This window comes from Nerophis ophidion, linkage group LG04, assembly GCF_033978795.1.
Source record: "Nerophis ophidion isolate RoL-2023_Sa linkage group LG04, RoL_Noph_v1.0, whole genome shotgun sequence".
In the NCBI taxonomy this organism is placed as follows: Eukaryota; Metazoa; Chordata; class Actinopteri; order Syngnathiformes; family Syngnathidae; genus Nerophis; species Nerophis ophidion.
This window is the reverse complement of record NC_084614.1, coordinates 14,363,117-14,435,205: the sequence shown is the minus strand read 5'-3', so window position 1 is coordinate 14,435,205 and position 72,089 is coordinate 14,363,117. Positions and strand designations below refer to the sequence as shown.

Here is a 72,089-nt window from a genome sequence, read left to right as displayed (position 1 = left end):
AAGAGACCGGTTCACTGTGAGACCCTTTAGACTTCATCTCTGACAGTGTAACGGCCCCCTCCTCGACTGCCGTGTGTGTGTGTGTGTGTGTGTGTGTGTGTGTGTGTGTGTGCGTGGTTACCTGCCGCCTGGCTGCAGCTGGGGGAGGCGGCCTTGACAGGATGTTGCACTGAGGTAGGATACTGGCTGTAGTAGAAGGTAGGCACCTGCCAGACAAGCCACATGCTGAATAAACTCCATCAAACACTGCTGGTCATAACCTCTACTAAACAATAAGCAGAGGTGGGGAGAGTAGCCAGAAATTGTACTCAAGTAAGAGTACTGTTACTTTACAGATGTATTACTCGAGTCAAAGTAAGGAGTAGTCACCCAAATATTCACTTGAGTAAAAGTAAAAAGTATGTTGTGAAAAAACTACTCAAGTCGTGAGTAACTGATGAGTAACCTGTTGGTTTAATGATGACGGCAACAAGCAATGCGCAAAAACATAAAAATAGCAATGAACAAATTCAGAGCCAGGAATATCTCTTAAGCAACTAAAACAATAATATGTATTAAATAATACATATTTGGTTTGACACTGTATTGAAAACAAATTTGAAAAGGAATTTTACCTTTTGCAACCTGGCTAAGTTTTATATTCATACAGTGGGGCGAAAAAAGTATTTAGTCAGCCAGCGATTGTGCAAGTTCTCCCACTTAAAATGATGACAGAGGGCTGTAATTTTCATCATAGGTACACTTCAACTGTGAGAGACAGAATGTGAAACAAAATCCAGGAATTCACATTGTTGGAATTTTAAAGAATTTATTTGTAAATTATGGTGGAAAATAAGTATTTGGTCAACCATTCAAAGCTCTCACTGATGGAAGGAGGTTTTGGCTCAAAATCTCACGATACATGGCCCCATTCATTCTTTCCTTAACACGGATCAATCGTCATGTCCCCTTAGCAGAAAAACAGCCCCAAAACATGATGTTTCCACCCCCATGCTTCACAGTAGGTATGGTGTTCTTGGGATGCAACTCAGTATTCTTCTTCCTCCAAACACGACAAGTTGAGTTTATACCAAAATGGATACATGGATGATACAGCAGAGGATTGGGAGATTGTCATGTGGTCAGATGAAACCGAAATAGAACTTTTTGGTATAAACTCAACTCGTCGTGTTTGGAGGAAGAAGAATACTGAGTTGCATCCCAAGAACATCATACCTACTGTGCAGCATGGGGGTGGAAACATCATGCTTTGGGCTGTTTTTCTGCTAAGGGGACAGGACGATTGATCCGTGTTAAGGAAAGAATGAATGGGGCCATGTATCGTGAGATTTTGAGGCGAAACCTCCTTCCATCAGTGAGAGCTTTGAATGGTTGACCAAATACTTATTTTCCACCATCATTTACAAATAAATTATTTAAAATTCCAACAATGTGAATTCCTGGATTTTTTTTCCACATTCTGTCTCTCACAGTTGAAGTGTACCTATGATGAAAATTACAGACCTCTGTCATCATTTTAAGTGGGAGAACTTGCACAATCGCTGGCTGACTAAATACTTTTTTGCCCCACTGTAAATTTAAGTTTCTCAATACCCGACCTGTTTTTTGTGCCTTTAAAAAATATTTAGAAACTCTACATTAAAACACTCTAACTCTAACAACCAAAAAGCTGTGAAAACAATGATGCTGTGTTCCAAATTTAAGTTATTTACTGAGATTGAGTGAGCCTACGGCTTTGCACTTTGTTTATTTTATATATATATATATATATATATATATATATATATTTATATTTATATATATATATATATATATATATATATATATATATATATATACACATATATATATATTGTATTCTATTTTAGTTACTTTGAATTTACAACCCCCTGGCGCTGTTTTGTATGGTTTTTATACTGTTTTGTACTGTTTTTGTACTTACTTTGATTATTATTTTCAACTGTTTGTAAACGTTGAAATTTATAAATAAAGGTTTATTAAAAAAAAAAAAGTGTGCAGTAATCATGTGACTGCCTGGCTCTGTTTGATTGGTGAAACGGAGTCAAACGTCACCAGTGACTGCATTTGATTGGGGAAACAGTGTCAAACATCACCAATGACAGCATTTGATTGGTGAAACGGTGTCAAACGTAACCAGTGACTGCATTTGATTGGTGAAACGGAGTCAAACGTCACAAGTGACTGCATTTGATTGGTGAAACGGAGTCAAACGTTACCAGTGACTGCATTTGATTGGTGAAACGGAGTCAAACGTCACCAGTGACTGCATTTGATTGGTGAAACGGAGTCAAACGTCACCAGTGACTGCATTTGATTGGTGAAACGCAGGCATGTGATAGATCCTACTTTGAAGGTCTGTCTGACAAACCAAACAAAGCGTGCATTAACAAATCGATAAAAATAAGTAGTGAGTAGCGAGCTGAATGTAGATAAATGGAGCGGAGTAAAAGTAGAGTTTCTTCTCTATAAATATACTAAAGTAAAAGTAAAAGTGTGTTGCATTAAAACTACTCTTAGAAGTACAATTTATCCCAAAAGTTACTCAAGTAGATGTTACGGAGTAAATGTAGCGCGTTACTACCCACCTCTGAGAATAATGTTCCAAAACAACTTGTCCAGATGTTTACTAATGTGAAATATTCATCTTTAATTACTTCTACAGTAATTTATTTTATTCCACATTTATTTATTTCTACATTTTGCTGTTATATTGCACAATTGACATAATTTAGGTCCATAAGGAAAATTATTATTACGTTTTGTCCAATGAAACCCCTCCCTTTACTATTAATGATTGTCACACATACACAAGGTTTTGGTGAAATTATTCTCTGCATTTGACCCATCACTCTTGTTCACCCCCTAGGAGGTGAGGGGAGCAGTGAGCAGCAGTGATGGCCGCGCCCGAGAATCATTTTTGGTGATTTAACCTCCAAACCCAACCCTTGATGTTGAGTGCCAAGCAGGGAGGTAATGGCTCCCATTTTTGGTTAGAGTGTCCGACCTGAGATCGGTAGGTCGTGAGTTCAAACCCCGGCCGAGTCATACCAAAGACTATAAAATGGGACCCATTACCTCCCTACTTGTCACTCAGCATCAAGGGTTGGAATTGGGGTTTAAATCCCCAAAAATGATTAACGGGCGCGGCCATCGCTGCTGCTCACTGCTCCCCTCACCTCCCAGGGGGTGAACAAGGGGGATGGGTCAAATGCAGAGAATAATTTCGCCACACCTAGTGTGTGTGTGACAATCATTGGTACTTTATAGTCTTTGGTATGACTCTATGGAGGGCAAAACCTGACAAATATGTCAATAAATCAATAATTAAATGCCTGAATAGATCAATAAAAAATAGTGAATACCGTATTTTTCGGATTATAAGTCCCAGTTTTTTTCATACTTTGGTCGGGGGTGCGACATATACTCAGGAGCGATTTATGTGTGGAATTAATAACACATTACCGTAAAATATCAAATAATATTATTTATCTCATTCGCGGAAGAGACGAAGAAAATGTCAGCAATTGTCACACACACGTCAACCAATAAGAATTCGGTGGGGGAGGGTCATGGCAGAAGTGCATTGTGGGTCATGGGATGCTAAATGCTATATGCTACTGCCGTAGCTATTAAAATGGATCATTTCATCGTTGGCGGTAACGTATAAAAACTGAAAAGGGCTGAACAAAAATGGCACCGAAAAGGAAATCATGTACTGCAGATTACAAGCTGGACGACAAGAGGAAGTGGCGCATACCTTTGGAGTTGGCAGAGTTGTTTAGAAGCGACATCGAGGAAGAAGATTTCATGGGATTTATCGATTAGGAGTGACAGATTGTTTGGTAAAGGTTAGCATGTTCTATATATCATAGTTATTTGACATACCAGGCACCTTCTCAGTTGGTTATTTATGCCTCATATAACGTACACTTATTCAGCCTGTTGTTCACTATTCTTTATTTATTTTAAATTGCCTTTCAAATGTCTATTCTTGGTGTTGGGTTTTATCAAATAAATTTCCCCCAAAAATGCGACTTATATATGTTTTTTTCCTTCTTTATTATGCATTTTCGGCAAGTGCGACTTGTACTCCGGAGCGACTTATAATCCCAAAAATACAGTATATTTGTTGCTGTTGTTATTTTGCACAATTGACTTAATTGTGTTCTATAAAGACAATTATTGTATGATTTTGTCCAGTGACACTCCACTCTATACAATGGAGGATGATACCTGACAAATACTTCAATAAATCAATAATTTAATGCCTGAATAGATCAATAAAAAATAGTAAACAAGTGAGACATACAAATTTTTTGTATTTCTAATTTTTTTTTAGTTCCACATTTATTTATTTATATTTGTTGCTGTTGTTATTTTGTACAATTGACTTAATTGTGTTCTGTAAAGACAATTATTATATTGTTTTGTCCAGTGACATCTCACTCTATAACAGGGGTCAGCAACCCCCTGCTCCGGAGCCGCATGCTGCTCTTTAGTGCCGCCCTAGTGGCTCTCTGGAGCTTTTTCAAAAATGAAAAATGGAAATGATGAGGGGAAAAAAAAACATATTTTTTGTTTTAATTTGGTTTCTGTAGGAGGACAAACATGACACAAAGCTCCCTAATTGCTATGAAGAACACTGTTTGTATTAAACATGCTTCACTGATTCGAGTATTTGGCGAGCGCCGTTTTGTCCTACTAATTTTGGTGGTCATTGAACTCACCGTAGTTTGTTTACATGTATAACTTTCTCTGACTTTCTAAGACGTGATTTATACCACTTCTTTTTCTGTCTCATTTTGTCCACCAAACTTTTAACGTTGTGCATGAATGCACAAAGGTGAGTTTTGTTGATGTTATTGACTTGTGTGGAGTGCTAATCAGACATATTTGGTCACTGCATGACTGTGAGCTAATCGATGCTAACATGCTATTTAAGCTGGCTGTATGTACATATTGCATTACGATGCCTCATTTGAAACTATATTTGAGCTCATTTAATTTCCTTTAAGTCCTCATAATTCAATTTATATCTCATGACACTATCTGTATGTAATATGGCTTTTCATTTTTTGCAGCTCCAGACAGATATGTTTTTGTATTTTTGGTCCAATATGGCACTTTCAACATTTTGGGTTGCCGACCCCTGGACTATACAATGGAGGACGATACCTGACAAATACTTCAATAGATCAACAGTTAAATGCCTGAATAGATCAATAAAAATTAATAAATAAATGGGACATAAAAATTTATTGTATTTCAAAATTTTTTTAGTTCCACATTTATTGATTTATATTAGGGATGCACCGATTAATCGGTAACCGAATATATTCGGCCGAATATGGCAAAAAAAGCCACATTCGGCCTTCGGTGGAATGAGTTAAAAACAAGGCCGAATAGTGGCGTGTGACGCAATCAACCAACGTGCAGTGACGTGGTGATGTTGGGATATGTTGTGTACCTGTATAAGTGTTACAAGCACACACTTATTGAGATTTAGTGGGGCCTGTTGTGTAGGCTACCTGTGTAAGTATAAGAGGTTACAAGCACACACTTAATGGAGATTTACTTAAGCCTTCTGTTTACATTATTAGCATATCTACTGTGGCTAAGCAGACTTTTGCCAAAAGGACAATAATTCATTTGTTGTGGGTTTATCCACTTTAATGCACTTTATTTTTTTTGGGAATGCATGTTTTGTTTGAAGGCCTAATATAAATGAAAACTGTGCTTTTTTTGAAAAGCACAGACTACTGGAATATTAAAAAAATGTCAATATTCAATAAAAAATTACTTTATTTGAAAAACATGTCTAAATATTTATTCTAGGCTATTTATACAATATTAAAAAAATTGTGAAAAACTGCATTCATTATTCGGTATTCGGCCTTCGGCCAAGCGTTTAAATTTTATTCGGCTTCGGCCGCAAATTTTCATTTCGGTGCATCCCTAATTTATATTTGTTGCTGTTGTTATTTTGCACAATTGACTTAATGGTGTTCTATAAAGAGAATTAATGTATGGTTTTATGCAGTGACTCCCCACTCTATACAATGGAGGACGATACCTGACAAAAGTATAAATAAATACTGTTACTGCAAATTAATAGCAACTTCAAATATCGGTTATCAGCCTCTTTGACTACTAATAGGTAACCGTATCAGCCTTGGAAAAAAAGCTATGGATGGATGTCAATTTCAGAGGATGTTTCCATCAGTAGGACAAACAAGTCAGCGTGAAAAAGGTGAGGCGAGGTACCTGTGGCGAGGGCTGGCAGTAGCTGTGGGGGTTGGCGGGGGGAGGGGGCTGCGCTGCATAGATGAAGCTCTGCCCAGGCGGGTAAAGGGGCGGGGCCTCCCCGACGGTCACGTGAGCAAACTGCGCGGAAAGATCCTCCACCTGCTGTGGGGCAACCAGACGTGAGATGTGAGCGCGCCGACAGGAAGTGAGCGCACACACACACAGGAAGTGGCTGTACGCACGGTGGGAAAGGTCTGCGGCGCGGGGTAGGAGACGGACGAGTACACCTGCGGGGACACGTGGAGGTGAGGCGGGTACGACGCCTCCTGCTAAACGTGCACATACCTGCTGCGACGCCTGGCTTGCCATTGGCTGCGATGTGGCCGGCGGGTTGTACACCACGGGGGTGCCGTCGGGGTTGAGGAAGGGCTGGCCTGAGAGGTCAAAGGTCATTAGATAAGAGGCTAGTGGCCGCAGGTGCGTGCGCGGGCGTACCGTTGTGAGGGTTGACAAGGATGCTCCCGGGTGGGATGCCGTTCTCCTGGATGTAGGCGGGGTTAGGGGCGGGCTCGGCCATGTTGGGGGGAGAGGCGGTGGGGGGCAGTCTGAAGAGAGAGATGGAGCCTGCCGGGGAGAAGATCACCACATATCATATCATGCCGACACCTGGACCACACGTGAGCGCACCTCGCGCGTCCCAGCCGGGGTTGGCGGCCTGGCGGGGCTTGGGGGCGGGGTTAGTCCACTGGTATGACGAATCCGAGTCGGTGCTGCTCCACGGCCGGGCCTCGTTGCTACAGCGACAGTCCGCCTCCGTGCTGCTCTGCCTGCTGTTGCCCGTCCAGCTGGAGCCCGAGCTGTCACGACTCCCCCTGAGAGGCAGAGATACAATTAGCCTTCGAGCGTCACAGGAGAGGCGGCCATGTTGGCCCGCCGCACATACACAACATGTTCAGTAGGGGTGGGAATCTATGGCCACCTCACCATTCCATTCCATCCCATTCCTGGAGTCACCCTCTCTCCATTCAAATCGATTCTCGATTCAACACAATTCTCTATTCAAACTGATTCTCAATTCAAACCAGTTCTCGATTCAAACCGGTTCTCGATTGAAACCAATTCTCCATTCAATACATCCATCCATCCATTTTCTACCGCTTATTCCCTTTCGGGGTCGCGGGGGGCGCTGGCGCCTATCTCAGCTACAATCGATTCTTGATTTAAACCGATTCTCGATTCATCCTAATTCTCCATTTAAACCGATTCTTGATTCAAAATGACTGGTTCTCGATTCATTACAATTCTCAATTCAAACAGATTCTCGTTTGAAACCAGTTCTCTTACCATGAATTGATTAACGTGGACCCCGACTTAAACAAATTGAAAAACTTATTGGGGTGTTACCATTTAGTGGTTAATTGTACGGAATATGTACTGAACTGTGCAGTCTACTAATAAAAGTATCAATCAATCAATCTCCATTCTTGATTCAAACATATTCCCGATTCAACACGATTCTCGATTGAAACCGGTTCTCAGTTCAATCAAATTCTTGATTCATCACAATTATATATTCAAACCGATTCTAGCTTCATCACGATTCTTGATTCAAACCAGTTCTCGATTGCAACTAATTCTTGATTTACCCATTCTCGATTTAACACGATTCTCGATTGAAACCGGTTCTCGGTTCGAACCAATTCTTGATTCAACACAATTCTCAATTCAAACTGATTCTTGATTCAACACGATTCTTGATTGAAACCGATTCTCGATTCAATACAGTTCTCCATTCATCCCAATTCTCAATTCAACACGATTATCGTTTGAAACCGGTTCTTGATTCAAACCAGTTCTTGATTTTAAACCAGTTCTCGATTCAAATCGATTCTTGATTTATACTAATTCTTGATTCAAACCGATTCTTGATTCAAAATGACCGGTTCTCGATTCATCACAATTCTCAATTCAAACCGATTCTCGGTTGAAACCAGTTCTCCATTGAAACCGATTCTTGATTCAAACATATTCTCGATTAAAACCGGTTCTCAGTTTCAAACAAATTCTTGATTCATACAATTATCAATTCACACCGATTCTAGCTTCATCACAATTCTTGATTTAAACCGATTCTTGATTCAAACCAGTTCTCAAATGAAACCAATTCTCGATTCAACACGATTCCCGATAGAAACCAGTTTTTGGTTCAAACCAATTCTTGATTCAACACAATTCTCAATTCACACCGATTCTCGATTCAACACGATTCTCCATTGAAACCGGTTCTGAACTCAATACAGTTCTCGATTAAACACGATTATCGACTAAAATCGGTTCTTGATTCAAACCAGTTCTTGATTCTAAACCAATTTTGGTTTCATCACAATTCTCTATTTAAACCAGTGATCACTCCCTGTGTGACACCTACTCAGTGGCCTAGTGGTTAGAGTGTCCGCCCTGAGATTGGTAGGTTGTGAGTTTAAACCCCGGCTGAGTCATACCAAAGACTATAAAAATGGGACCCATTACCTCAATGCTTGACACTCAGCGTCAAGGGTTGGAATTGGGGGTTAAATCACCATAAATGATTCCCGGACGCGGCCACCACTGCTGCCCACTGCTCCCCTCACCTCCCAGAGGGTGAACAAGGTGATGGGTCAAATGCAGAGGACAAATTTCACCACACCTAGTGTGTGTGTGTGTGTGTGTGTGTGTGTGACAATCATTGGTACTTTAACTTGAACTGTGTTGCTCGGTTATAATTGAGTGTCTTGGTTCATGCAACCAACCACAAAGAAGAAAAAAAATATTGAACGTGGTATCGAATGCATTTTTTATTGATATCGATTACATGTCTATCGCAATATGCATCAATATTGTTGAATTGCCTGCGATGAGGTGGCGACTTGTCCAGGGTGTACGCCGCCTTCCGCCCGTTTGTAGCTGAGATAGGCTACAGCCTCCCCCGCGACCCCAAAAGGGATAAGCGGTAGAAAATGGATGGAATTTGTATTGCCCAGCCCTACTTTTAGTCACCTTAACACCCCTGTACCCCAATATGATAACGCTGGCTGAGCCAATCAGTGGCAGCGATACTGACCAGCAAGCTCTAATTGGTTTGGTCTTCTCTATTGAACAATAATAATAATATTAATAATAACTTAGATTTATATCGCGCTTTTCTAGACACTCAAAGCGCTCACAGAGAAGTGGGACCCAAAGTTTATTCACACCTGGTGGTGGTAAGCTACATCTGTAGCCACAGCTGCCCTGGGGTAGACTGACGGAAGCGTGGCTGCCAGTTTGCGCCTACGGCCCCTCTGACCACCACCTATCATTCATTCATCACTCATTCACCAGTGTGAGCGGCACTGGGGGCAAAGGGTGAAGTGTCCTGCCCAAGGACACAACGGCAGCGATTTTTTTGGGATGTCAATAGGTGGGAAGCGAACCTTCAACCCTCAGGTTTCTGGCCGGCCGCTCTACCCACTACGCCATGGGTGTCAAACTCTGGCCCGCCGTGTAATTTAATTTGGCCCTTGAGGCAATATCAATTTAGCATTAGAGCTGGCCCGCCGGTGTTATACAGCGTCGGTGCCGCTGTATAACACCGCATTCACCGCTAATACTCATACTTGCCAACCCTCCTAATTTTCCCGGTAGACTCCCGAAGTTCAGTGCCCCTCCCGAAAATCTCCCGGGGCAACAATTCTCCCGAATTTCTACCGATTTCCACCTGGACAACTATATTGGGGCGTGCATTTACGACACTGCCTTTAGCGTTCTCTACAACCTGTCGTCACGTCCGCTTTTCCTCCATACTAACAGCGTGTCACATAATATTTGTGGCTTTTACAAACACACAAGTGAATGCAAGGCATACTTGGTCAACAGCCATACAGGTCACACTGAGGGTGGCCGTATAGACAACTATAGCACTGTTACAAATATGCGCCACACTGTGAACCCACACCAAACAAGAATGATAAACACAGTTCGGGTGAACATCCGCACCGTAGCACAACAAAACAAATACCCAGAACCCCTTGCAGCACTAACTCTCCCGGGAAACTTCCAGCAAACTGACCAATAATTAACGTTTTATTCATGCATTTTCTCTTGCTACTTCAAGGCTTGAATGTTTGGCTCATTAATTATTGTTATTTTATTTTCAAATTTATTATTAGCCTGTGGAAAAAAATTTATATTTACCTCAGAAGATTGCAAATAGAAAAAAAGGCATTACTTTTTTATTAAAATTTTATTTGATATGCCATTGATATTTTTTAAAATTATTATTATTATTATTTGAAACTGGATTTTGCATGTCACTAAAGTTATATAAGCCTTGCTTGTTCAATATTTAATGGAAAACTTGTTTGGGTCCCTATTAAAAGGTTAATTTGTTCAACCTTGGCCTGCGGCTTTGTTCCGTTTAAAATTTTGGCCCACTCTGTATTTGAGTTTAACACCTCTGCACTACGCCATGCCGCCCCATACTACTGTAGTAATGATAATTTTACTTAATGTAGCCATTTTTATGCAAAAATGCTTAATTTAAGGCAAAAAATTGTGGGCTATACTTGAAGAATATATAAAAAATATTTTTAAACTATCTGCAAGGGATGACTGTATTTGTTTTTTCCCAACAGAAGAAAGAGCGTTTCTAAAAATCCCAATAGTAACAAGAGTAAATATAGGAAAGTGTGCACAGATAATAATTAGTATTCCAAAAAAAGTTGGGAGTAAAAATGTTGCATCATTAGTGTGCACAGCGACTGTTTGTCCTTGTCTACTGTAAAGTGTCGCATGCAAATGAAAATGATAAATGTTGGACCTGAAGAGCTGTCTTTTCCTCTGGGTCTCAGCGTGGGGGTTGCACTCCTCCGCAGTCCTACACACACACACACACACACACACACACGTTTATGAAGGTCTTCTTCTCGCGAGGGAAAGGACATGGAGACACAGCGAGTGAGATTACCTGTTTTCCGCATGGCTGCCCTCCTGCGTGCAAGGGGGCTGTATTTAAGGAGAAACGAAAAAAGAAAGAAACATGAGAGCTGTGAAGAAATCATGGAGTCACCTGAAAAGATGTGGGGGTGCATCACCTCTTGGCTGAAGATTCTCTCCCGCGCTCTTTGGTACTCCTCCTCCCTCTCTTCCACAGACTTGCTGTGCTTCTCGCGTGAGGCGTAGCGCCACGTCTGCTGAGGGGCAACAAAACCCGTCGCTAAGCGTTCCACACACAGCTCGGCTTTACAAAATACTGTAAATTCCGGACTGTAAGCCGCTACTTTTTTCCTACGCTTTGGATCCTGTGGTTTACTAAAAGGTGCGGCTAATTTACGGATTTTTCTTCGCTGACGGCCATAATACAAATAGTTTTAGTATAAAACCAGGTGTTTTATTGTTTGTGCCTTGGCGCCCTCTTTTGGACAAGGTCGCTCATTGCAGGTGCTGCAGAGTCCTTCTATTTAGTGATTTCAACCGGAAGTACAAGTGTTTCTAGCCGTCCATAGCGTATGGATTCTTCATTCATCACTCCGAGCAACGTTTGTAAGTTTTACAATGTAACTAAAACAACTCATACTTGCTAAACAGTCCCATGTGTGATGTTGGTAGGAGTTTTTTATGCATATTTGTACATGCATCGTAATGAAATGAATCTAGCATTGTTAGCATTAGTTAATATGCCAAAACATTTACGAGTGTCTGCACTGGTATTTTTTACTTATGATGGCATTATTTTTTTATTGTTTCACTTTCCTAAATTCAGCTAAATGTCACCGTGGAGTTATTGAGTCTGTTTAACTGATTAGCTTCCACAACTAGTGGGTCAATGACGATGACTTCTGTTTTGTTTAGTCAGTCGTTTTACTGCCACGTTACAGACACAGTTTGGAAAGACATTAAGGTATTAAAACAACATTTACAAAGTATTTCTGTGTAAATAACTCATGTCACAAGGAAAACATATGCATTTTGCATCTGCTCCAATATGCATAGTAAGTTGATTAAATCTGTGGTTTATAGCGAAGTGAGGCTAATGCCGGGGTGTCCAAACTACAGCCAAATGCACCCCACCAGCGTCTTCAATTAGACCCGCGAAACGGCACAAGTCCAATAGACACTTTGGGCGCTTTCATATAATATACAAATAGTCAGGAGTCTGATAAATACCATTTTGTCACCATATGGTGGCCAACAAAAGTGACTCAAGTCAGTGGCAATTGCACATCAATGTAAAACTTTACAGCATTTCCCTCTATGACCTAATCCAATCAACCTTCTCTAGTCATGGTGCAGAAAAAAAAATTCAACCAGCACTAAAATTCAGCACACATGGTCACACATAACACAAACAGCTCATTAAACTTTGTGTATATTATAAAAAACGTCCAACCAGCATAAAACCTCTAAACTATACCTATTTAAATCCATTACACGGGATGATGGGAAAAATGCAAAACACTAACTTCACACTTATCCATGTTTGGCGTATTTTAGCTGCTCGATATTTTGACTAACTCAACAAGTTGATCAACATTGTTTCAATGACTTGTGCATGCTGGGAATAACCAATTTATAATAATTAAAATTATATATAAATTATACTATTAAAGTAATATGTAATTATATATATATATATATATATATATTATATACATACATATATATACACATACACACACACACATATTATATATATATATATATATATATATATATATATATATATATATATATATACACACACACACACACACACATATATATAAATATATATATACATATAAACATGCATTTGTATGGATACATGCATGTGTAAGTTAGATACATATCCGTTTTTTTTTCTTTTTTTTTTAAATTATTGCGTATGTACTCTCTCTCTATATTTATATATATATATATATATATATATATATATACATACATATGTATGTATGTATGTATTTATATATAAATATACACACACACACACACACACAGTACATACAATATATGCATAAACTGTAGTTACTTTGCATATAGTTGGGTTTCTGCCCCAGGCCACATTTTTTAATAAGTCAATAAGTTCGGACACCCCTGGGCTAATATACGGAAAATATATATATTTTTTTCAAATTTTGTAGGTGCGACTTATATCCCGGTGCGCTGTAGTCCGGAAAATACGGCAAAAGCACACCTGTTCGTCTGAGCTGTTGTCCCGCTTTAAAATGCTTTTCCAGTGCTGGATCTCCGAGGCCTTGTCCTCGTGCACCTGGTCCAGGAAACGCTGCTCGGGTCTGAAGAAGAGAAAGTGTTTTTTTTACGGCATGGAAAAAAATGCCATTTTGCGTGGTGTGCGCTTCTTACATGCGAGTGCTGTTGGTGCGGTTGATGATGACAGACTTGCCCGTCTGGTCCACGTTGTGCTCCATGCCGAAGTAGGCCGCCACCCTGTGGACCAGCATGCGGTGGTAGGACGACATGTGAGGGAACTTCTTAAAGAGGCTGCAGGGAGGAAGAGGAAGTGTCAATCAAGTCATCCTCACATTCTTTGTGGAAAACACAAGTGAGCCTATTTCATCTTTGATAGGATTTAGCAGGTAGAGTTCTCGCGCACACACACACACACACACACACACACACACACACACACACACACACACACACACACACACACACACACACACCTCTCGCCGGTGATGAAGTCAATCATGTCCTGCTCCAGCTTGAGCAGCATCATGCGGTCCCTGGGGTTCCGGTTCAGCGTGTCCCTGATGAACAGCTGCAGGTCGATGCCCGTGGAGTCGGTGTATTCCACGCTGCAGTCTACAGGCGACAGAGCGTTTGAAAAATATAAGAGTGCAATAAGCCAAGGCCTCAGGAGATGGAAATGACAATTGATGACATTCATTACATCCGAGCTGGCTCTTTGAAGGGAACCGGATCTGGAGGAGCCGTAACTCTCACAGAACCGTTCAAAAGACTCGACTCGTTATTATAGACCAGGGGTCGGCAACCCAAAATGTTGAAAGAGCCATATTGGACCAATAATACAAAAACAAATCTGTCAGGAGCCGCAAAAAAATAAAAGCCATATTACACACAGATAGTGTCAAGAGATATAAATTGAATTATGAGGACTTAAAGGAAACTAAATGAGCTCAAATATAGCTACTAATGAGGCATCGTAATGCAATATGTACATACAGCTAGCCTAAATAGCATGTTAGCATCAATTAGCCTACAGTATTGCAGTGACCAAATATGTCTGATTAGCACTCCACATAATTCAGTAACATCAACAAAACTCACCTTTGTGCATTCATGCACAACGTTATAAGTTTGGCGGACAAAATGAGACAGAAAAAGAAGTGGTATAAATCACATCTTAGAATGTCGGAGAAAGTTATGCATGTAAACAAACTATGTTGAGTTCAAAGACCGCCAAAATTAGTAGGACAAAACGGCGCTCGCCAAATTTTCAAATCAGTGAAGCATGTTTAATACAAACAGTGTGCTTTATAGCAATTAGGGAGCTTTGTGTCATGTTTGTCCTCCTACAGAAACCAAATTAAAACAAAAAATATGTTTTTCTCCCCTCATCATTTCCATTTTTCATTTTTGAAAAAGCTCCAGAGAGCCACTAGGGCGGCGCTAAAGAGCCACATGCGGCTCCAGAGCCGCGGGTTGCCGACCCCTGTTATAGTCCCTTTTTTTTTTTTTGTTTAACGGTTTTTTTTTCAATCACAGAAACAATCACTAGCAGTTATGATATAGGAAGATGTGATACTGAAGAATTTAAATTTACAAAAATATTGGAATTGAAATTATTTTTAAATATTGGCTATATTTGTGTTTTTGTTTTGTTTTCATTACTTAAGGTGGCATCGTTATTTTGAACTTTCCTCCCCTAAAAAAATGTGTAGCATTCTAAAAATACAAAAAAAAAAATACAAAAATTAAGTAAGAATGAGCCTTCCGCCCGATTGTAGCTGAGATAGGCGCCAGCGCCCCCCGCGACCCCAAAAGGGAATAAGCGGTAGAAAATGGATGGATGGATGGAAATGTATCGATATATACAAAAAGTATAAGTAAAAGGAAGACATAATAAACGTGAATAAAAAAAATGGACCGTATTAGCCCACCCTGTGTGTGTACGCTTGAACGACTTTACATATCACAACATAAAAACAGAAAAAAGTATACAAATCAATAAATTAACAAACAATGCGTGTGCGTAAGAAAAGCTGGCAACTGCGAATCAGTTCCTCATTGGAAAAGCCATTCAAAAGACTCGACTCGTAGTAATAGTTTTTTTTTTGTTTAACTGTTTTTTCAAACACTGAAACACTCCTTAATCTACCGTATTTTTCGGACTATAAATAGCACTTTTTTTCATAGTTTGGCCGGGGGTGTGACTTATACTCAGCAGCGACTTATGTGTGAAATGATTAACACATTACCGTAAAATATCAAATAATATTATTTAGCTCAGTCACGTAAGAGACTAGACGTATAAGATATCATGGGATTTAGCGATTAGGAGTGACAGATTGTTTGGTAAACGTATAGCATGTTCTATATGTTATAGTTATTTGAATGACTCTTACCCTAATATGTTACGTTATTTATGCCTCATATAACGTACACTTATTCAGCCTGTTGTTCACTATTCTTTATTTATTTTAAATTGCCTTTCAAATGTCTATTCTTGGCGTTGGGTTTTATCAAATAAATTTCCCCAAAAATGCGATTTATACTCCAGTGCGACTTATATATGTTTTTTTCCTTCTTTATCATGCATTTTCGGCAGGTGCGACTTATACTCCGGAGCGACATATAGTCCGAAAAATACGGTAGAAGATGTTGAACAGAATCAGTTAAATGTATACAAATATTACTTTATTGGTGGGAATTATTTTGAAATAGTGACTGTAATTTTTATTTTGTTTTTCATTCCTTAAAGTGGTGCCACATCCACATGCTTTGACTGTGACATTATTCAGAATTTTCCCGTCCATTAAAAGTAGCACGAGAGCATTTTAGCATTACAGGAAAAAATACACAAATAATAAGCAAGATGAGGTGGCGACTTGTCCAGGGTGTACCCCGCCTTCCGCCCGATTGTAGCTGAGATAGGCGCCAGCGCCCCCCCAAAAGGGAATAAGCGGTAGAAAATGGATGGATGGATAAGCAAGAATATAATGTTTTTAAAAACTATTAATAAAAGTGGGAAAATATAAGGACATAATAAAAAAACTGTATGGTATTACCCTACTTTAACTACTTTACATATCAGAACAATGAACCAAAAAAGTGGCTACAATTTAATTTTAAAAATTAAAAAATACTAGTAAAGATAATAAAAAAGAGACTCCAAATGCTGCTATGTTTTCTTTGACTCGTCGGGTGATGCCCGTGTATAAAAAAATGACTCTCAAACGAATTGCTCGCAACTGTGAGTAGGTTCTCGTGGTTCACTTCAAAGGGCCGTTCAAAAAACTTGACATGGGGATATTTTTGTGTTTAAGTGATTTTTTTTCCACGGAAACAATCACTGATAACAGTTATAACCCAGCAGGCACAAGACATTGAGACAATATTGAGAACTTGTTGAATTAGGTCCTGACCTTGAGCAACTCAAACGTTGAAACAACATGCTTTTTGACGACGTTTAATCAATGTTGGGTTCTGACCATTGAATTTTGGTCATTTCTCAACCACTAATCTAGTGGTTGAGAAATTGGTTGGGGCGGTATAGCTCGGTTGGTAGAGCGGCCGTGCCAGCAACTTGAGGGTTGCAGGTTCGATCCCCGCTTCCATCATCCTAGCCACTGACGTTGTGTCCTTGGGCAAGACACTTTACCCACCTGCTCCCAGTGACACCCACACTGCTTTAAAAAATGTAAAAATTAGATATTGGGTTTCACTATGTAAAGCGCTTTGAGTCACTAGAGAAAAAGTCCTATATAAATATAATTCACTTCACACTATTCTACAACACAAACACAACGTTGAAACAACATGCTTTTTGACAACGTTTATTCAATGTCAGGTTGTGACGTTGATTTGACCTTTGAAATGTGGTCATTTGCCAACCGACAATGTTCTGATGTTAAACACCAACGTTGTCTCAATTTATAAATACAACTATTTTGCAATGTTGTTTCAAAGTCCATTTTAAAGGCCTACTGAAATGAGATGTTCTTATTTAAAGGGGATAGCAGGTCCATTCTATGTGTCATACTTGATCATTTCGCGATATTGCCATATTTTTGCTGAAAGGATTTAGTAGAGAACATCGACGATAAAGTTTGCAACTTTTGGTCGCTAATCAAAAAGCTCTGCCTTTACAGGAAGTAGCAGACGATGTGCGCTTGACGTCACGGGTTGTGGAGCTCCTCACATCTGAACATTGTTTACAATCATAGCCAGCAGCAGCTAGAGTGATTCGGACCGAGAAAGCGACAATTTCCCCATTAATTTGAGCGAGGATGAAAGATTTGTGGATGAGGACATTTAGAGTGAAGGAGTAGAAAAAAAGTTTTAAAAAAAAGTGGAGGCGATTCAGATGTTATTAGAAATATTTACTAGGATAATTCTGGAAAAACCCTTATCTGCCTATTGTGTTGCTAGTGTTTCAGAGGGATTAACTAGTACCTGAAAGTCGGAGGAGTGTGGCCACGGGTGTGTTGACGCCAGAGTCTCTGAGGGAAGTCACGGCATCTGCAGCAGGACCGAATCTACGTTGATGTCTCCGGTAAGAGGCAACTTATTACCACAATTTTCTCACAGAAAACTGTCGGTTGACATGTAGTCGGGATCCATGTTCGCTTGACCGCTTTGAGCCATAGTAAAGCTTCATCTTCGGGAATTTTAAACAAGGAAACACCGTGTGTTTGTGTGGCTAAAGGCTAAAAGCTTCCCACCTCCATCTTTCTACTTTGACTTCTCTATTATTAATTGAACAAATTGCAAAAGATTCAGCAACACAGATGTCCAGAATACTGTGTAATTATGCGATTAAAGCAGACTATTTATAGCTTGGATTGGGCTGGAAAATAATGTCCGCTACAACTCGAGACGTTAAACGCACGAGTCATCATACCGCGACGTTTTCAACAGGACACTTCGCGTGAAATTTAAAATTGCAATTTAGTAAACTAAAAAGGCATGTGTTGCAATGTTAATATTTCCTCATTAATATGGGTCATCACTGTCACCGACATCCCACTGGGTGTGAGTTTTCCTTGCCCTTATGTGGGCCTACCGAGGATGTCGTAGTGGTTTGTGTTGTGGTTTGTGCAGCTCTTTGAGACACAAGTGATTTAGGGCTATATAAGTAAACATTGATTGATTGATTGATATAAACTATCAGACTGTGTGGTGGGTAGTAGTGGCTTTCAGTAGGCCTTTAAAGGACATGTTAGTATAATCAATGTTGTAACAATGTCTTGTGTCTGCTGGGAAGACTAGAAGATGTGGAGCAGAATAATTACAAATTTACACAAATGTTACTTAATTTGTGGGAATTATTCTGATGTATTGGCTATCATTTTTATTTATTTTCTGTTAAATAAAAAATGTAGAAATAATAGAAATGTGAATAAAAAATTGAACAGTATTTATTACCCGTTGCCAGTCAGGTGTATCTGCATGTGCATAAAAAACGTCTCTCAAACAAATCGGTTCTCTCGAAAGATCTGTTCAAAAGACCCGACTCGTAGGGGATTTCTACTCCTCTGTGAGACGCACCTTTGGAGAGTTTTTCCTGCTGCTCCTCTTCCTTGCAGGGAGCGGAGTGGTCCTGGTTGCAGGCGGGCGAGGTGATGCGAGCGGTCTGCGAGGAGAAGGAGGACGTGATGAGCGGCGTGGCGAGGAGGAAGAAATGTGGCAACGTTACCTGCTGCTCTTCCTTGGACTCCTCGCACACAGCCATACTGCGCACGAGTTTGCCCCTGGCCTGGACAAGAGCAAACAAAACATTTTTTTTTTTCCCGGCTGCTGAGTCACGTGACGCGGGATTGTTGGAGCTTACCTTGGCTTTTTTCTTTGGCGGGTTGCAAAGTGTCTGCAAGCGACAATATATGAATATGATATTGATGTGTGGTACATTATCCACGCGCTACACGGGGCGTACCTGCAGCTCCGGATTGCTGCCATCGTCTTGTTTGGGAGTGCTGCAGAGGGGGCGCACAAAAGGAGGAGGCGTGGAGGGGCTGATGACATCACACGACGGCACGTGGCGGGCGTCGTCGACCTCGACCGCTGCGTCCATCGTACGTCTGCGCCGCACACAGAGCCTCAGTTTGGCTTTTTATTGTTGCACTTGTGTGTGTGTGTGTGTGTGTGTGCACATACCTATGTGGAGTTGTTCAGTGGAGAGCCTCGCAGGTGGATGATGAGGTCATATATCCCATGTTCCCACGGGGCAGCCAGAAACGCAATTATCCTCTTTCGCCTCGCTACTCGTCCTCGCGTTGCTTTGGCGCTCTCTGGGTGGGGAAAAAATGCCTGAAGAGAGAAAAAAAATTGTTATTGGTTTGTTATTTTGCATCAAACACACAGACACACACACACAGAAACACACACTCCTACACAACAGCTGCTGCAGCACAAAGGCATAGCTGCTGGGGATGACATGGAGTCGCAAAGCTTAAGTGTGTGTGTGTGTGTGTCCTCCGTACAAGCTTTCCAAACGCCCTCATGGCCTGACAGCTAATTGCTACTTAAAGCCTGTTACAGTTAGTGTGTGTGTGTGTGTGTGTGTGTGTCTCCATAGACCTATCCGCATGTGCGGCTTGTGTATGTACATACATAGATATGTATGAATGTATGTGTGTTTATATACAGTATATATATATATATTTTTTTAATGTGTATGCACATACACGTACATATATTTATACACACACATACACATATATATATATATATACACACATACATTTATATGTGTATATATAAATATACACACACATATATATGTATACATGTGTGTATATATATATATATTTATATATATATATACACACACACACATTTATATATATATTTATATATATACATATACACATATATATACATACATTTATATGTGTATATATATACACAAACATTTATATATATATATGTATACATGTGCACACATATATATATATTTATATATATATACATATATATGTATATATACATATGCATATATATATATATATATATACATATATATATATATATACACACACATACATATATATATATACACATACACACACATATATGCAAATGTATCAGGGGTGTAAAAAAATATCTATTTTGAAATGAATCGTTATTTGTGTTAGTAACGATTCTTGATCAACTAAAAAAAATCTGATACTGATTTTTTTTCTTTTTTTTTTTCTATCTGTCCTGTATAGCCACTCCATCAAATGATTTAGTTGATCATATCTGCTGTACAGATTTAATTTAAAAACGAGAAGAGTGGGATTGCCTTATTTCTGTTTGACTTTCTTAAATGTCGGGGTAGCATTTTGTTAAACAAAGCCAGTTTTCTTTTAAGTAATATAAACATTTATCAGAGAAGGTTTTTATCTATTTTATGGAGGAATGTAATCAATCGTAGAACTGGCAATCAATGTTATTAAAAAATTATTTATTTTGAATCAAGAACTGTTTTGAATGGAATCGTTATCCTCAAGAATCGCATTGAATTGTGTGGTGCCCAAAAGATTCACAGCCCTAATATATATATATATATATATGTATATATATATATATGTGTGTGTGTGTGTGTGTGTGTGTGTTTGAACGTGTCCGGGAGCTTTTCTTAGAAGCAGCAGCTGTGCCGAGCATCATCCGATACGCCAGCGTAAAATATTCCCCGGAATACCGAGGCCTCTCTCTGATCCCAGTGGTTGGCGAGGCTGGAGACGCACACATGCACCCGCGCAAGGGGGAGATGCAAAAGGGCCGCCGCCGCATTCCGCTAAAAGACAGAGCTCCAGGGGACGTTTAGTCCCGCCGCACCTGAAACACGATAATGAGCTGCGAGAGTCCCCAAACGTTCTGGTTCAACACCCGGTGGGTGTGTGTGTGTGTGTGTGTGCTTATTTAAGACGGCGTTAGCTGTCGCCTTTCTACAGAAGAAGAAGAAGAAGAAATGACAACGCTGTGGTCGTTCTTGCAGTACTAGAACATTGCACATTGTATGCAAAGTAGTATGAGAATGGATGGATGTAGTACTAGAATGTTGTACATGGTATATTAAGTAGTATGAGGAGAGATGGATGCCGTACTAGAATGTTGCACATGGTATGTTAAGTAGTATGAGGAGAGATGGATGCAGTATTAAGTACTACAACGCTGGAAAAAGTAAGTAAAGTCGTATGAGGATGGATGCAGTATTAAGTACTACAACTTTGCACCTGGTATGTTAAGGAGTATGAAAATGGATGCGGTATTAAGTACTGCATACAACGTTGCAGATGGTATGTTGTGTGAGGATGGATGCAGTATTATGTACTACAGCATTGCACCTCGCATGTTAAAGAGTATGAAGATGGATGCAGTAATAAGTACTACATTAAACGTTACACATGGTATGTAAAGTAGCGTGAGGATGGATGCAGTATTATGTACTACAATGTAACACATTGTATGTAAAGTAGTATGAGGATGGATGAAGTATTGAGTACTACAATATTGCACATGGTGTGTAAAGTAGTATGAGGTTGATGCAGTATTAAGTACTACAATGTTGCACATTGTATGTAAAGTAGTATGAGGATGGATGAAGTATTAAGTACTACCATGTTGCACATGGAATGCCAAGTAGTATGAGGATGATGCAGTATTAAGTACTACCATGTTGCACATGGTAAGTAAAGCAGTATGAGGATGATGCAGTATTAAGTACTACCATGTTGCACATGGTAAGTAAAGTAGTATGAGGATGATGCAGTATTAAGTACTACCATGTTGCACATGGAATGCCAAGTAGTATGAGGATGATGCAGTATTAAGTACTACCATGTTGCACATGGTAAGTAAAGTAGTATGAGGATGATGCAGTATTAAGTACTACCATGTTGCACATTGAATGCCAAGTAGTATGAGGATGATGCAGTATTAAGTACTACAACATTGCACATTGTATGTAAATTACTATGAGGATCGCCACAGTATTAAGTACTACAATGTTGCACATGGTAAGTAAAGTAGTATGAGGATGGATGCAGTATTAAGTACTACAACATTGCACATGGTGTGTAAAGTAGTATGAGGATGGATGCAGTATTAAGTACTACCATGTTCCACGTGGAATGTCAAGTAGTATGAGGATAATGCAGTACTAAGTACTAACATGTTGCACATGGTAAGTAAAGTAGTATAAGGATAGATGAAGTATTCAGTACTGCAACATTGCACATTGTATGTAAATTAGTATGAGGATGGCCGCAGTATTAATTACTACATTGTTGCACAGGGTAAGTAAAGTAGAATGAGGATGATGCAGTATTACGTACTACCATGTTGCACATGGTAAGTAAAGTAGTATAAGGATAGATGAAGTATTCAGTACTGTAACATTGCAAAATGTATGTAAATTAGTATGAGGATTGCCACAGTTTTAAGTACTATAATGTTGCACATGTTAAGCAAAGTAGTATGAGGATGGATGCGGCATTAAGTACTACAACATTGCAAATGGTGTGTAAAGTAGTATGAGAATGGATGCAGTATTAAGTACAACAATGTTGCACATGGTAAGTAAAGTAGTTTGAGGATGGATGCAGTATTAAGTACAACAATGTTGCACATAGTATGTAAAGTGGTATGAGGATGGATGCAGTATTAAATACTACAACATTGCACATAGTATGTAAAGGAAGGTGAGATGCACGCAGAGGATGAGGGTTTTAGTGGTGAAGCAAGAAGGCGACAAAGTGGAAGTAGTGGTGGGGGGTTCGACTCCGGCCCCATCTTGGAGCTGCATAAGCCGCCCGGGGAGGAGGTGTGACACCATCATTAGCGCGTGACGGATGGCGGCGGGAGGCGAGGAGCGCCAGCTTCGGCGGCGGCATCATCATCATCACCATCATCATCATCATCATCACCCATCTGCCGCCTTGGAGCTGCTTCCTCACCAGGTCGCCTTTCTTGCGCCGCCAGCAACACGGACACAGGCGTCGTCGTCCCCCTCCCCACCCGCAGGGACGCCGTCCAGAACCTGCGCACCTTCAGCGCAATAAAGATCTCAGTGGAGGTGGTTTGTTATGGAGCAACATCTCGCACTTGAACTTAAAGGCCTACTGAAAGCCACTACTAGCGACCACGCAGTCTGATAGTTTATATATCAATGATGAAATATTAACATTGCGACACATGCCAATACGGCCTTTTTAGTTTACTAAATTGCAATTTTAAATTTCCCGCGAAGTATCCTGTTGAAAACGTCGGTATGATGACGCGTGCGCATGACATCTCGGATTGTAGCGGACATTTTTTTCCAGCCCGATCCAAGCTATAAGTAGTGTGCTTTAATCGCATAATTACACAGTATTCTGGACATCTGTGTTGCTGAATTTTTTGCAATTTGTTCAATTAATAATGGAGACGTCAAAGAAGAAAGATGTAGGTGGGAAGCGGTGTATTGCGGCCGTCTTTAGCCACACAAACACAGCGAGCGTTTCCTTGTTTACATTACTGAAGGTGAAGCTTTACTATGGAACAGAGCGGTCAAGCGAACATGGTTCTCTACCACATGTCAACCTGTGGGTTTCGGTGAGAAAATTGTGGTAATAAGTTGGCTCTTACCGTAGACATGAGCGGAGCTTGCGTCCTCCTGCATCTGCGGACTCTCTTACCTCCTCCCACCAGAGTCACTGGCGATCACCATACCCCTCCGACTTTCAGGTACCATATAACCTCACTAAAACACTAGTAACACAATAAGCAGATAAGGGATTTTCCAGAATTATCCTAGTAAATATGTCTAATAACATCTGAATCACTCTCACTGCCCTCGCCTTTTTTTTTCTTCTTTTCTAGTCCTTCACTCTCACTATGCTCATCCACGAATCTTTCATCCTCGCTTTCTCTGTCCGAATCGCTCTCACTGCTGGTGGCCATGATTGTAAACAATGTTCAGATGTGAGGAGTTCCACAACCCGTGACGTCATACGCACATCGTCTGCTACTTCCGGTACAGGCAGGGCTTTTTTATTAGCGACCAAAAGTTGCGAACTTTATCGTCGATGTTCTCTACTAAATCCTTTCAGCAAAAAATATGGCAATATCGCGAAATGATCAAGTATGACACATAGAATGGACCTGCTATCCCCGTTTAAATAAGAAAATCTCATTTCAGTAGGCCTTTAAAGGCCTACTGAAACCCACTACTACCCACAACGCAGTCTGATAGTTTATATATCAATGATGAAATATTAACATTGTAACACATGCCAATACGGCTTTTTTAGTTTACTGAATTATCATTTTAAAATTCCCGGGAGTTGGGGAAATTGTCGTTTTCTAGGTTAATAGCACTTTTTGTTGGAGGCTCCCATTAAAAATAATGTGAATATGTGAGGAGCCCCACACGTGTGATGTCATCGTCTGCGACTTCCAGTACAGGCAGGGCATTTCTCTTAACACCGAAAGTTGCAAACTTTATCGGTTAAAAAGTCAGGTCTTACCAGAGAAAAGTTGAGCTTGTGCCATCCATAGCTGCCGTCGACTCCCCGCGTCAAGACACCCGTGGAGACACCCTTCCGACTATCAGGTACTATTTAACTCACTAAAACACTAGCAACGCAATAGAAAGATAAGGGATTTCCAAAAATTATCCCAGTAGTAAATGTCTCTAAAAACATTGGAATGCAATCGCGTTGTTTTTTTCTCTAGTACTGCACTCTAAACGTCCTCATTCACAAATCTTTCATCTTCGCTCAAATTAATGGGGAAATTGTCGCTTTCTCGGTCCGAATAGCTCTTGCTGTTAAACTTTTTTTTTTTAATTATTTTTTTTTTCTAGTCCGTCGCTATCAATATTCTCAAACACGAATCTTTCATCCTCGCTCAAATTAATGGGGAAATTGTCGTTTTCTCTGTAAGAATAGCACTTTTTGTTGGAGGCTCCCATTAAAAACAATGTGAATATGTGAGGAGCCCCCACACGTGTGACGTCATTGTCTGCGACTTCCGGTAGAGGCAGGGCTTTTCTCTTAACACCTAAAGTTGCGAACTTTATCGTGGATGTTCTCTATACTTAATCCTTTCAGCAAAAATATGGCAATATCGCGAAATGATCAAGTATGACACATAGAATGGACCTGCTATCCCCGTTTGAATAAGAACATCTCATTTCAGTAGGCCATTAAAGGCCTACTGAAAGCCACTACTACCCACCACGCAGTCTGATAGTTTATATATCAATGATGAAATATTAACACTGCAACACATGCCAATACAGCCTTTTTAGTTTACTAAATTATCATTTTAAATTTCCCCGGAGTTTCGTCTTGAAAATGTCGTGTAATGATGATGTGTACACACGGTGATTCCTTGTTTAAAATTCCCGGAGGTGAAAATTTACTATGAATCAGAGGGCGGTCAAGCGTACATGAATCCAGACCAAATGTCAACCAGCAGGTTTCGGTGAGAAAATTGTGGTTAAAAAGTCAGGTCTTACCGGAGAAAAGCCGAGCTTGTGCCGTCGACTCCCCTTAGACACTGCGTGTCAAGACACCCGTGGAGACACCCTTCCGACTATCAGGTACTGTTTAACTCACTAAAACCCTAGGAACACAATAGAAAGATAAGGGATTTCCCAGAATTATCCTAGTAAATGTCTCTAAAAACATCGGAATCCGTCCCAATGCTATCGCTTTTTTTTTCAAACTTTTTTTTTTTTATAATTTTTTTTTTCTAGTCCGTCGCTATCAATATCCTCAAACACGAATCTTTCATCCTCGCTCAAATTAATGGGGAAATTGTCGTTTTCTCAGTGAGAATAGCACTTTTTGTTGGAGGCTCCCATTAAAAATAATGTGAATATGTGAGGGGCCCCCACACGTGTGACGTCATCGTCTGCGACTTCCGGTAGAGGCAGTGCTTTTCTCTTATCACCGAAAGTTGCGAACTTTATCGTGGATGTTCTCTACTAAATCCTTTCAGCAAAAATATGGCAAAATCACAAAATGATCAAGTAAAACACATAGAATGGACCCGCTATCCCCGTTTGAATAAGAACATCTCATTTCAGTAGGCCTTTAAGCAAAGAGAAAGTGTAAATAGTTGTGAGCGCACCTGTGCAGCTTGTGGCGAGTGACAGCTGCGTCAGGGGGGAACATGCCCGCATTTCATCCACCTGCAGCCTGGTGGGTTTTTTTTCTTCTTCATAAAAGCCACCTTGCTCAGCCTGGTCGTGGCCGTGACACATATGTGGTGGTCTCACGCCGGCCGCAAAGTTACACACAAAAAAAAGGCAGGTGTCACGTTCAAGGCGCACTTTCCCGGTGTGTCGCGTTACTGTTGACCCGGGCCCGGCTTGACAACGCCGGCTATTTTTACACGGAGGCGGCGGGGCGCGTGGGAGGAGGAAAGGGGAGGGGGGACCTGCTGCTGCGGGGTTTCAACCGGCTGTCAACGCACGGTCCGGTTGTATAAACACACGCCGAGCGAACGCAACAATAAACGGATGACATTTAGAAAAAAAGGGGTAACATATTGGCGGACTTCCGGTGCTAAGTTAGCTAACAACTGCGAGCTTCGTTGAAGAAAATAAACGATTCTGTTTAAAAAAAAGACGACGACAACAACCGTGAGTTGGTCGGAGAGGCGGTGTAGGGAGGGATGCTGGCCGGAGCCTGTCTTACCGGGTCTGCTGCCGACGTGAGGATGCTCGCTGCGGGGATGATTGTGAGGCGCTCGCTGCTCCTCCTCCGCCTTTTGGTCCAGGGGGCGTGGGCGGGGGAGGGGGCGGGGTGACCCCCCCGGGGAGGGGGCGGGGTGACCCCCCCCCTCCTGCACGAGGAGCGCGCTCACCTGGCCACGCCCACTTCCTGTAACACCACCACCACAACAACAACATGCCAGAAATGTGCAGACTCATGGCGGGAATATCATACAGCACATGTCAGCCATGATAGACATTTACTAACCTCTTCTGCTCTTCATGATGAAAAGACATTGGGGGCAACTTGTCAGCCTGGAAGGGTTTAGTTGCCCTTTTCTCCTAAATGTATGTTAGTGCACATATAATACATGTGTAAGACATGCTAGTATATAAGACATCTTAACATACATACATATATACACACACAACATGTTAGCGTACATATAATACATGTATAAGACCTGCTACTATATAAGACATGTTAAAATACAAGTAATACATATGTAAGACATGTTAGCATACATGTAATACATATATAAGACATGCAATACATATATAAGACATGTTAAAACACATATAACACATGCATAAGTCCTGCTAGTATATAAGACATGCTAACATACATATAATACATGTATAAGACCTGCTAGTATATAAGACATGTTAACATACATATAATACATGTTAGCATACATGTCATACATATATAAGACATTTTAACATACATGTAATACATACAGAAGACATGTTAGTATACAAGACATGTTAAAAAACATATATAAGACATGTTAGCATAGATTTCATACATATTTAAGACATGTTAGCATACATGTAATATATATATATAAGACATGGTAGTATACAAGACATGTTAAAATACATATAATACATATACAAGACATGTTAGCATATATGTAATACATAAAAAAGACATGTTAGTATATAAGACATGTTAAACACATATATAAGACATGTTAGCATTCATGTCATACATATATGACATGGTAACATACATGTAATACATATAAGACATGTTAGTATATAAGACATGTCATATATATATAACATGTTAACATACATGTAATACATATATAAGACATTGTAGCATACATATAATACATATATAAGACATGTAAACATACATGTAATACATACAGAAGACATGTTACTATATAAAAAATGTTAAAATACATATATAAGACATGTTAGCATACACGTCATACATATATAAGACATGGTAACATACATGCAATACATATATAAGACATGTTAGTATATGACATGTTAAAATACATATATGACATGTTAGCATACATGTCCTACATATATAAGACATGTTAACATATATGTAATACATATATATGACATGTCATACATATACAAGACATGTTGGTATCCATGTCATACATATATAAAACATGTTAAGATACATGTAATACATATATAAGACATGTTAGTATATAAGACATGTCATACATGTATAAGACATGTTAACATACATGTAATACATATATAAGACATTTTAGCATACATGTCATACATATATACGACAAGGTAACATACATGTAATACATTTATAATACATGTTAGTATATAAGACATGTCATACATATAAAAGACATGTTAACATACATGTAATACATATATAAGACATGTTATCATACATAAAATACATGTATAAGACCTGCTAGTATATAAGACATGTTAACATACAAGACATGTTAAAATACATATAATACATATATAAGACATGTTAGCATACATGTAATACGTACAGAAGACACGTTAGTATATAAGACATGTTAAAATACATACAGAAGACATGTTAGTATATAAGACCTGTTAAAATACATACATAAGACATGTTAGCATACATGTCATACATATATAAGACATGGTAACATACATGTAATACATATATAAGACATGTTAGTATATAAGACATGTAATACATTTATAAGACATGTTAGCATACATACAATACATGTATAAGACCTGCTAGTAAACAAAACATGTTAACATACATGTCATACATATATAAGACATGGTAACATACATGTAATACATACAGAAGACATGTTAGTATACATGTTAAAATACATATATAAGACAAGTTAGCATAGATATCATACATATATAAGACATGTTAGCATACATGTAATATATATATCAATCAATCAATCAATCAATGTTTACTTATATAGTCCTAAATCACTAGTGTCTCAAAGGGCTGCACAAACCACAACACAAACTATATAAGAGATGCTGGTATACAAGACCTGTTAAAATACATATAATACATATATAAGACTTGTTATAATACATGTAATACATATAAAACATGTAAGCGTAAGCATACATGTATGTAATACATACAGAAGACATGGTAGTATATAAGACATGTTAAAATACATGTAATACATCTATAAGACATGCTCGTAAACAAGACATGTTAAAATACATATAATACATATAAAATACATGTTAGCATACATGTAATTCCTATATAAGACATGCTAGTATATAAGATATATACAATTACATATAATACATATATAAGACCTGTTAGCGTACATATACATGTAAAAGACATGTTAGCATACATGTCATACATATATAAGGTCATATATATATAAGACATTTTAACATAAATGTAATACATACAGAAGACATGTTAGTATACAAGACATGTTAAAATACATATATAAGACATGTTAGCATAGATGTCATACATATTTAAGAGATGTTAGCATACATGTAACACATATATAAGACAGGCTTGCATACATGTAATATATATAAGACATGTTAGTATACAAGACATGTTAAAATACATATAATACATATGTAAGACATGTTATAATACATGTAATACATATAAGACATGTTAGCATACATGTAATACATACAGAAGATATGTTAGTATATAAGACATGTTAAAATACATACAATACATATATAAGACATGTTATATACATGTAATACATATAAGACATGTTATAATACATGTAATACATATAAGACATGTTAGCATACATGTATTACATACAGAAGACATGTTAAAATACATATAATACATATATAAGACCTGTTAGCGTACATATACATATAAAAGACATGTTAGCATACATGTAATATATATTAGACATGTTAGTATATAAGACATGTTAAAATAAATAAAAAAGACATGTTAGCATACACGTAATACATATATAAGACATGCTAGTATATAAGAAATGTTAAAATACATATATAGTACATATATAAGACATATAATACATGTATAAGACATGTTAGCATACAAGTAATACATATATAAGACATGCTACCGTACATATAATACATGCATGTAATACATATATAAAACATGTTATCATACTTGTAATACATAGCATGCTAGCATACATGTAATGTAATACATACATAAGACATACTTGCATACATGTAATACATATATAAGACATATATAAGACATGGTAGCAAACATATATAAGACATGTTGGTATACATATATAAGACAAGCCAGCATACATGTAAAACATATATAAGACATGCTAACATACATGTTATACATATATAAATCATGTTAGCATACATGTAATACATAAATAAGACAAGTTAGCTTGCATGTAATTCAACATTATCAAAAGTTTCATAGTCATAAGTGTAAGTAAGTCGTTTGGTCTGATGGCGGACATGTTTTTCAATCAATCTTGATGTGCTATCTGTAATAAATTTTGTAGGCAAAAGTAGCTTTTTTTATTTTAAGCTAATGTTGCTCATTTAATGTTTATGTTTTATGCCCAGGCAAAGTTGAAGCAAGCAGAAAGTCAGTAGTGTTTAAATCAGGTGAGCAATAATAAAATCTGAATGATCTCCAGTGGGCTCATTTCCTCCACGGTAACAGTTCTCGAGCTGTAAAGCCGATTTTTTGACTCGTTAATTGTTTCTCAGCATCCAGCAGCCACACATTGTTGGTATTATTAGCCGTGTCGCTAATTAGCACATAGCAAGAAGCTCCACTTCACTCGGTGTTCATCCTCATAAGCGCTTCCTAGAACTTTATGCAAATGAATCGGCTCAGTTCTTATTAATTGTAGCCTCGTTCAAGTGCACATGCATTCATTCATTCAGGCTGTCCATTATTCAAAGAGGCAATTAGACGTCATGTGACCTGCCAGCCATTCAATAAGTGAAACATGGAGCCACAAGGAGAGGGCAAAACTTCTTGTCTCAAGTAGGAAAATGACTTGTGGCTTTTTGTGAAGATTGTCCTCTTTGTTTCATTGTCTCCTAATACTTCATCTTGTACCGTGCTGCTGAAGTACAATTCTGTCCGAGACAATCGTAAATACTACAATATTATTATTTCATTGTTACAAGTCTCTTAAAAGAGTGTGGCAATTTACTAGAAGTTTGCACCAAAAGATCACAGGGATTAATGTTTAACTGTCGTATTTGACAAACTACAGTACTTGGAAAACCTTGTGGTTTATTTCATGAGGACATATATATATATATATATATATACATATACATATATATATATATTATATATATATATACATATATAAATATATATATACATATATATATATATATATATATACATATATATATATATATATATACGTACACACATATACACACTGTATATATATACACATTTACATATATATATATATACACACACATATATACACACATACATTATATATATATGTATACATATACACACACATACATTCATTTACATATATGTATATATATATACACATACATATATATATACGTACACACACATACATACTGTATATATATACACATATACATACACACACACACATATATATACACACATACATTATATATATATATATATATATATATATGTATACATATACACACACATACATACATATACATATATCCATGCATTTTCTACCGCTTATTCCCTTTGAGGTTGCGGGGGTGCTGGTACACACATATACACATATATATATATATATATATATATATATATATATATATATATATATATATATATCCATCCATCCATTTTCTACCGCTTATTCCCTTTGGGGTTGCGGGGGTGGGGGCGCGCTGGTACATATACATACATATATATATATATATATATATATATATATGTATGTATATATATATATATATATATATATATATATTATATGCAATACACTGTTCATATAAAATTACCGTATATGCACAATAAATTCATATATATATGTATGTGTATATATATATATATATATGTATGTATATATATACATATATATATATATGTTCATATAAAATTACCGTACATGCACAATAAATATATATATGTATGTATATATATATATATATATATATATATATATATATATATATATACATACATTAATATATATTTATTGTGCATATACGGTAATTTTATATGAACAGCGTATTACATATACATGGTATATAGTACATATAAATACAGATACATATATACATACACACATAAATACATTTATATACACACACTTTCTACCGTCTGTCCCTCTCAGGGATGTATAAATAGATACACATACATACATATATAAATACAAATACATAAATAAATAAATAATGATAAATGGGTTGTACTTGTATAGTGCTTTTGACACTACTTCCACATTTACCCATTCACACACACATTCACACACTGATGGAGGGAGCTGCCATGCAAGGCGTTAACCAGCACCCATCAGGAGCAAGGGTGAAGTGTCTTGATCAGGACACAACGGACGTGACGAGGTTGGTACTAGGTGGGGATTGAACCAGGGACCCTCGGGTTGCGCACATATATATATATATACACACACACACACACACTACTGTTTGTCCCTCTTGGGGATGCATAAATATATACATATATCTACATATATAAATAAAGATACATATGTCCAGGGTGTACCCCGCCTTCCGCCCGATTGTAGCTGAGATAGGCGCCAGCGCCCCCCGCGACCCCGAAAGGGAATAAGCGGTAGAAAATGGATGGATGGATGGATGTACATACACACATATCAATCCATTTATACACACATAGATACATTTTGTACCATTTGTCCCCCTTGGGGATGTATGAACATATACATACATATATAAGTATATACAAATATACATACATATATAAATATATACACATATACATACATATATAAATATATACACAATACATACATACACTTCCTGTCATTAGGAGAATATGCACAGAAAAAGGTTCCGCCTTTTGCCAGCGGGGGTTTTGATCAATTTGAAGATTTTTGAACACTAATTTGTGAACATTGCCACAGGAGAATGACCTGGCATCTTTTCAAACCGCTTTTGGTCCGGTGAGAGGCATAGAATCGCTGAAATAGGGAGAGTTGGAAGAGCCGTTAGCCTCAAGTGAAAGCGGTTGCCGAGCAACCAGAAGCTACAGCGAGAGTTTGAAGCTTTTTTTTCTGACGACTCAAAACGACAGAAGGTGACAGGCTTAAGATAGGAAATTGTTGAAGAAAGCGAGTTAAAAGTCAAAGAAGTAGCTGCCGAAGAGGCACTGACGTCAGCCAGCTGCTGCGATGTCAAAATCGAAAGGAAAACTCAAACCCTGAAAACCTTGAGTCTCTGGATAAAGAGCACAAGGGGAAGCAAGACTTGATGCTACAAAAAACAGTTGATGACATAGAAAATGCACGACTAAATCACAAAGCAGACCTGATTATTAGGTTCTGTTGGTCTTGAACCCCAAGATGCAGCGATGGGGCCACAGTAATGAGGCAAACAGGAAGTACCAGTGAAAATAAGAGAACTGGAAAGGAAACAGTACCAAACAGTTAATAAAATAAAGTCCAAACTGTCATGACACTGGAAAGACTAACAGTGGTTAGAATGTCCGCCCCTCAGATCAGTAGGTTGTGAGTTCAAACCCCGGCCGAGTCATAACAAAGACTGTAAAAATGGGAGCCATTACCTCCCTGCTTGGCACTCAGCATCAAGGGTTGGAATTGGGGGTTAAATCACCAAAAATGATTCCCGGGCGCGGCCACCGCTGCTGCTCACTACTCCCCTCACCTCCCAGGGATTGAACAGGGGGATGGGTCAAATGCAGAGGACAAATTTCCCCACACCTAGTGTGTGTGTGACAATCATTGGTTCTTTAACTTAAGAAAAACAACATCAGAATACAAAGAAAATATGAGAAGTCTGCAGGAAAATACAGAAAGTCTGCAAAGTCAGAATAATAAAACAAAAAAGGGTTTTCAGGAAATGCTTCATGAGGTGAAGATCCTCCAAAAATAAATGATTGCGGTGAAATGAGACAACAACATGCTGAGATGAAATGGATCAGGATCAACAAATGAATATCTACGTGAGAGCACCGAATTAAACCAAGATCCTTCACCAAAGCTGTGAATAGTGAAGCAGAACCAGATGTAATGGATGTTGCCTCAACAGAACAGCAAGTGGTCAACTTTCTGCAATCAAAGGAAATTCAAGTCGACGTTGACACCATGGAAGCATGCATCCCACTGAATGGAAGAAACACCACCACGTGAAACTTGTTAACAGAAAATCTAAAATGGCACTGCTGAAACAGGGAGAGAAGCTGAATGGTACACACGTGTACATGAATGACCACCACACAAAACTCACTTCTGAAATCGAGTGACTTGAGGAAGCAAGGAGCAATTGAGGGAACTCGGGAGCGCCAACTGTCAAATCTACAAGCTGAATGGCGGTCCAGAAGCGAGAGTACTTGTTGTCAAAGACATCTAGGACCTGGACAAATATTAAAGTTGACACTGCTTACATGGTTAGGGTTAGAACACCAATTACTTACTTCACCAATTATTATGTATTCATTTTTGAATTTTATTATGTATGGAGTATATTGTACACAAATTGAGAACAGGAAGTGAACAAAAGTGTAAGCAATTGCTATGTAATGGAAAAAGGGTAGATTAAAAAGGATCTGTTTCTTCCTACTCCTTTTCAAACATGTTGAAAGGAAAAATATGGAAATTGTGATGTCAGAATTGTGTGCATGTTCGTAAATAAACTAACCATCATACGTATAAATACTGTATATACATACATGTGAATTGTGAATTATATTTATATAGCGCTTTTTCTCTAAGTGACTCAAAGCGCTTTACATAGTGAAACCCAATATCTCATTTTTACATTTAAACCAGTGTGGGTGGCACTGGGAGCAGGTGGGTAAAGTGTCTTGCCCAAGGACACAACGGCAGTGACTAGGATGGCGGAAGCGGGGATCGAACCAGCAACCCTCAAGTTGCTGGCACGGCCGCTCTACCAACCGAGCTATACCGTACATGTATATGTATACATACATATACATATATAAACACACATATATGCACAGATACATATATACATACATATATAATTTATACACACCGCGATATTGCGAAAACTGCAATTCCTCTTTCATCATGAATAATCTGATGACGCTGTGATTATTACACGCTGCAAACACAAAACGGCACGAGTACAAAAGTGGACCGACAAAATATTACGTACACTTTGCATTAAGGAGTTTTTTTATCCGCCGAAACACTTCAACAGTAAAATAGCACATTAATAATAAAACAAATAAGTAACAGTCCACATTGATGTGGATAAATGTCTGTTTTAATAAAAACACGTTTTTTGAACGTGAAGATTTGTGTTTAATAAACTTGTTGAGTAAATAGTCCCTTTTTTTTAAAATCTCTTTGCACATGCAAATTAAACATTATTAATATTGATTAAAATGTGTCTTCATCAATCAAAATGTATCTACAGTAGCCCTAAGATCTAACTACAATCTTAAACAAATTAAACATTATTAATATTGATTAAAATGTATATTCATCAATCAAAATGTATCTACAGTAACCCGATAACTACAATATGATAAAGAAAATTAATACTACCAAAATATAAATAATACTATAGTATTTATGCTCTAAACAGGGGTGACCAAAGAGCAACCCAGGGGCAATTTGTGGCCCGTCGCTCATTTTTTAACAGTCAGCATTGTAATTTGTTTCACTTTAACATGCTAACTTTTTAAAGCTAACTTAGCAGGTACACGACTCAGTGATATTTTGGCCAGTGAAACATATTAATGTTAACATGCTATTATTTTAAATACATTTTTCAGGTGCACTCCTCAGAGTAATACATTTTGGTACTTGACACATGTAGCATTTTAGCATGCTAAAATTAGCATGCTAGCTGTTTAGCAGGTGTACACCTCAGAGTCGTATATTTTGGTGTTTCACAAGTGCCATCTGTTGCATGTTAGGATGGCACTGTTAAATTTTTAGCTCATTTTGCTCGTTTGTTTTGTTACCTGGGGCTCTCTAGCCAGCATGCTAACTGTTAGCATTTCAGATTGGCTTTGGCTCTTCGGCATCCATACAAAATGTCTACCCCAGGGGTCTGCAACCTGCGGCTCTAGAGCCACATGCGGCTCTTTAGTGCCTCCCTGGAATTTTTCAAAAATGTATGAAAATAGAAAAAGATGGGGAAAAAATATATTTTTGTTTTAAGAGGGTTTCTCTAGGAGGACAATCCCACTATTTATATTAAACATGCTTTTCTGATGAGAGTATATGGCAAGTGCCGTTTTGTCCAACTAATTTTGGCAGTCCTTGAACTCACCGGAGTTTGTTTGCATGTACTATTTTCTTGTTTTATGCCACTCTTTTTTTTTTGTCTCATTTTGTCCACCAAACTATTTATGCTGTGTGTGAATGTACAAATGTGAGCTTTGTTGATGTTATTGACTTGTGTGGAGTGCATGACTTCAAGCGAATCAATGCTAACATGCTATTTAGGATAGCTTTATGTACATATTGCATCATTATGTATATTGTATGTATATTTGAGCTCATTTAAAGGCCTACTGGAATTAGATTTTCTTATTTAAACGGGGATAGCAGGTCCATTCTATGTGTCATACTTGATCATTTTGCGATATTGCCATATTTTTGCTGAAAGGATTTAGTAGAGAACATCGATGATAAAGTTCGCAACTTTTGGTCGCTAATAGAAAAGCCTTGCCTGTACTGGAAGTAGCAGACGATGACGTCACCCATGTGAGGGCTCCTCACATCCTCACATTGTTTTTAATGGGAGCCTCCAACAAAAAGAGCTATTCGGACCGAGAAAACGGCAATTTCCCCATTAATTTGAGTGAGGATGAAAGATTTGTGTTTGAAGATATTGATAGAGAAGGGCTAGAAAAAAAGAAAAAAAAATCAAGTAAAAAAAAAAAAAAGGCGATTGCATTGGGACAGATTCAGATGTTTTTAGACTCATTTACGAGGATAATTCTGGGAAATCCCTTATTTTTCTATTGTGTTGCTGGTGTTTTAGTGAGTTTAATAGTACCTGATAGTCGGAGGGGTGTGTCCACGGGTGTGTTGAGGCCAGTGTCTAATGGAAGTCGACGGCAGCTGTATGGACGGCACAAGCTCAGCTGATCTCCGGTAAGTGGCGACTTTTTACCACAGTTTTCTCACCGAAAACTGCTGGTTGACATTTGGTCGGGATCCATGTTCGCTTGACCACTCTGATCCCTAGGAAAGATTGACCTCCGGGAATTTTAAACAAGGAATCACCGTGTGTTTGTGTGGCTAAAGGCTAAAGCTTCCCAACTCCATCTTTGTACTTTGACTTCTCCAGTATTAATTGAAGAAATTGCAAAAGATTCAGCAACACAGATGTCCAAAATACTGTCTAATTATGCGGTTAAAGCAGACGACTTTTAGCTGTGTGTGTGCGCAGCGCTAATATTTCCTTACAGTCCGTGACGTCACGCGTACACGTCATCATTCCGCGACGTTTTCAACAAGAAACTCTAGGGAAATTTAAAATTGCAATTTAGTAAACTAAAAAGGCCCTATTGGCATGTGTTGCAATGTTAATATTTCATCATTGATATATAAACTATCAGACTGCGTGGTCGGTAGTAGTGGCTTTCAGTAGGCCTTTAACTTCCTATGTCTATTTAATTTATATCTGCATTTCTCGTGACATATTATCTGTATGTAATATTGACTACATGTCTGATAGTTGTTTGTGTGCCCTGTTGTTCCAGACCACAGCAAACATTACCCAGTTTGCGTGGATTGTAATAAATCCATTCAAAGAAGACAGCCCGCTATTTTCTTTAGCTTGGATCTTTGGGGCATTCTAAGCCAGTAATATCTAAACATTATCTCGTCCTCTAAGAAGCCTCTGTTTTACTAATGGTTTTCCAATTTTGTAAAAATTATATTTCAACATTTCTGTCAAAGAAGATTTGTGTCAGCCTGCGACACAGTCATTTTGATAGTAGGCTAACATAGCTCATATAGACACTTACGTCATGTGTTGCCTTCATTAAAACACTCAAACACGGCTTTTCATTTTTTGCGGCTCAAGACAGATTTTTTTTTCAACATTTTGGGTTGCCGACCCCTGGTCTACCCGAATTGCATTTTTTTCAAGTTGTTTGAAAACAAATCTACATATTGTACTGCTTTTTAAGGTGACAACTAGCAAAAGGGTTTGCCAGTCCGCGGACCTCAGTGGAAAAAGTTTGGGTACCCGTGCTCTAAAATAATAAACTGTCAAACTTTATGCTACTACATTTCTACTACATTGTTATGGATACCACTACAGGGGTGAGTTTGGTGGGAAAGAAGTAGGGTTTGCAGAATGTGTGTGAGGTAAAACAGACACAGACACACACCTGTTGTGGTCAGTAAGGCAGGCATGCGTGCACAGAAGAGACGCAAAGACTGGCGCTCGACTTCCTGCATGAGCCTGTGGTGAGTTACATAAACACACTTCATTACGAGGGGGGCACAGCTGACAGGGTATTTCAGCGCCTGTGTGTCAACCTTCTTACGTCACTTCCAGCGCCCGTCCAAATGCAGGGTTGCCCGCTTACTGGCAGCAACATCAAGGCCGGCAGGGCTTGTGGGGTTAGGAAGGATGGCGACTTCCAGGCAACGTCAATGCCCGTCACTGTCAAAATCAACCCAAAAGGAGCCTTCATTAATGACACAATGGCTTCATTAAAAGTGTGTAAAACGTCCAATGCTTTGTCATTTTGTGTGTTGACACTCGCTTTTAGACATGTCATGAGAAATATGAGATAGGCAATGTAGCATTTTGTGTGTGTGTGTGCATGATCCAAATTAATACAACCATAACAGAGGTACGGACGTGCTGCTGCACACATGGTAGTAGTTATACTGTATAAGTAATACATTGTAAGCAAAGCAGTACTAGTTATATTGTACAAGTAATGCATTGAAAGTATTGCAGTACTAGTGATATTGAACACGTAATGCATTGTAAGTAATGTAGTTATTTTACAAGTAATATATTGTAAGTCATGTAGTAGTAGTGATATTGTACAAGTAATACATTGTAAATAATGCACTGCTAGTGATATCGTACAAGTAACATATTGTAGGTAATGTAGGTATTGTACAAGTAATATGTTGTAAGTCATAAGTCATGTAGTAGTGATATTGTACAAGAAATACATTTTAAGTAATTTAGTTATTGTACATGTAATACATTGTAAGTAATGTAGTAGTAGTGTTATTGTACGAGTAATATCTTGTAAGCAATGTAGTGGTAGTGATATCGTACAAGTAACATATTGTAGGTAATGTAGGTATTGTACAAGTAATATGGTGTAAGTCATAAGTCATGTAGTAGTGATATTGTACAAGAAATACATTTTAAGTAATTTAGTTATTGTACATGTAATACACTGTAAGTAATGTACCAGTAGTGTTATTGTATGAGTAATATCTTGTAATCAATGTAGTGGTAGTGATATTGTACAAGTAATATAGTAGTAGTTACATTGTACAAGTAATACATTGTAAGTAATGTAGTAGTAGTTATATTGTACAATACATTGTATATAATATAGTAGTAGTTATATTGTACAAGTAGTACATTGTAAATAATATAGTAGTAGTTATATTTTACAAGTAAGACATTGTAAGTAATGTAGTAGTAGTGATATTGTACAAGTAGTACATTGTAAATAATATAGTAGTAGTTATATTGTACAAGTAATACATTGTAAGTAATGTAGTAGTAGTGATATTGTACAAGAAATATATGGTAAATAATGTAGAAGTAGTAGTTATATTGTACAAGTAATACATTACAAATAATGTAGTTATTTTACATGTAATACATTGTCAGTAATGTAGTAGTAGTGACATTCTACGAGTAATATCTTGTACGCAATGTAGTGGTAGTGATATTGTACAAGTTATATATTGTAAGTAATGTAGTAGTAGTGATATTGCACAAGTAATACATTGTAAGTAATGTTTTAGGGTTATTGTACAATTCGTACATTGTAAATAATGTAGTAATAGTGATATTGTACGAGTAATACATTGTAAATAATGTAGTAGTAGTTATATTGTACAAGTAATACATTGTAAATAATGTCGTAGTAGTTATATTGTACAAGTAATACATTGTAAATAATGTAGTAGTAGTGATATTGTACAAGTAATACATTGTAAATAATGTAGTTGTAGTGATCCCTGCTTGGCACTCAGCATCAAGGGTTGGAATTGGAGGTTAAATAACCATAAATGATTCCCGGGCAGGGCACCGCTGCTGCCCACTGCTCCCCTCACCTCCCAGGGGGTGAACAAGGGGATGGGTCAAATGCAGAGGACACATTTTACCACACCTAGTGTGTGTGTGACAATCATTGGTACTTTAACTTCTAATAGTAGTGACAGGAGCACATAGAATGTTACACTATTTTTAAACTTTATTGGTGACATTAATAGGCCAGCAGCGCCAAGCTAGTCAGTAAGCAGACAAGGCGAGGTTGTATTCACAAACAATAAAAAAAAATGTTCTGTTATTTTGCAATAATCAAGACAATTTATAGTGGATGTTATTATTATTACACCTGCAGTCCTCCAGTCATGGGAGGGCCGTACCAGCCCACAGACTCCTGGGCTGGAAGTTGTTTTACTTGGGTTTTGTTTTTCTTGTTTTTTTTACATGGGAGCTGGTAAAAATATGACGATACATTAATCAAAACAAAGGCACGTTAACTCGGACAATAACACAACTACATGTGAACATATAAAAACGAGACGAAAATGTTGACAGAAATGAAATCCAATCATATTTAATTTTCGTCTAATCGATGGGTGGGAAAAGTTGGGGATGTGTCCAATCACAGCTCTTTAAACAGTGTATGTTGAAAGAGAGGTGGCGGTTAGTTATGAAGTATTATTGGTTGCCAAAAAGTGATTCACTGTAATATTTTCATTATGACACATCTCATCTGTGCATATCTTATTAGATTACCCTCAAGATATTTACATACCCTATTTTTCGGACTATAAGTCGCAGTTTTTTTCATAGTTTGGCCGGGGGTGCGACTTATATTCAGGAGCAACTTATGTGTGAAATGATTAACACATTACCGTAAAATATCAAATAATATTATTTAGCCCATTCACATAAGAGACTAGACGTATAAGATTTCATGGGATTTAGCGATTAGGAGTGACAGATTGTTTGGTAAAGGTATAGCATGTTCGATATGTTATAGTTATTTGAATGACTCTTACCATAATATGTTACGTTAACATACCATGCACCTTCTCCGTTGGTTATTTATGCCTCATATAGCCATCCATCCATCCATTTTCTACCGATTATTCCCTTTTGGGGTCGCGGGGGGCGCTGGCGCCTATCTCAACTACAACCAGGCGGAAGGCCGGGTACATCCTGGACAAGTCGCCAACTCATCGCAGGGCCAACACAGATAGACAGACAACATTCACACTCACATTCACACACTAGGGCCAATTTAGTGTTGCCCCAGGTGCACTTATTCACCCTGTTGTTCACTATTGTTTATTTATTTTAAATTGCCTTTCAAATGTCTATTCTTGGTGTAGGGTTTTATCAAATAAATAAATTATATGTGGTTATATATGGGTGCGTATGTATGTGTGTACATTTGTACATTGTGTATATGTATGGGTATATATATGTATGTATATACATACATATATATATATACATATACATACATATATATACATACATACATACATACATACATATATATACATATGTATGTATGTGTATATATACATACATACATACATACATATATATACATATGTATGTATGTGTATATATACATACATACATATATATATATACATACATACATATATACATACATACATATATATACACATTTATATATATACATACATACATATACATACATACATATATATACATACACATATATATATGTATACACAGATATACATACATACATACATACATACATATACATACATATATATATATATACACATATACACATATATATATATACACATATATACACACATATATATATATATACACATATACATACATATATATACATACATACATACATATATATACATATGTATGTATGTGTATATATACATACATACATATATATATATACATACATACATATATACATACATATATATACACATTTATATATATACATACATACATATATATACATACATATATATATATGTATACACACATATACATACATACATACACACATATACATATGTATGTATATATATATACACACACATATATATATATATATTCATACATACATATATATATATATATATACATACAGCCTGTTATTACATTTGAACCAATGTTATTTTAACATGAGAATAACTAATAAAGTCAGGGAAGAGCAGCAAGTGTCAGGTGAAGCTTCAGAATGTAAGAAAATATTTGGAAATCATGTTACCGTATTTTACGCCTTATAACCTCTCCATATCCCGCATTTCTCATCAGATTCGAACCGTTCCAACATCCACACACTCCACTCACCCCGAAATTGCTAATTCTAGTTTGTACTTCACCTTATTAAATGGATGTATTTAATGTTTGGCGCTCTGATCCTTGCTTGAACAAAGTGGTGACATACTTCAGCTTTAAGTACTATTGTAAACTATGTTTGGCACATACATAATTGCTCGGTGTGCTTAATATTGACAGTGCAATTTGCCCGCGCGTAACCAAACTGGTTACATTTTGCAACAAATGCTTTTGTTCAGCGTATTTATTGACGCGAGCACGTGAACACAACTAGCCGCCCTAATCGTCGCCCGGTGTGTCAAAGACAAGGAATGACACCTCAACAAGTGAGGCTCATACATATTAAGAGTGGGCCCATGCATATTCAGAGGGGCTGCTATGAATATTTCAAGTATGATGGAGCGTGTGGCCGGCCGGGCAGACAGCCTCAGACATGAAACAGACAAATAGACCTCCTCCTTCTCCTCCACACGGCGACATCCATTCTAATTAGCATGACATCATTTCTATGATTGGGTTTGCATGTGAGCTATGGCTCGCCGCAAATAAAATATGGCCGCCGCGCTGCACACAAACACCTTGCGGGGCCTCGGACAAAACAATCACTACAAACTGTTCATGGGAAATGTACTGTAAGTAAATACATAAAACATGAAGTTCCATGTCAGATCATTGACTCTTCTCTCGGTTTACATTTTCACACTATTTTGAGTACTTTCGAAGCATTTCTTACTTATTCTTTAGTTTTGCACTTCATTTTAAGAGCTTATTGTTAAGTGTTCAATGTGACTTTACTATTTTGTTTACATTGTTTTCCATGTTTGTGTTGACATTTCCTTTCTGCCTTTATAGCTCAGGGTTTTTTTGATTGATTGATTGATTGAGACTTTTATTAGTAGATTGCACAGTAAAATAAATAAATGATAAATGGGTTGTACTTCTATAGCGCTTTTCTACCTTCAAGGTACTCAAAGCGCTTTGACACTACTTCCACATTTACCCATTCACACACACATTCACACACTGATGGAGGGAGCTGCCATGCAAGGCGCTAACCAGCACCCGTCAGGAGCAAGGTAGAGTACATATTCCGTACAATTAGGGCTGGGCGATAAATTGATATACGCGATATATCGCGGGTTTGTCTCTGTGCGATATAGAAAATAACTATATCGTAATATTGGAGTGTACGTTCTCACGCAGTTGCTTTTAGCTGCGGGCATTACACTGGAGGCTCTTCCCACTCCTTCTGTCACCTTCTCAGAGTGTAAGCGCACATTCTTACATACGTCACATACTGTCACGTACGTCACATACAGTACGTATACGCCCTCGCCCTGCACAGAGGTAGCAGCGTGGCTAACATTAGCTGTGATGCTAGCGGAGTGTTGCGAGGGATAATACGAGAGAAAGAAGGTGCGAATGTGGTAACAAATGAAGGAAGAATTAATTCCCAAGAAAAACAGCAGGGGGTCCATCGTCTGGCGGTGGTTCGCCTTCAAGCGGGAAGAGACAACTTTAATTTGTCAAGTGTGGGGCACAAGCGTTACTACCAAAAGTAACATTACTGCTAATATGTGGCATCGTTTGAAATGTCACCTGCTAATAACTGTTTGATAAATACAGTTTTGGTCAATTGACTTAGTTGTGATTTCCCTCTCTGCATGAAAGTTCAAAAGTAGCATATATTAATGCAGTATGAAGAAGAATGTTTTAATGTAGACACATAGAATCATCATACTGTTGTTATTATATGCATCAAGTGTTCATTCAAGGCTAAAACAAAATACTGAGATATATATCGTATATCGCGATATGGCCTAAAAATATCGCGATATTAAAAAAAGACCATATCGCCCAGCCCTATGTACAATTGACCACTAAATGGTAATACCCGAATAAGTTGTTCAACTTGTTTAAGTCGGGGTCCACGTTACTCAATTCACGGTAGGGGTTACAATCAGAGGAACGTTACTTCTCAGATAAAATATATTTTTCTCCTTATTTTCCATTAGTCAAAAAAATATATAATTAGTTATTGATATGGACCGGCATAAAACACTTATATTGTGGTACAGTTTTAAGTCACATCGCCCTACATATGTCAAAGTTAGTTTGTGACGAACCCCAAGATGCGGAGTAGGGAGGCCTTTTGCAGGAAAACATGATTTAATAAAAATACTAAGACAAAAACAAACAAAGGGTTCAAACAAAAAGCGCGCACATGGGCGGATAATAAACTAAGGGAGCTGGCATGGGAGCTAGAAAACAAAAAGGAACTTAGCATGGAAGCTAGCAAGAATCGAGCAGGAAACAGAAGTCGTACATGTAATATAAAAACAAACTTGGAAGCCGGAACAAAAGACAGTAAGCTAAAAACCGCAATCAAATAAAGCTTACCGCAACGCTGCGTTGACAAAACACGACAGGACAGGTAGCAACGCCTAGAGCGACATCGACATGACAATACAATAATCCAGCAGTGACTGGATGGGAAGACAGGTCTAAATAAGAGCGGACTGATTGAAACCAGGTGTGGCCAGGTGCCAATCAGCCGCAGCTGAGGGGGAACACAGCACTCAGGGAGAAAGACAGGAAACCAACAAAATAAGAGCACTGACAGGAAACACTACACACACAGAGGAAACAAAGACAAATGCAGAGGAAAAAAATAAAATATAGTCAGACTGTCAGAGGCAAGCCTGACATATAGCCTGTTTGGATTTTTTTTACTTAACTTTTAAATCACATTTTTATTTATTCTTTAAAAACTGTGTTTTAATATTTATTTAAATGATAAATAAATGATAAATGGGTTGTACTTGAATAGCGCTTTTCTACCTTCAAGGTACTCAAAGCGCTTTGACACTACTTCCATATTTACCCATTCACACACACATTCACACACTGATGGAGGGAGCTGCCATGCAAGGCACCCATCAGGAGCAAGGGTGAAGTGTCTTGCTCAAGGACACAACGGACGGGACGAGGTTGGTACTTGGTGGGATTTGAACCAGGGACCCTCGGGTTGCGCACGGCCACTCTACCACTGCGCCACGCCGTCCCCATTTAAGTACAATGTTTGCTACTCTTATGTGCAATTAATGTTATTTGATTCATTATTTATGTACAATGTTTTAATTTCCGAAACAAAGTGCGACTGGTCAATTTGTTACAGTAGCCAAAATATGAAACATACTTGTTATTCCTTCTTCAAGTACTCTCTCTCCTTTTGTTTCATCTCTGTTGTCCTTTTCAAAACAGATTTTTTTTACTTAACTTTTAAAGCACATTTTCATTTATTCTTTAAAAACTGTGTTTTAATATTTATTTAAGTACAATGTTTGCTACTCTTATGTGCAATTAATGTTATTTGATTCATTATTTATGTACAATGTTTTAATTTCCAAAACAAAGTGCTACTGGTCAATTTGTTACAGTAGTCAAAATATGAAACATATTTGTTATTCCTTCTTCAAGTACTCTCTCTCCTTTTCTTTCATCTCTGTTGTCCTTTTCAAAACAGATCTACGTATGTGGCAGAAAAAATTAAAAAAAAGAGTGATGTATTACATTGAAACTGTATACATCAGCCCTGGGCAAATTAAGGCCCGGACATTCTGGCCTGCCGGACATTCCCAAATAATTTTTTTAGATCTTTAAGATGGAAAGTGTGGCTGCCATTATGATGTGCAGTGATGTTTTCAAATGACCGTAAGTCTTCAACTATACAAAGTATTTCAATGGTTGGAATCCGCGCTTTTGCATGATATGCTAGTTACTATGGTTATGTAATTAGTTACTATGGTCATCCAATTAGTTACTATGGTCATCTAATTCACAGCAACTCAAACGAGGCACCAAGTAGTGTGGGTGGGGAGCGTTTTCACAGAGTGTTTCCAGAGCGGCCAGCCTGAAATGCGGGTGTCAGGGACAGATGCGGAAGGAGATTTTTACAACAAAGCATAAAGCTTATCCGAGGTTGGGTCGCGGGGGCAGCAGCCTAAGCAGAGAAGCCCAGACTTCCCTTTCCCCAGCCACTTCGTCCAGCTCCTCCCGGGGGATCCCGAGGCGTTCCCAGGCCAGCCGGGAGACATAGTCTTCCCAATGTGTCGTGGGTCTTCCCCGTGGCCTCCTACCGGTTGGACGTGCCCTTAACACCTGCCTGAGGAGGCGTTTGGGTGGCATCTTGAGCAGATGCCCGAACCACCTCATCTGGCTCCTATTGATGTGGAGGAGCAGCGGCTTTACTTTGAGCTCCTCCCGGATGGCAGAGCTTCTCACCCTATCTCTAAGGCAGTGGTTCTCAAACAGGGGTACGCGTACCCCTCGGGGTACTTGAAGGTATGCCAAGGGGTACGTGAGATTTTTTTAAAATATTCTAAAAATAGCAACAATTCAAAAAGCCTTTATGAATATATTTATTGAAGAATACTTCGACAAAATATTAATGTAAGTTCATAAACTGTGAAAAGAAAAGCAACACTGCAACTTTCAGTGTTGATAGCTAGATTTTTTGTGAACATGTTCTATACATGTTAAAGATTTATTATTTTGTGAAGAAATGTTTAGAATGAAGTTGATGAATCCAGATGGATCTCCATTACAATCCCCAAAGAGGGCACTTTAAGTTGATGATTACTTCTATATGTAGAAATCTTTATTTATGATTAAATCACTTGTTTATTTTTCAACAAGTTTTTAGTTATTTTTATATATTTTTTCTACATAGTTCAAGAAAGACCACTACAAATGAGCAACATTTTGCACTGCTATACAATTTCATAAATCAGAAACTGAAGACATAGTGCTTTATTTTACTTCTTAATCTATTTTTTTCAACCAAAAATGTTTTGTTCTGATTAGGGGGTACTTGAATTAAAAAAATGTTCACAGGGGGTACATCACTGAAAAAAGGTTGAGAACCACTGTCTAAAGGGAAACCCCCGCCACACGGCGGAGGAAACTCATTTCGGCCACTTGTACCCGTGATCTCATCCTTTCAGTCATGACCCAAAGCTCATGACCATAGGTGAGGATGGGAACGTAGATCGACCAGGTAAATTGGGAGCTATGCCTTCCGGCTCAGCTCCTTCTTCACCACAGCGGCTCCATACAACGTCCGCATTACTGAAGACGCCGCACAGATCTGCCTGTCGATCTCACAATCCACTCTTCCCCCACTCGTGAACAGGACTCCGAGGTACTTGAACTCCTCCACTAGGGGTAAGGTCTCCTCCCTAACCCGGAGATGGCAATCCACCCTTTTCCGGGCGAGAATCATGGACTCGGACTTGGTGGTGCTGATTCTCCTCCCAGTCGCTTCACACTCGGCGGCAAACCAATCCAGTGAGAGCTGAAGATCCTGGCCAGATGAAGCCATCAGGACCACATCATCTGCAAAAATCAGAGACATAATCCTGCAGCCACCAAACCGGATCCCCTTAACGCCTTGACTGCGCCTAGAAATTCTTTCCATAAAAGTTATGAACAGAATCTGTGACAAAGGGCAGTCTTGGCGGAGTCCAACCCTCACTGGAAACGTGTTTGACTTACTGCCGGCAATGCGGACTAAGCTCTGGCACTGATCATACAGGGAGCGGACCGCTACAATCAGACAGTCCGACACCCCATACTCTGAGCACTCCCCACAGGACTTCCCGAAGGACACGTTCGAATGCCTTCTCCAAGTCCACAAAGCACATGTAGACTGGTTGGGCAAACTCTCATGCACCCTCAAGGACCCTGCCGAGAGTATAGAGCTGGTCCACAGTTCCACGATCAGGACGAAAACCACACTGTTCCTCCTGAATCCGAGGTAGCCTCCTCTCCAGTACACCTGAACAGACCTTACCGGGAAGGCTGAGGAGTGTGATTCCACGATAGTTGGAACACAGCCTCCGGTTACCCTTGTTAAAGAGAGGAACCACCACCCCGGTCCGCCAATCCAGAAGTCCGATGTCCACGCGTTGCTGCAGAGTCTTGTCAACCAATATAGTATACATGCTCAAAATTGATTAAAAATTCTAATAAAACCTCTGCCTTGTTTTTTAATGAATACACAAGCCTACTATGCTACTGTATTTTAATGTTGGTTATTAAAGTTCAAGTTAAAGTACCAATGATTGTCACACACACACTAGGTGTGGCGAAATTTGTCCTCTGCATTTGACCCAACCCCTTGTTCACCCCCTGGGAGGTGAGGGGGAGCAGTGAGCAGCAGTGGTGCCACGCCCCGGAATCATTTGTGTTGATTCAACCTCCAATTCCAACCCTTGATGCTGTGGGCCAAGCAGGGAAGTAATGGCTCCCATTGTTATAGTCCTTGGTATGACTAGGCCAGGGTTTGAACTCCCAACCTACCGATCTCAGGGCGGACACTCTAACCACTAGGCCACTGAGTAGGTGTCACACAGGGAGTGATCACTGGTTTAAATCGAGAATTGTGATGAAACGAAAATTGGTTTAGGATCAAGAACTGGTTTGAATCGAGAACCGGTTTCAGTCGATAATCGTGTTGAATGGAGAACCGGTTTCAATCGAGAATCGGTGTATATCGAGAATTGTGTTGAATCAAGAATTGGTTTGAACCAAAAACTGGTTTCAATCGAGAATCGTGTTGAATTGAGAATGGGTTTAGGTCATATAGTGGTACTTTCTTTTCTGAAGGGCTACTAGCTTATGCATTAACTTTGGCCTCCAACCCCGGGCCACAGGTTCACAGCACCAAAATATCTGCGGGAATGTTCTAGTTGAAAATGTTTTATTACAAGCCAGAAAAGATCTTTGTCTACTTCAAAGAATGCAGTTGATGCACCTTCATCCTGTTTTGCACTAACTAGTCATTTATTTGCTCCACACCCCAGCCAGTCTTCCAAAATCCACATAGAGTCTATTCCGTTTCCAGCACAAAAAGGCCCGGCACTCCATTTTGGGAAAGTGCACCCTCACTAGTGGATGGTGTGCGTCAGCGCTCGCAGTTCCAAAACTCAACGAGCGCAAATGCAGGACCGGGCGTGGGCGGATCGAAGTTTGCAAGACATGGCTGTGTTTTTTTTTTTTTTTTGATCAATAAGGAATGACTCACAAAGCGGACGGGACTCGGACCGGCGGACGGGCCGCCCACTGGGGGGATGCGCGAGGGGGGAGGGGAGAGGAAGACCAAGAGAGAACGCTGTGTGGGCTCGCGGTGGTCTCTTGGTGGGTGCTCCACACACACACACACGCACAATTGTCTAATCTCTTTGGGTGGTGGGCGTAAACTCCCACCTCATTCTTTCCTTCTTCTTCTTGAGCGCCATCACTCCATCATGCCCTTCCGCACCTCGCCGATTGCGAGCTCGATGGCTCTTCACAGGCGCACGAATCAAACGCACCTCTCCCTCGGGCAGCCCACACAATTGGGAAGCATCTTCATCCCCGGTCTGTTTGTTCCTGCCTTGGAAACACAACACAAAGCGTTTGAAGAACAGAGACGCCCCGATAGCTTTTAAATGGAAATGTTCTTCATTAACTCACATTTTGCCTGAGAGGCCATTCAGTTTTGTGTGTGTTGGTGTGTTTGTATTAGGGACGCTGCATAATAAGTGCACGAATGATCCAATAAATACAATGAAATTAGAAATAATCAGCACCAGTGTCAAGCTGTGGACCTTTATGACGCTGTTTGAGTCATTTCTCAGGTAGGAGAGGGAGGTAATCATAGGGCTGAGCGATAAAATGATATCAATATATATTGCGAAAGACACGTAATCCATATCAATAAAAAAATGAGTTTGATCATTTTTTACCCTTCTCATCGGAAGCGGAAGTATGGAAGCAAGGTTGGTTGCCTGGACAAAGGCCAAGTGATCATTGATCTGCCAAACAGGTAACAAAGTATCAACGATCATGTGTGCTTGTCTGGCGGTCGATTCTTTGCATGGAGTGAGAAGAGAAAGTCAAAATGAAGAAATTGGGGATAAAAGAGGAAAAGTCAACTGGACAGTATGGCACTGTGAAGAGGCGCAGCAGGCGAACGAGCAGCGGGGAAGGGCATGCTGGAGCCCGGCCCAAGATAGCAGCAAGGAGGCGGAGAATGCGGCCGAGCGGAGAGAAGGGGCGTGCCAGGAGGAACGCCGCAATCGAGTTCAAATGCGTGGATAGTGCACCTACACACAAACAATGAATCTCCTCTGGCTGTATAAAAGGGCAGCAGCAGAGGAGGGTGAGGCAGAAGGAGGAGGAGAGCCCGCAGCAGAACCTGAAGAGCGAGAGCAACAGAGAGCGAGCCGCAGACAACGACGACGAGGGCGGCTGAAAAGCAACCGAGGAGCGAGCAGCAGAGAAGGAGCTGAAAAATAAAGCGAGTCAAACCTGCTTGATCATGTCCTTCCTTGATGGTCCTGGGAACCCACACAGCATGAGACTGTCACAGGCACTTTTGGGGATTTTTTTCATATGATGCAAAGCACTCGTCCCCCACCAAGCAAAAAAAGAGCTGACAAAATATTTTTCAAAATAGATTTGATTTTAGTAAAAAAATACTAAAAAGTGGATAAATTATCTATCCATGCAGCTAGTTCATTTAGGACATCTTAAAATAAGATTTTTTATATGTAAATATCAGTAGGACTTTTCAGTTACCCTTTAGAGCAATTTTTCTCAAATTGGGGAACGCGTACCCCTGAGGGTACTTGAAGGTATGCCAAGCGGTACGTGAGATTTAAAAAAAATATTCTAAAATAGCAACAATTCAAAATCCTCTATAAATATATTTATTGAATACTACTTCAACAAAATATGAATGTAAGTTCATAAACTGTGAAAGGAAAAGCAACAATGCAATATTCAGTGTTGATGGCTAGATTTTTTGTGGACATGTTCCATAATATTAATGTTAAAGATTGCTTTTTTTAGTGAAGAAATGTTTAGAATGAAGTTGATGAATCCAGATGGATCTCTATTACAATCCCCAAAGAGGGCATTTTAAGTTGATGATTACTTCTATGTGTAGAAATCTTTATTTATAATTGAATCACTTGTTTATTTTTCAACAACTTATTTTTATGTCTTTTTTTCCAAATAGTTCAAGAAAGACCACTACAAATGAGCATTATTTTGCACTGTTATACAATTGAATGAATCAGAAACTGATGACATAGTGCTGTATTTTACTTCTTTATCTCTTTTTTTCAACCAAAAATGCTTTTCTCTGATTAAGGGGTACTTGAATTAAAGAAATGTTCACGAGGGGTACATCACTGAAAAAAGGTTGAGAACCACTGCTTTAGAGCACTAAACCTGCAGAAAGCAGTTCTTTTCAGGTTTTCCATGTTTACATTTAACACTATTATTTTACACTTTATTAAGCATATTCTTTATTTTTACACCTTCATTTTAAAATTGTATTGTTAAGTGTTCAATGTGATTTTACTATTTTGTGTACATTGTTTGTTTTCCATGCTTGTTTTGACATTTCCTTTCTGCCTCGATAGCTGAGGGGATTATAATCAAAGGATGGTTACATTTCAAATAAAATATATTTTTTCCTGCTCTTTATTTCCCACAGGTCATAAGATATATCAATAATTGTCGATATCGACCAAAATGAAACTGTGATATGGTGATACAGTTTTCAGGCCTAGGTGCCCACACCTGAGAGGATCCTGGTGGTGGTGCAGTCCCATCTGCGTGCTCCCCACTTGGCTTCCTTCCTCTGCCGCCCACCTGCCATCTTTTTCCTCCTCCACAGCTCCTGTGATGCTGTGGGAAAAAGAGAAGCATTCTTCATTTCGCTTCCACACAAGCTGAAGTATCACGCGTACAGTACAAATGTATCTTCATTACAGAGAGAGCTTGTCCGAATATTTGGAGCCACTCCTAAATAAAAAAGGCAGAATAATAAGGAACAGCTCCTCACCTTTCCCCCACCCTTTCACACTCACCCGCAAGCCCCGCCCCCTGCCAGTCTCTCTCCCTCGGCAACGGGCACCATGGCCTAAAGCTGCGTGGCACGGCTATTTATATTTGTTCCTAATGAGGCAAAGATTTCTCTCCCAGCCATAGCAACAGTCTCTATGGATACCCTGCACTTGGATACCAGATCCCTTCCTGCTTTAAATGTCCTATTATGGGCTGCGCCGTCCCCCGCGTACGCTAGCCTAATTAATTCTGAATTATCGCCCTATTCGCCGCGTGAATGAGGGCTGGAGGTGCAGCCTGCAGCATCCACCCAAAAAAACCTAAACATTTTAAACAATTAAAGCATCCCCACGGTCGCACAATGCCAACATTTATACGCCTTAAAAGTCACACAAACTTGCTCAGTGAGACTCAAAGGACCACGTCAGCACACGCGCTTTTTCTTTGGCCTTCTTTTGGCGGCAATTTTTCCCAAATAACAAGGAAGAAGAAGAACACGAAGAAGAAGACGACGAAGGAGACCAAAAAAAATACGACAAAGAAGACTAAAAAAAGAAGAAAAAGAAGATGACGACTAGGACAAAGAAGACGATGAAAAAGAAAAAAAAACGACCACGAAGAAGAAGACAAAAACAAAGAAGACAAAACGACGACATAAAGACAAAGAAGACAACGATGATGAATAAAACAACAAGAAGTTGAAGAACATCATGACAAAGAAGAGGACGAAAAAGAAAAAAAATGAAGATGACAAAGAAGACGATGAAAACAAAGAAGAAGACAAAGACCAAGAAGAAAACACAGACCAACAAGACGAGAAAGAATACGAAGAAGACAAAAAGATAAAGAAGGCATCAAAAAAGAAAAAAAAACGACAACAAAGAATAAGACACAATCCGAAGACGAAGAAGACGAAGGAGACAAAAAAAAAAGAAGAAAACGAAGATGACGACTAGGGCAAAGAAGACGATGAAAAAGAAAAAAACGACCACGACGAAGAAGAAGACAAACGGACAAAGAAGACGAGGATGATTGATAAAACAACAATAAGAAGTCGACGATCATGACAAAGAAAACAAAAAAGAAAAAAATTAAGAACACTACAAAGAAGACGATGAAAACAAAGATGAAGAAGAAAACGCCGACAAACAAGACGAGAAAGAATACGAAGAAGACAAAAAGATAAAGAATGCATCAAAAACTAAAAACACGACGACAAAGAATAAGACAAAGAATCCGAGGACGAAGAAGACGAAGGAGACAAAAAAAGGAGAAAACGAAGATGACGACTAGTGCAAAGAAGACGATGAGAAAGAAAAAAACGACCACGAAGAAGAAGACGAAAACAAAACAAAACGACAACAAACACGACGAAGAAGAATAAAAATGGACAAAGAGGACGAGGATGATGGATAAAACAACAACAACAAGTCGAAGGTCATGACAAAGAAGAGGACAAAAAAGAAAAAAATTAAGAAGATGACAAAGAAGAAGACGATGAAAACAAAGAAGAAGACAAAGACGAAGAAGAAAACACAGACAAGACGAGAAAGAATATGAAGAAGACAAAAAGACAAAGAAGGCGTCAAAAACAAAGAAAACGACAAGGAAGATGTAGACAAAAAATCCGAAGATGAAGACCAAAAAGAGAAAAAATACCAAAAAGAAGACTAAAAAAAGAAGAAAACAAAGACGAAAAAGAAGATGACGACTAAGACAAAGAAGACGATGAAAAAGAAAAAAACGACCACGAAGAAGAAGACGAACACAAAAAAGACAAAATGATGACAAACACGACAAAGAAGAAGACAAACGGACAAAGAAGACGAGGATGATTGATAAAACAACAATAAGAAGTCGAAGATCATGACAAAGAAGACCAAAAAGAAAAAAATTAAGAATACCACAAAGAAGGCGATGAAAACAAATATGAAGAAGAAAACGCCGACAAACAAGACGAGAAAGAATACGAAGAAGACAAAAAGACAAAGAAGGCGTCAAAAACGAAGACAACGAAGATGATGAAGAAGATGAAGGAGACAAAAAAAGACGACAAAGAAGACTAAAAAAAGAACAAAACGAAGAAGAAAAAGAAGATGACGACTAGGACAAAGAAGACGACGAAAAAGAAAAAAGCAACCAGGAAGAAGAAGACGAAAACAAAAAAGACAAAACGACGAAAAACATGACGAAAAAGAAGACAAAGGGACAAAGAAGACGACGATGATGAATAAAACAACGACCAGGAAGTCGGAGATCATGACAAAGAAGAGGACAAAAAAGAAAAACATTAAGATGACAAAGAATAAGACAATGAAAACAAAGAAGAAGACAAAGACGAAGAAGAAAATGCCGACAAACAAGACGAAAAAGAATACGAAGAAGACAAAAAGACAAAGAAAGCCTCAAAAACGAAAAAAAACAACGAAGAAAACAAAGAAGGTGAAGACGAAGGTGACAAAAAAGATGACAAAGAAGACTAAAAAAAGAAGAAAACGAAGATGACGACTAAGAAAAAGAAGACGATGAAAAAGAAAAAAACTACCACAAAGAAGACAAACACAAAAAAGACAAAACGGCGACAAACATGACAGAGAAGAAGACAAAAGGACAAAGAAGACGACGATGATGAATAAAACAATGACCAAGAAGTCGAAGATTTTGACAAAGAGGACGACGAAAAAAAAAAAAATGAAGAAGATGACAAAGAAAAACCCCATGAAAACAAAGAAGACAAAGACGAAGAAGAGAACGCAGACAAACAAGAGGAGAAAGAATACGAAGATGATAAAAAGACAACGAAGACGATGAAGACGAACAAAACGACGACCAAGATGTCGAAAAAGAAAAAAATTAAAATGACAAAGACGATGAAAACAAACAAGACAAAGATGAAGAAAATGGTGACCAACAAGACGAGAAAGAATACGAAGAAGACAAAAAGACAAAGAAGGCGTCAAAAACGAGGAAAGCGACGAAAACAAAGAAGACGAAGAAGACAGAAAAAAGGACAAAGAAGAAGATGAAAAAGAAGAATACAGAGGAGACAAAGATGACCATGACTAAGAAGAAAACGGAGACAAAGAATCTGAACACAAAGAAGACAAAGAAAACAACGACCAAGAAGATGAAAACAAAGAAGACAGAGACAACTAAAAACACTACGAAAACAAAGACAAGAAGACGGAGAAAAAGAAAACAAGAAGAATAAGCTGAAAACGAGGGAAAGAACACGAAAAATACAATCAGGAAGACAAAAAGACAAAGAAGACGACAATAACCAAGAAAACTACAACCAAGAATACAAAGAAGACTATGACAAAGAAGACAAATATGATGAAGAAGAAGATTAAGACGACTAAGAAGATGATGACAAAGAAGAAGACGACGAAAATGAAGAAGAAAACGACTACGACAAAAAAAGAGGACGACGACCAAGAACACGAAAACGAGGAAGACGACGAAAACAAAGAAGAGGAATAAGAAGACAGAAAAAAGGACGAAGAAGAAGAAGATGAAAAAGAAGAAGACGGAGGAGACAAAGATGACCACGACAAAGAAGAAAATGGAAAGAAAGAAAAGAAAAAGACCAATATGAAGAAGACAGCGGAAAAGGAGAAAGTGACAACGAAGAAGAAGATGAAGACAAAGACGAAGATGAAGAAGAAGGCTAAGAAAAACAAAAAGAAGACATTGGGGAAAGACACGGAAGAAGACAAAGAAGAAGAATGTACACAGGAAGTATTGCAATACACATGTTAGCATAAGCTAGCACTTATTAGGGCTGTTATTTTTTATTTTTTTTTTTTATTATTATTTATTTTTTTTATTGGATCCTTGCGTTTGGACCAATACCAATATTGCTGTGATACGATATCAGCCGGAATCATACATGCATGTTATTTTGCAGTGAGGAATTTTAAAAATGGTTTGATCAAGTGAAATGAGAACAAAAGTAAGTATGAAAAACACTAACCTATTTCTTATTAACCATCTGGAATGAACTTATGCTGTTTTTAAGTTGAAGTGCAGTGCTAATTGGCTTTTGGCAACACCAAGAAGGCACAAAGATGAATTAAATTAAGCTCCAGTTGAATAATGCAAGCACGTTTGTTACTGGCTACTTTCTAATTCTGCCTTGGAGACTTAGTATGTGTAAATATTATGCAACTATAATGATTTGATACTTGTTAATATTGACAAATGTGCCGTTTTATTCTTCAATTATCATTATGTATGTCTAGCTTGTGTGTTTTGTAGCTTATTTACCTAGAATAGAAGAAACTGTGTGCCTTTTGGGGGACATTTAGATGTTAACGGACTGTCCAGCTTTGCACATTTGCAGGACTGCTAAACACGCTGCGGGACTGCTTGGATCACACATGATATCACGTGGCAAAGACCGAGGTAACATGCCAGTGGGCATCCAGTCATCCGCCTCATCCACCAACATTCACCATCGACAATAAACAACTTGCAATAGTGGAGTCTTTCAAATACCTTGGCAGCTTTGTCTCTGACGATTGCAGTATCGACTAGGGGTGTAACGGTACGTGTATTTGTATTGAACCGTTTCGGTACGGGGGTTTCGGTTCGGTGGTGTACCGAACGAGTTTCCTCACGGACATATTAGGTAGCGCACCGCACGTTGTGTAAACAATGCAGAGCGAGGCACAACACACGGCAGGCTAGCAGCGACCGGGCTAGGACAACATGCAAAAGCCAGAGCAGGAAGACCCTCCTGCCTCGTTAAGGGCTCCCGTTTGGGAACACTTTGGCTGTGCGGTGCGATACAACAATGGAGGACGGAGGTTTGCCGACATTCTTCAGCAGCAGTAGGGTACGCTTCTGCCAGCATGTTAAACATGCTAACCCCTTTGAAGCGGCACCACCCCCAAGTCAACATCGCTTTAAGGAAGAGAAAGAGGAGCGTGGTGTAAACACCGCATTCAAGCAGCCTCTCCTCGGCCAATCAGGCAGGGCTAAAGCAATTACAAATGTTTTTATAGCAGCACATTTAAGACCATCCATCCATCCATTTTCTACCGCTTGTCCTGTTCGGGGCCGCGGGGGTTGCTGTATTGCATTAAAACTAGATTTTGACCCACTTCTATGGTGGAAGAACAATAAGCCCATATATCCTAGCTAGCCAGTTGAGTTAATCTGAGGCTGAGTTAACTTGAAACTGTTTAATGTTGCACTTTTTATATGTAGAAGAAATGTTTTGTCATTTTATTTTATCTGAGCAACAACTGGAGGCAGTTTAATGTTGATTAACGACTTAAACAAGTTGAAAAACTTATTGGGGTGTTACCATTTAGTGGTCAATTGTACGGAATATGTACTGTACTGTGCGATCTACGAATAAAAGTTTCAATCAATCAAAAAAAAAAGCACTTTATATGTAGAAAGGTTTTGTTAAGAAACCATTCTGAGCCTTTTCTTATTTAGTTTTTATCTTATATATGTGGACCACATTAACCGTGGCTATGGACCCTGTGTGTATATGTATGTTATGCCATTGTTTACAAATTTGGCAAATAAATAACCCAAAAATTTATATTTTGTTGTTTTCTTACTGTACCGAAAATTAACCGAACCGTGACCTCTAAACCGAGGTACATACCGAACCGGAATTTTTGCGTACCATTACACCCCTAGTATCGACAGGGGGATTCAAAACAGGATCAAGCAGGCGTCAGCATCTTTTGGCAGACTTAGCGGAAGGGTCTTCCAGGACAAAGACCTTAAGCAACATACCAAGGTAGCGGTCTATTTAGCTGTGGTCATGACGACCCTCCTCTACAGCTGTGAAACGTGGACCCGGTACAACTGCCACCTCAGGATGCTGGAGGCCCTCCACGTCAGGTGCTTACAATGCATCCTGGGGATACACTGTACTAGTTTTGAAGGGGAAAACTACCAAAAAGGACAAGATCACGGGTACAAGCGTCCGAAATGAGTTTCCTCCGTCGATAGATAGGGTGAGAAGCTAAGGTGTTTAAGGTGCGATTGGCCAGTAGGAGGGCACGGGGAAGACCCAGGACACGGTTAAGGAGATTATGTCTCCAAGGTTGGCCTGGGAACGCCCCTGGGAAGACCTGGACAAAGTAGCAAGGAGAGGAAAGTCTGGGATTCTCTGCTTAGGCTGCTGCCCCCGTGACCTGCCTTCTATTAAGCGGAAGAAGATGATTGGATGGACGGAACTACCAAAATGGCCCCCACAGTTTTTTTAAGTGCAGAAAATTGTTTTCTTTTTTGGCATTTTAACTAAAGAAAATAGTTATTTTTAATAGAATATGTTTTTTATTAAATTGTTTTCACAGTTGTGAATCATTTTTGTGCTTTTTTTTTGTTGAAAATCATTTTTTAAATTCAAAGAAATATTTTTTGAATTAAATTATTTTAATCCTTTTGAATCTTTTATTTTTTACTTGCAGAAAATTGTTTTTTAATGAAAATAAATTGTTTTTATACTTGCGACTTGTTTTTATACTTGCAAATATTTTTTTCTTTCAACTGAACATATAGTTTTTTAACTTCCAAATATTTTTTTTTTCAGTTGAATACATTTTTTTTTATACTTGCAAATCCTTTTTAGTTGAAAATCATTTTGGTAATTAAGGAACTTTTTTTTTTAATTAAAAGAGATTGTTTTAATCCTTGTGAATATTTTTTTTATTTGCAGAAAATTGTTTTTAATTTAAAAATTTGTTTTTATACTTGCAAAACTTTTTTTTACTTGTAGAAATTTGTTTTTGTACCTGCCCAAAATTGTTTTACCTGCAATTTTTATTATTATTCTGAATAATTTTTTAAAGGAAATAAAGCTGTTTTTATACTTGCAAATAATTTTCTTTCAACTGAAATTTTATTTTTTTAACTTCCAAATATTTTTTTTTTTAGTTGAATACATTTTTTTTTATACTTGCAAATCCTTTTTAGTTGAAAATCATTTTGGTAATTAAGGAAAAGTTTTTTTTAATTAAAATAAATTGTTTTAATCCTTGTGAATATTTTTTTTATTTGCAGAAAATTGTCTTTAATTAAAGACATTTTTTTTTATACTTGCAAAACTTTTTTTTTACTTGTACAAAATTGTTTTTGTACCTGCAAAAAAAATGTTTACCTGCAATTTTTTTTTTTTATTGTGAATCATTTTTTAAATGAAATAAAGCTGTTTTTATACTTGCAAATAATTTTCTTTCAACTGAAAATTTATTTTTTTAACTTCCAATAATTTTTTTTTTTGTTGAATACATTTTTTTTTATACTTGCAAATTCTTTTTAGTTTAAAATCATTTTGGTAATTAAGGAAAAGTTTTTTTTTTAATTAAAAGAAATTGTTTTAATCTTTGTGAATATTTCTTTTATTTGCAGAAAATTGTTTTTATACTTGCAAAACTTTTTTTTTTACTTGTAGAAAATTGTTTTTGTACCTGCAATTTTTTTATTATTGTGAATCGTTTTTTATACTTGCAAATAATTTTCTTTCAACTGAAAAAATTTTTTTTACTTCCAAATATTTGCAAAACTTTTTTTTACTTGTAGATAATTGTATTTATACATGTGACTTGTTTTGTTTTTGTTACCAGCAATTTTTTTAAATCATTATTGTAAATGTGTTTTTTTTAATTAATTAAAGCTGTGTTTAATCCTTACAAATAATTTTCTTTCAACTGAATATATCGGTTTTTTTTAGTTTCATCTTTTTTTGTGTGTAGAAAGAAATTGTTTATTTATTACTTGCAATTCGTTGGGCGTGAGCAAAAACATTAATGTGTGCTTGCGGAGTTTTGGCAGTAATTTCACTCCGCAGGCCAGAGTTTGACCCTGGAACGGATTGTTGAAAAACATTCAGAGCAAAAAGTGCACTTTGTTGGTGAACACTTAAAAAAAAAAAAAAATACTCCTTTAGCACAATAGAGCTGCTTTTTGAGACACTTCCTGCCACAAATTGAGACAAGCAATCACTTGCTATTGTTTTGCAGGGAAGGCCACACAACCAAGCACACACACACACACACACACACAAACGCGGCGGTGTCTTTGTATTTCCAGTGATGATTGGTAGAAATGTTCCCTTGTAGGTGACAGCTGCGAGCGCGCGCGCGCACACACACACACATTTATATACACAAACAAACACACGCAGAGAGAGAGGCATGACAGCTTCTGCATTGCTCTGGCATGTCCAACTCTGGCAGCTTGTTTGCCTCAGACCTCTCACCCCGTGATGACTCACAGGGTGGAAGACGAGACGAGAGGCGGGGACAAGGAAATGGACAAAGGAGGGGGGCAGATTTAGAGTGTGACACAGAGATAGCTGGAGTACTCAGAAGGTTAAGTCAATCATATCATTAATGCTATGTTGGGAGATTGCCCTCTGCTTTGGTGTGTGTGTGTGTGTGTGTGTGTGTGTATCTGGCCTGATACCCAGCAGAGCAGGTGGCAGCAATGACGTCCGTCAACTTCGCGGCACTAACACACTTTTGCTGCCTGCCAAGGTGTGCTCCTCGTCATCAAGCGTGTGCAGTTACACAATTGGGAGCATCTTCACCTGACCTGACCTGAGAAGAAGTGTGCATTAAAAAGTAGAAAAAAGACAAGTGTGTGTGTGTGTGTTTGGTCTCCTGCACAAGTTGCATGGAATGAACGTACCAACACAAACATCTCAGGAAATTTGCAGTCTTCATCACCGCGTTCATTCCCTCCACTCCCACACACGTTCGGGGTGGGGGTGAACTGCTGGAAGAAAATGAAAAAGAAAGAGGTGGGAAGGTGGTGGAGGCAGGAGAGAGAGAGAGAGAGGTAGAGCCAGGAGGTAGTTGTTATAGTAACTGCGTCTGCATAGCTGTCAATCACCGCTATTTCAGGCATCTCCCTCCTATGGGGGTGATGGTGATGATGATGGCGAAGGCGATGGTGCAGGGCTGGCGAGATGCCTTCGCAGAGGAGAAAATCGTCAGCGATAATATGCTGGCACACTCGTCAAATTAACACCCGTCACTTTTCCTCTCGCTCGCATTTCTCACTTTGCAGCGTGCCTGCAACGTGATTGGTGTCGACGTGTAGTTAGCATAAATGCCATGTTGCTAAGGCCGCGCTACGGGTCGCGCTCCTCCGACTCTCAGTCCTGTTACTCAAGTGAGTCGCCGTGCAGGGAGGAACATTGAACACAAACAACATGGGCCAATACACATGTTGCTAGTATTAGAGTTGAAAACTCTTAATGTTTAAAATACAAAGTAAAGAAAAAAAAAAAAAGTTGAAAAAAAATGCAAGAGTAAGAATTCAAATGTTAGCGCTGGCTGGCTAGCACCAAATATTCACGTGTCAAAGACAAAAGGTAAATACTAGAGGTGCACAACATTTTTTTACTCTAATAAAAAACGCGATTTGTATTTATTCCGATTCGAAATCGAGAATCGACAAAAACTATTGTTTGTGTGTACATACATGTATATAAATATATATATATATATACACACATATGTACACATGTATACATAAATATATATATATATAAAAAATATACATACATATATATATACATACATATATGTGGCGCAGTGGGAGAGTGGCCGTGCGCAACCCGAGGGTCACTGGTTCAAATCCCACCTAGAACCAACCTTGTCACGTCCGTTGTGTCCTGAGCAAGACACTTCACCCTTGCTCCTGATGGGTGCTAGTTAGCGCCTTCCATGGCAGCTCCCTCCATCAGTGTGTGAATGTGTGTGTGAATGGGTAAATGTGGAAGTAGTGTCAAAGCGCTTTGAGTACCTTGAAGGTAGAAAAGCGCTATACAAGTACAACCCATTTATCATTATTTATTTATATATATACATACATACATATATATATACACACACACACATACATACATATATATATATATATACACATATACATACATATATACACACACACATATATATATACATACACACACACACACACACACATATATACATATATACACACATATATATATAAATATATACACACATATTTATATAAATAAATACATACATACACACACACAATGTATGTAAAGTATATACTGTGTATCAACATATAATGTATATAAATAGTATAATTTTTGTATATATGTGTATATATGTATATACATATATTTTCATTCATCATTCATCGGCAGTCACTCGAAGCGAGTATGACAATCCCCCTGGTGGGGGTGTATCCCTTTATGGAGGATGCCTGTTCGTGACTTAGTTTAACGTGGGGAGACTGGTGCACAGACAATCACCACACAATCCTTGACAGATCAGTCAGGGTCCAGTGGCATGGAGTCCAAGACGACTAGGGACCCTTTTCTGCGGCAGCCTTCATCCGCCATCCCAGCCGTTGTGATGCTCCATAAGGTTAGCAATCGGCCTCCGTCTGTTCCACCGTTGAGGTCTTGGGTCGTTATTTCCCCATAACTGGGCCCACATGGATGTGGGGGTGTCTTCTTCCACCATCGCAGCCGTTGTGTTGGTTCTTACGTCTATTGTCTTCCACCTGCTCCGCCGTTGAGGTTTTCACCGTATCCCTGGCTAGGGTCCAGTCAGGTACTAAGCCTTTGCCAAGGGCCACCTGGGGTAACTCTAGTAAAGGGGTTAAGCTCCTAGTGCCCCAAGACCCCATAGAGGAGCCTCCCCTCCCGGATGCACTTTAACATCATACCTACATATATACACACACACACACACACACACACACACACACACACACACACACACACACACACACACACACAGTGGGGCAAAAACATTACAGAGGTCTATAATTTTCATCATAGGTACACTTCAACTGTGACAGACAGAATGTGAAAAAAAAATCCAGGAATTCACATTGTAGGAATTTTAAATAATGTATTTGTAAATTATGGTGGAAAATAAGTATTTGGTCAACCATTCAAAGCTCTCACTGATGGAAGGAGGTTTTGGCTCAAAATCTCACGATACATGGCCCCATTCATTCTTTCCTTAACACGGATCAATCGTCCTGTCCCCTTAACAGAAAAACAGCCCCAAAGCATGATGTTTCCACCCCCATGCTTCACAGTAGGTATGGTGTTCTTGGGATGCAACTCAGTATTCTTCTTCGTCCAAACACGACGAGTTGAGTTTATACCAAAAAGTTCTATTTTGGTTTCATCTGACCACATGACATTCTCCCAATCCTCTGCTGTATCATCCATGTATCCATTTTGGTATGCTCTGTTTTAAACTTTCATGCAGAGAAGGAAATCACAACTAAGTCAATTGACCAAAACGGTATTTATTAAACCATTATTAGCAGGTGACTTTTCAAACGATGCTACATATTAGCAGTAATGCTACTTTTGGTAGCAACGCTTGTGCCCCACACTTGACAAATGAAAGTTCTCTATCCGACATATTCCCGCTTGAAGCCAAACCAACGCCAGACGATGGACCCCATGTTGTTTTTCTTGGGAATTAATTCTTCCTTCATTTGTTACCAGATTCGCACCTTCTTTCTCTCGTATTTCCACTCGCACGGCTTCGCTAGCATCACAGCTAGCATCACAGCTAACGTTACCCAGTCTGCTACCTCTCTGTTCCGTGAGGGCATATACGTATGTGACATATGTAAGAATGTGCGCTTACACTCTGTGAGAAAGAGACACAAAAAGGAGTGGGAAGAGCCTGTAGTGTAATGCCCGCAGCTAAAAACAACTGCGTGAAAAGGTATACTCCAATATCACGATAGTCATTTTCTATATCGCACAGAGACAAACCTGCGATACATCGCGTATATCGATATATATCGCCCAGCCCTAGTGTAAAGTTCTAACTTGTATCTCGCCATGAAAGCACTAAAACATACCGGTGTAGTGAGTTTACATTATTCACCCAAGGAACTTTAGTTATTAGAGAGTTCCGGTCGGACGTTTTTTCACGGAACACATTTTCTGGAGTTGATGTTTTACTAGTGAGCCACGGATGAGGAGATGTTATTGATTGAAGTAAAGTGTGAATGTCATTAAAACAGTTAGCTCTATCTTTCGACACTTCTTACACCCCCGTCCTCGCACGCTACACCGCTACAACAAAGATGGCGGGGAGAAGACGCTGCCGAAGGTGAGCCACGTAAATAAGACTGCCCACAAAACGGTGCATCTTGAAGCGACTGTCAAAAAGCGGCGTGAAGATGATCTGTAAAACATCATCTCTGCAACATTTTGACCAAAGAACCACCATCAAATGTTATGTAGACCACAAGGAAGTCTTTTACATTTAGAAAAATATTTTAAATAAAATATGCCTCCTTTAAGGCGCCTTTTGTATGAAAAAAACCTGAATAGACCTGCTCATCGGCAGTGCGCCTTATAATCCGGTGCACCCTACGGTCCGAAAATACGGTAGCGCAGTGGAAATGCGTGGCGCAGTGGAAGAGTGGCCGTGCGCAACACGAGGGTCCCTGGTTCAATCCCCACCTAGTAACAACCTCGTCACGTCCGTTGTGTCCTGAGCAAGACACTTCACCCTTGCTCCTGATGGGTGCTGGTTAGCGCCTTCCATGGCAGCTCCCGCCACCAGTGTGTGAATGTGTGTGTGAATGGGTAAATGAGGAAGTATTGTCAAAGCGCTTTGACTACATTGAAGGTAGAAAAGCGCTATACAAGTACAACCCATTTATTATTAATACCAATGTTTTTATAAAGTTTTGGTTTTCTTTTAGTGTACTATTTAAGTGGTTAAATTTTTTTTTTTACAAATACATTTTAGGCCATCTCCATGCAACCAGAAGGACCCTTTCCAACCTGTAACCTGTTACGAAAAGGTTTCATAATTATTCAACTAAATATATTGGGTGAATTGGTTTGAATCGAATTGTCACTCCAAGAATCAGATCCAATCGGGAAGTGGCCAATGATTTACACCACTAATAACTTAATATTTGTATGTCCTCTCAATTGCTTTGTAAAATTTGATTTTAAGTATTGTAAAACTGGGATTGATCTGTATCCCTTCCAAGGTTTCTCATTGTAGCTCATTGGGTTAAATTTTTCCCTGCCCTGATGTGGGATCTAAGCCGAGGAAGTCATTGTAGCTTGTGCAGCCCTTTGAGACACTTGTGATTTAGGGCTGTATAAATAAACTTTGTAAGATTTAACTTTGAAAAATAAATGTGCAATACTAATAGTGGAAGTACTAACAGCAGTCGCCCCTCACCACATCAGTCTATAGTGATTTTTTTAAAGCCTATTTTACATATTTTTGTGCTAAATTAAGCATTTACAAGCATAAAAATGCATCTAAATGCACTCAACAATATCAACACTACAGTAGTATTTGTAGACATCTTATAAGGGTACGCCGCATTGACCGCTACAGCCTACAGGCGCTGACGAGATGCGGGGCCGCCATCTTGGAGTGGTGATACCCTCCACTCAGTGCAATTCATTTGGCAGGAGCAATGAACTGTCAGCGCATTTAATTCATCTTAGCTCACTGAATACCACTAATTTTCACATGTTTTTTTTGTCACATGTGTAACTATGATAAAGGACACATGTTTTATTATTTATAGTTTGCTTAACAGTAATAGAATACTCTTATATGCTATAAATGACCAAACTGGGAATGTAATCCCAGAGAAGGGTTGAAAAAAACAGTTAACTATTTTTAAGTTGAAGAAACAATATGATTAGGTTATCTAAATGTGCGTATATCCAACATAAACAATGTATTAATACATTAGATACCTATATATCTTAGGGACTATAGACTGTATCTCTGTCACTGCAGCAGCAGAGAGTTTATTCTGTCTTGACACTTTGTATTGATATTTTGTATTACATTCTTCCCTTAAATGATAATGTTTACAGTGATTGTTTTATATGTATGTCGCTTTGGATAAAAGCCTCTGCCAAATACTCAAACATAAACATATATGACCTACCTGACATACGACAAACCTGAGTCTTTATATCAGCTAAAACCGCCAATCTGTTTCACTGGATTCAGAATAAAACCAAATTCTGTCTTACCCAACAATGTTAGTATTTGAATATTGTTACTTGAAGCTAGACTAAATGTAGACTTGTATAATACTGTATAGCCACTGTCCATCTGATTGTTCAGTTAACTAACATATATCCTCGCCCCCCCTACACTTTGATTGATTGATTGATTGGAACTTTTATTAGTAGATTGGACAGTTCAGTACATATTCCGTACAACTGACCACTAAATGGTAACACTCGAATAAGTTTTCCAACTTGATTAAGTCGGGGTCCACATAAATCAATTCATGGTAAAACAATCTGGACTGTGGTCCTAACTTTGACCCCTGTTGGGTTTTACAATCTTTACCTTCATCATTTATTCCAACTTTGTTCACGGTAGCAGAGGGGTTAGTGCGTCTGCCTCACAATACGAATGTCCTGAGTAGTCAGTAGTCAGTTTGCATGTTCTCCTCGTGAAGGCGTGAGATCCCTCCGGGTACTCCGGCTTCCTCCCACATCCAAAGACATGCACCTGGGGATAGGTTGATTGGCAACACTAAATCGGCCCTAGTGTGTGAATGTGAGTGTGAATGTTGTCTGTCTATGTTGGCCCTGCGATGAGGTGGCGACTTGTCCAGGGTGTACTCCGCCTTCCGCCCGATTGTAGCTGAGATAGGCACCAGCGCCCCTTGCGACGCCAAAGGGAATAAGCGGTAGAAAATGGATGGATGGATGGATATTCAATTATGACATTTTGAAATGTAATTAATTTCATCCATCCATTTTCTACCGCTTATTCCCTTTGGGGTCGTGGGGGGCGCTGGTGCCTATGTAATTAATTTCATTGACATTGTATGGTCATACTCTTTTTTTGCTGGCGGCTACAATTTCAGTACTATTGAAGATCTTTGCGTCTTCTCGTCTTTGTGGTAATATTCTTTTCACAAAATACAACCAATAGTACGTTAATGTTCAATCTTACGTGTGAAAAGTAATCCCCCGATTCCAATTTTCAATAGTCCGCTCATTTGAGCAGGAAAACGCTGAACAGCATCTTTGTTTTCTACTTGTCAACTGTCAGGTTGGGGCTGCTCGCCGGCTCCTCATCCCCACTTCAAGATGGCGGCCCAATTTCTCGCGTCACAGCAGCCAATGCTGCGTCCACTTATAAGCTGTCTATGGTAGTATTGGCCATTAGACGAGAGCAAACCAATCAAAGCACACTGTTCAGTATCGTGGCAACTAATTGGCTAAGCCGCGAACCAGCATTACGAACAGTTAAAGGCCTACTGAAACCCACTACTACCGACCACGCAGTCTGATAGTTTATATATCAATGATGAAATATTAACATTGCAACACATGCCAATATGGCCTTTTTAGTTTACTAAATTCCGATTTTAAATTTCGCGCAAAGTATCCTCTTGAAAACGTCGGTATGACGACACGTGCGCGTGACGTCTCGGGTTGTAGCGGACATTTTTTTCCAGTCCGATCCAAGCTATAAGTAGTCTGCTTTAATCGCATAATTACACAGTATTCTGGACATCTGTGTTGCTGAATCTTTTGCATCTTGTTCAATTAATAATGTAGAAGTCAAAGAAGAAGGATGTAGGTGGGAAGCGGTGTATTGCGGCCCCTTTAGCAACACAAACACAGCCGGTGTTTCCTTGTTTACATTCCCGAAGGTGAAGCTTTACTATGGAACAGAGTGGTCAAGCGAACATGGTTCCCGACCAGATGTCAACCAGCAGGTTTGGGTGAGAAAATTGTGCTAATAAGTCGGCTCTTACCGTTGACATGAGCGGAGCTTGCGTCCTCCTGCAGCTACGGACTCTTTTGCCTCTTCCCACCGGAGACACGGGCAGTCACCACACCCATGGCCACACTCCTCCGACTTTCAGGTACCATATGATCTCACTAAAACACTAGTAACACAATAAGCAGATAAGGGATTTTCCAGAATTATCCTAGTAAATGTGTCTAATAACATCTGAATCACTCCCACTGCCCTCGCCTTTTTTTTTTCTAGTCCTTCACTGTCACTATCCTCATCCACGAATCTTTCATCCTCGCTCAAATTAACTGAGAAATTGTCGCTTTCTCAGTCAGAATCGCCCTAGCTGCTGGTGGCCATGATTGTAACAATGTGAGGAGCTCCACAACCAGTGGCATCACGCGCACATCGTCTGCTACTTCTGGTACAGGCAAAGCTTTTTTATTAGCGACCAAAAGTTGCGAGCTTTATCGTCGATGTTCTCTACTAAATCTTTTCAGCAACAATATGGCAATATCGCAAAATTATTAAGTATGACAGAATGGACAAGCTATCCCCATCTAAATAAGAAAATCTTATTTCAGTAGGCCTTTAAATCTTTCTTGTGAAAAGTAATCCTCCGATTCTTATTTTCAACAGTCCGCTCATTTGAGCAGGAAAACGCTGAACACCATCTTTGTTTTCTACCTTTTAAACTGTTCTGTTTAGGACAGTGGTCCCCAACCTTTTTGTATCCGCGGACCGGTCACCGCTTAATAATTTGTCCCGCAGCCCGGGAGGGGGGAGGGATCCTTTTTTTTTTTTCTTTTTCCTTGTCATGAAAAAGAAAGGTTTTTGTGATTGGTGCACTAATTTTAAGTGTATATTGTGTTTTTATGTTGATTTAATAAAAATGAAAAAAAAATAAAAAACGAAAAAATGTAAAAAAAAAAAAAATATATATATATATATATATATATATATCCATCCATCCATTTCTGCCGCTTATTCCCGTTCGGGGTCGCGGGGGGCGCTGGCGCCTATCTCAGCTACAATCGGGCGGAAGGCGGGGTACACCCAGGACAAGTCGCCATCTCATCACAGGGCCAACACAGATAGACAAACAACATTCACACTCACATTCACACACTAGGGCCAATTTTAGTGTTGCCAATCAACCTATCCCCAATATATATTTATATTTTTTTTTAAATAAAAATGAATAAAGAAATTATTCTGCGGCCCGGTACCAATTGGGCCGCGGCCCGGTGGTTGGGGACCACTGGTTTAGGATGCTCGCCGGCTCCTCGTCACCACTTCAAGATGGCGGCCCAATTTCTCGCGTCCCAGCAGCCAATGCTGCAGTATTGGCCATTAGACGAGAGCAAACCAATCAGAGCACACTGTTCAGTATCGTGGCTACTGATTGGCTCAGCCGCGAACCAGCATTGCGAACAGTTAATGTCTCGACGGCTCTCACCTTGTTAAATTTAAACTATTTTAACATTCGTTAGAAATAATAGTTTTTACTTCTTCCCAGCGAACACAACATGAATATAATTAAAGATCGAACTGGTCGAGTATGACGCTGAACAACAACAACAACAAAAACACACCGTGAAAACACACCTGCATCAACTTTTAGAAATTATACTTCTTTTAATTAAGACTTGTGTTATTAAATGGCCGATAAAGGCATTTGTTGTGCTTAAGGCTGGGTGTTTAAGTGTTTTTTCTGGTTTCCACAGCGCAAAAGCAGACTAATGTGTTCGTCTTTTTACCAAAGTAAAAAAATATAAATATTATTGCCACCATTACCTCACATTTGAAACAACACATCAAGTCATTTAATCGCCATTTGTAACATTTAGGACAGCTGTCGTTTTGCAGCAACTATGAAAAGAAAGCTTATATTCCACTTACCTTAACTGGGATTCAAGTAGAAGGAAAAAAAAGCTGCTTTTGAGTAAACTATCTGAAATTGTTTGTACCGCCAGTATTTATCGCGGCCAGTTCCGCCATCTTGAAACGTCACCAAGCCAAAACAACAAAAAAAGGCGCCACCGATACTTTGCTAACAAGGGCTGTGGGAAAAATAGATTCGAATCAAATACGTTGTGCGATTCAGAATCGATTCTCTATTTTTTTTAATCCATCCATCCATTGCTACGGCTCATTAAATCGGGCGGAAGGCGGTGTACACCCTGGACAGGTCGCTCTCTCATCACAGCAAGGGCCAACACTCTTTCTTGTTAAAAAAAATAAATAAAAATAAAAAAACTTCATTAAATATTAACTGTCTTTTGTTCATGCATATAATAATTACTGATAAAGTATTTGGATGTATTCGTTAAATGAATATATCATAAAAAGAATTCAAGGTAACATTGGGATATTGACTCAAGCAGCAAATAATAGATTTAATTTACAGTTGTGTGGATGCACATCACAGCAGTAAAACTAAGAAAGTGTCCTCTTCACCTTATACCAGATATTACGATATCTGGTATAAGGAATTCACATTGTAGGAATTTTAAAGAATTTATTTGTAAATTATGGTGGAAAATAAGTATTAGGTCAACCATTCAAAGCTGTCACTGATGGAAGGAGTTTTTGGCTCAAAATCTCACGATACATGGCCCCATTCATTCTTTCCTTAACACGGATCAATCGTCCTGTCCCCTTAGCAGAAAAACAGCCCCAAAGCATGATGTTTCCACCCCCATGCTTCACAGTAGGTGTGGTGTTCTTGGGATGCAACTCAGTATTCTTCTTCCTCCAAACACCACGAGTTGAGTTTATACCAAAATGTTCTATTTTGGTTTCATCTGACCACATGACATTCTCCCAATCCTCTGCTGTATCATCCATGTATCCATTTTGGTATAAACCAGGGGTAGGGAACCTATGGCTCTAGAGCCAGGTGTGGCTCTTTTGATGACTGCATCTGGCTCTCGGATAAATCTTAGCTGACATTGCTTAACGCGATAATTATGAATAATTTCGCTGGTAATCACAGTGCTAAAAATAACGTGCAAAATATAAAACATCCTCATGCATTTATATCCATCCATCCGTTTTCTACCGCACCTGTTCAAGAAGTCGCATTAATGGTAAGAAGTATTTTCTGTCACGATGGGGGGGGGTTGCAGCTTGCTGCGGGGTCGTTCTCCCAGGAAGGCAGACGGACTACTCGGGACATGGCATTTATGTAAAAACATGATTTCATTTTAACTATAAAAATATACAAACAAAAATCGCTCACAGCGAAGGCACAACTTGGGCTAAAGAACAAAGCTAACGCATAAACAGAGCAGGAACATAAATCAAACAAAACGTACTTGGCATGG

At 38.8% G+C, this 72,089-nt stretch overlaps 2 protein-coding genes and 1 long non-coding RNA gene across 9 annotated transcripts in view; 1 reads left to right on the top strand and 2 right to left on the bottom strand.

The window, feature by feature from the left end:
* arpp21 (cAMP-regulated phosphoprotein, 21) overlaps window positions 1-27,255 on the bottom strand; it is a 31,739-nt gene extending 4,484 nt beyond the window's left edge. Inside the window, exons 1-19 of one of the 6 annotated variants that reach the window (XM_061897155.1) lie at window positions 27,138-27,177; window positions 23,406-23,496; window positions 19,621-19,773; window positions 19,400-19,544; window positions 19,298-19,330; window positions 19,163-19,222; window positions 19,015-19,099; window positions 13,947-14,085; window positions 13,627-13,764; window positions 13,457-13,556; window positions 11,379-11,477; window positions 11,252-11,289; window positions 11,105-11,161; window positions 6,955-7,139; window positions 6,763-6,891; window positions 6,613-6,701; window positions 6,510-6,554; window positions 6,286-6,429; window positions 122-206 (exon numbers count right to left, since the gene is read on the bottom strand). In XM_061897155.1, coding sequence (XP_061753139.1) covers window positions 122-206; window positions 6,286-6,429; window positions 6,510-6,554; window positions 6,613-6,701; window positions 6,763-6,891; window positions 6,955-7,139; window positions 11,105-11,161; window positions 11,252-11,289; window positions 11,379-11,477; window positions 13,457-13,556; window positions 13,627-13,764; window positions 13,947-14,085; window positions 19,015-19,099; window positions 19,163-19,222; window positions 19,298-19,330; window positions 19,400-19,537 — 1,564 coding nt within the window. In that variant the 5' untranslated portion in view covers window positions 19,538-19,544; window positions 19,621-19,773; window positions 23,406-23,496; window positions 27,138-27,177. Of the gene's footprint in view, window positions 1-121; window positions 207-6,285; window positions 6,430-6,509; window positions 6,555-6,612; window positions 6,702-6,762; window positions 6,892-6,954; window positions 7,140-11,104; window positions 11,162-11,251; window positions 11,290-11,378; window positions 11,478-13,456; window positions 13,557-13,626; window positions 13,765-13,946; window positions 14,086-19,014; window positions 19,100-19,162; window positions 19,223-19,297; window positions 19,331-19,399; window positions 19,545-19,620; window positions 19,774-23,405; window positions 23,497-25,951; window positions 26,059-26,568; window positions 27,110-27,137 lie in introns of those variants that run through there. The other 5 variants (XM_061897158.1, XM_061897153.1, XM_061897157.1 and 2 more) reach the window with 5 other exon arrangements.
* Window positions 27,256-34,609: 7,354 nt separating this feature from the next.
* LOC133550522 (uncharacterized) lies at window positions 34,610-61,936 on the bottom strand. Of its 2 annotated transcripts, none has more exons than XR_009806288.1 (8): window positions 61,667-61,936; window positions 61,442-61,575; window positions 52,739-52,846; window positions 50,372-50,540; window positions 39,075-39,193; window positions 38,916-38,989; window positions 37,571-37,758; window positions 34,610-34,945 (listed from the first exon to the last, which is right to left on the bottom strand). It is a non-coding gene; the product is annotated as an uncharacterized LOC133550522 (long non-coding RNA). The 2 variants fall into 2 exon arrangements; XR_009806289.1 differs by having other exon boundaries at window positions 50,372-50,536.
* LOC133550493 (uncharacterized protein DDB_G0286299-like) lies at window positions 53,716-57,065 on the top strand. The gene is made up of 4 exons (XM_061896471.1): window positions 53,716-53,856; window positions 54,686-54,771; window positions 54,962-55,110; window positions 56,493-57,065. The coding sequence occupies exons 1-4, from the start codon at window positions 53,716-53,718 to the stop codon at window positions 56,765-56,767; spliced, it is 651 nt and encodes a 216-aa protein (XP_061752455.1). The 3' UTR covers window positions 56,768-57,065.
* Window positions 61,937-72,089: the final 10,153 nt, after the last annotated feature.

What these genes read in the sequence shown, in the direction of transcription:
- LOC133550493 (XM_061896471.1), top strand. Translation starts at nt 53,716, where the DNA reads ATGACAAAGAAGAGGACGAAAAAGAAAAAAAATGAAGATGACAAAGAA. An exon ending in AAGACAAAAAGATAAAGAAG is followed by an intron (nt 53,857 to 54,685) that starts GCATCAAAAAAG and finishes GACTAAAAAAAG; the next exon opens with AAGAAAACAAAGACGAAAAA. An exon ending in ACCACGAAGAAGAAGACGAA is followed by an intron (nt 54,772 to 54,961) that starts CACAAAAAAGAC and finishes CCGACAAACAAG; the next exon opens with ACGAGAAAGAATACGAAGAA.